The following is a 72089-nucleotide window of genomic DNA, read 5'->3' as shown; positions in this document are numbered from 1 at the left end:
TGTTTCCAGCAGTTTTTGGAGCATGCGACATCCCAGCTATATAAAGTGACGTTGTCACTTTATTTGTGTTTTTGTGCTATACATAGCTGGAATGTTGCATGCAACGTTGTGCAGACTTTTCTGTTACATCCTTGCATCCATGTCTTTGTCACCTAGGCTACTGAAGTACCATAACTAATATAACCTTTATAACAAAATGAGGATAAACTACAACATTGTGACATAACAGGGGAAAACTACAATAAATCATATTTCCATGATCTACTCTTCTCATTACGGTTACGGGTTTGGCAATAATAATAATTAGTATTATGAATACTAGTGTTAAAGTCATGTTTAACAATCTGAAATCTGAAACAAATAAAATTCAGTTATGAAGCAATATCACAGCCCTGTATGATATTGCTGTGATTAGCACCAGCCAGTCAGGTCTGAAGCATTCTACACACTGACTGGCCGGTGCTAATCACAGCAATATCATGCAGGGCTTCCTTAATACATGTGGAGTTGGTTCTGTCATTTGAAAGTTTTGGATCCTTCTTCTTTCAATAAACTAACTGGCTGCATGTCATTTTACAAGCTAAATAGTTTGTTAATCCAGTGTTTTGGCAAAGGACACTATTTAGGTCTATTTATTGTTTGCTGTTGTGGCTCAGCAACAGATTCAAGTTGAAGGAGTAGTTATACGCACATCACGTAGGTGCAAGGCTATCAGAAGAACTGTGTCAATTAATAAAAGGAGTAACGCCTGCACACTTGCTCCATGCCACAAAAGTTTACTGTTGACAACGTTTTGATCCTCCTTGGATCTTTGTCAGGTCAGAAAAGTAACAGCAACAGATTCAGACATGTTGATCAGTGAAGTACCGATGTGATCGACATGTCATTCACTTGTTGTAGCAAACCCTGACCACGCCTCTCTCTTCTACTTCACCCACAACATTTTAATCAATTAAAAAAAATTGAATTAATAAAAAAGAGATTTTAATGTATGTAAAAGATTTGAAAATGAATTTGAAAAAATGCGTTAGTTAAAGGAAAATAATTCATAAGTGATAAACTTTTTTTTTCACTTTTAAAACTTTTTTGCTTTCAAACTTCTTTTTCTTTTCCCCATTTTCAAAATAAGATACAAAACTGTAACTGTAATTGTAAGTCTATGCAGCAGCAATTGCAAGAAATAGTGTCTACAAATACCTTGACACAGTGGGTTTGGTGTCCACCCTTCCCTTGTGCATGTGGCCTGGTTCCTGCCATCTGTGCTTTTGTAGCCTGCTATACATCTATAACTTACAGTTTCATTCAACTTTTTCGTTTGCCAGTAGTTCTGAGCCCAATACACAAAGTTATCACGTGGATTGGAACATGTTACCTCTAAAATAAGAAAAAGAACTGTCAGTGAGATTCATCTGAAGTAAATCAAGATCACAGTAAAACATGACAACCTCAACAAAAGCTCAAGCAGTTCTGTACCTTGGCACACCGGTGACTCATCCCATGTTCCATTGTCTTTGCAGGTAACCTGTTTCACGGTGTCTGCTCTGGTAAAAATCCAGAAACTCTCAGCACATGTGACAGTTACTGTGTCACCAGGTGAAAACACACTTCTGGATTTGGGTTCATAACTAGTTCCCTCGACTGGTGGCAGTGTCAGACTACATGTTATTGCTGCATTGGTTGGGAAATTAAATATGTAATATGTTAGTTTGTTTTAATAAGAAGAACTACCATGACAACCATCAAGTATCACACTTTCAGTATTCAGCGAGATTCACCCTTACGTTGTCCCAATGTTTCCAGCAGTTTTTGGAGATATAAAGTGACAACGTCACTTAATATCTTGCATGCAACATCCCAGCTATATAAAGTAAAGTTGGGATGTCAAATGCAACGTTGTGTAGACTTTTCAGTTACATCCTTGCATCCATGTCTTTGTCACCTAGGCTACTGAAGTACTGTAAATAATATAACCTTTATAACAAAATGAGGATAAACTACAACATTGTGTCATAACAGGGGAAAACTACAATAAATCATATTTCCAGGTGCATTCATTTATGCAACAAATTCTTTGTCTTCTTCTGCCCTAAAAGTACCTGGATCTCAGAAACCGTTACAGCTACATATGTCACTTGTTTCAATTGACCTGATTACCGCCGTCGCGGCACTGAAGGGTGTGAAATTATTTATCCAGGAGGCCACCAGGTGGCACATGTGAGCAGTCCAGATGCAATCTTTCTGTCGCTCACATTTGTGTTATGATATTTAAACCAACCATCCGTCAGCACAGTTTAGACCTATCTATCAGACACAGTTTTAATAATAAATAATAATAAAGTTTAAGTGAACTATTATAAGAGTCTGGCCCCCAGAATGTTATGTTAAAAAGTGTGTTTATCTTGCGTCGCCCCCGTGACATTTTGTGCCTTGGTTGAGCTTGTTTCTTTGCCGGGTGCACGTACTGTACACTCTGTCCCGGCTGCTCCGCTGGCAGCTCCGCTTCCCTCTTGACTTCCCCTCTAAAGTATGAATGCCATAATTTGTGCAAAATGTGGATGCGTATGTAACGGTAGCCAGCGGGTACAGTGCTGTGCAGTGAGTAAACCTCACTCCCCGACACCACACGAGAGACGTGCTGGCGACATACCCTATCGCCCATGGGTTATAGCCTCATTTGCGAGGTTGTGAGTTTGAGTCCAGTGCGGGACTGTGCTTGTCTACACAGCGCAGGTTACACGTAAATTTGGGCACAGCCGTAATTTAGACTCTATTAAAATTTGTTTCAAATGTTGACTTTCAAATGTGAAAATGAAATATTTTTTTTCTATGCTGTCACATTTTCAAACATTGTCCCAGGCTGAAATAAATATATGTGGCTTTCGATCGCTAAAAGGCTTGGGTACGGGGATGATGGTTAGGCCGTGCGCCTTTACGCACAGGTGAGGCAGAGGCACACTCTGATCCACGTTCACTCACTGGACTAGGAAGGCTAATATAGATATATAGGCACAAATTAAATTATCGCCTGCCAAACTGAGAGTATGGTGGCCTTCACAGACAACATATGCAAACTATGGTCTATTTTCCCCACAGCTTTAGCCAGAACAGCAACTGGTTTCACCTCAAACACACTGCAAGTCATTGCTCAGGGTTGATTGGCACCGCGTCATGTAAAATCCACTGCATAGGCTTTTTAACCATTGTAATATCAGTATTTTGGTGTATTTTTTCTATTAACACGAAAGGACATGGGCTGGCATTGAGATTTAAAATTTCAATTTCGGAAACACTGGAAATACTATGGTCTCGCTTTAAAGGCCTTTTCAGAATTCTAAAAAACGAGTAGTGTACCTAAATACATTGTTTTCAATTTTCTCCCTGCAACATACCCGCAATTTACAGCAGTGTGACGGACTACAGGGCGCTGGTAGACAGATGTGAGGTCTCCTCTCCTTCTCCTCCTTTCTTCCACTGACCAACTGAGCACCATCAAAACTCCATGTAAAGTAATTTCACACATATGATTGCATACCTTTAGAACAACAGTGTGATGAGACAGAGCTCCTGGACATAAAACGTGAGATATTCTGTCTGTGGATAAACTGAAAGATTAATTGTGCAATATTGTGCTTCTGTATTTCCATGGGACATCCGTGTGTAAAGCATGTGCCCAAAAGATTTAATGGACAGAGCTCATTATATATCTACAAATATTTCACATTTAGCATGTTATCCATACTGGTTATTTCCTATGATTTAACAATATATAACACTGTAAGGTAGGCTGTTGGAAACGTGAGCTGGCGGCTACGTAATGGCACATTCCAAGGATTCCATGCAGTAAATTCACGATGATTGAAAGAGCCTGTCATGTTTTTTTTTTTTAAATACCTTATAGTTCGTTATTGTTTTATCATTTAATTGCTCAGTTCTTCGTGCCGTTTTGTTGCTCAAGCACGTTTGGAAATATGGCTGTAATATTGAAGTGGGAATCGCGAGAAAGTTTCCGACCACCCAATGTTACATGTATATAACTGTTGTAGCGGGTTTGACACTTTTAAATGAATAGGGGTGCCAGTCAGAGTCACGTCTGACAATTAATAATTATAAAATAGAAAGAAAATAGCTCAGTCAAACCATATAAAACAATAAAGCAAATAATAATAATCCTGCCATCTATTATAATGGACATTCTGTAAAAATAAAACAAAGTGATTCTGACTCTTTTTTTTAGGTAGAAAAATCAATGTTACCCTCTCTGGAATTGTCCACCATCAATATGCTAAGGAAATAAATGGAGGTCGTCCATGGCCTGATGGTGATGATAATGTTTCATGTAAATTAACCTCTCTTGGACGCTTGTATCACAATGCACCTGATGGCCGTTGTTGCATGTACATTGTGATACTCTTGAGTTGGGTCGCCCCAAATCCACAAACTGAATAAAGGACAGAATCTCAGACAGTGCTACCATACTCTGTTTGGCAGGTGATAATTTAATTTGTGCCTATATATTTATATTAGCCTTCCTAGTCCACTGTATGAGTAAACATGGATCAGAGTGTACCTCTGCCTCACCTGTGCGTAAAGGCGCACGGCCTAACCATCATCCCCGTACCCAAGCCTTTTAGCGATCGAAAGCCACAAATATTTATTTCAGCCTGGGACAACGTTCGAAAATGTGACATCATAGAAAGCAAAAGAATTCATTGGTCAAGTGTATATTTTCGCAGACGGAATGCTACAGAAGACAAAGTGGTTTCCGAATTTGTTTCTTGCCGCACTAAAGTTCCGCCCTGGTGTGCAAGCTTCCATTATAACCCACAAAATCATTTTTTGTAAATCTCTGTGCAAATAATCCGCACCGAAATTTGCACTCGGTGTGAAAGAGCTTTTACTCAACTTCAGTAAATAATAGTGTGTCATAAAATAATCTCAATGCATTAATCATCACCAGAAGTCAACAATGAAATATTCAAGGGATTTATTAAGTAATAAGTATAGTAATAACAGTCCTACAGCAAAATTTACAACAGCTTTTGGCCTGGCTAGGGCAGACAGCAGCAGCAACAGCAGCAGGAGGGCTATTAAAGCAATTACTGTACATTTTATCTTACATTTATTTACTGCCAGTAGGACCTCCATTTAACGCAATGACCTGCAGTATCACTTTGTCCAAGTGGTCGATGTAATTGTTGCAGGCCTCTCTGAAAGTGATTCTGCAACAGTCTACATTGTAAGATGTTTTGAATTGGGAATCGCGAGAAAGTTTACTCAAACTTTATTCAAACTCTAGAGGGGAAGTCAAGAGGGAAGCCTCGCGCTGGCCTGAGAGGAGCTGCCAGCGGAGCAGCCGGGACAGAGTGTACAGTACAGTACGTGCACCCGGCAGAGAAACAAGCTCAACCAGGGCACAAAATGCGCTGCAAGATAAACACTAAACAACATGTCATTGATGTCAAACAGTAACATAATGTTACATATCTTACTTTAGTTTAACTTAGTTCACGGAAGAGCTGTTTAAGGTCAATATCAGCCGAAATTAAAAGTCTTGCAAACATACATAGCCTCAGCCGGTTCTACAGCTCCACTTCCTGTGGAGTCAACCAGCGGAAATACGGACAGCGCCACTCTGCCATTGCTGACCACATTGTGGTCAAAGGGGGTATATAGTAAAATTCTGTCAACAGGATTCAAGCACTCTGCTGCCACCTAGGGTCTACAGTTGCAGCCCCCACCTTTACCGCCGCGTCAGCACTGTAGTAATGCGGTGGTAAAGCAGACAAACGAAACGAGTGACATCTGTACCAAACATGGCAGATAGGTTCAAAGTGTCACCCACTACTCAGGCAACAAAAACTTAATCAATCGGATCAATAGGATATAGTCATACTTCAAAAAACATGACATTAACCAACTTTCAGCATTAAGTTGACAGAGTTAGCAATGGTCCATCAGCACAAAACATTATGTATCTGTGCAACTAAAATTTGACAGGAATCGACCATCGGGGAGGTGCTATAGTTACACTTCAAATTTGGGAACATTCATCCTTTTACATAGTGGATGATTCCATAGGGTAACAAACTCAAACTTTATGTGTTGTATGCTGTATGTCCTTACCTCTACAGCTCTGACTCCCGGTCCAACCATTTGCCCCACAGATAAGAGTAAATCTTCCTTCATAATGATCCATGCAGACATACTGGACCTGTTCATTATTCTTGTATTTCCACTTTTTGGTGCTGACAATTACAGTATGTGGAATATCTTGTTTGTTGCATGTTATCTCTGAAATAAATTAAATTCAGTTATGAAGCATTCTACACACTGACTGACTGGCGATAATCACAGCAATATGATACAGGGCTTCCTTATTACATGTGGAGTTAGTTCTGTCATTTGAAAGTTTTGATCCTTCTTCTTTCAATTAACTAACTGAATGTCATTTTACAAGCTAAATAGTTTGTTAATCCAATGTTTTGGCAAAGGACACTATTTAGGTCTATTTATTGTTTGCTGTGGTGGCTCAGCAACAGATTCAGACATTTTGATCAGTGAAGTACCGATGTGGGTTAGATCGACAGAGGTGTTTTTAGGATCTTGAAACATTGGGGGCTTAGCCCAGCCCAGAAAACTGACAAAACTCACAAAAATTCTGTCAATTGTCTCATTTGCTCTATGTTTTATCTAGTTAACATATTTTTTCCTTTTATCTTTACATATTTTACTAATCACTCTCCTTTTACACTGTATTTTTGTTTTATTGTCCTATATTAGTCTACATTTATTTATTGATTGATTTCACACCTGTTATGCCATGTGTCTAATTTAATCATCACCTTGTCTTTTACGCCTTCCATTTCACTTTTTTTCCTCCTATATGAAGAGTTTTGAGCTACATTTTATTTATTAAATGTGATATGCTATACAATAAAGGTATTATTATATTATTATTAATTGCTTATTGTGCACACAGACACATACACACACACACAAACTAGTCTGTGTAGTGTCTTCAAATGGCCACTATGTCACGGGGAGGTGTGGTGAGGACCCAAATGCAGGACAGCGAGGCAGGTGGTGATCAAAACCCCAAGACTGGGTGTTTACTGAACAGGTGGCAAGTGACACAGGAAACCAAAAATAAGAGCTCATCACACAAAGTGACACAAGTAACAGAACAATGATCCGACGAAGACTGACTGGGGAACAAGACTAATATACACATGGGGGGTGATTACAAATGAGACACAGCTGGGGGATACATAAACCACAAAGAAATACAAAACCTAGACAATGAACACGGCAAAAAGTTACAACCATGACACACTAGATGTCATTAATACACAATGAACAAGGAACGTAACATGGTAGTTTCACCTCTAAATATCATCTTCACAATAGCATACTTTGAACACACATACACATCTTTGAATGGCACACTAATGTGTAGGGGGAAATTACACAAAACACACTGAAATAATGGGTCGATTTTTTCCTTCTGTAACCCATATGAAACATAGGGCTACTAAAACTATATGTAATTTAGAGGTGTAGTTGCATGTTGTTCCCTAAGGGGGGCGCAATACACTGTCTGTGCATCTAAAGTGGTAGAGAGCGCTACGTGCGGTCTTCACGTCATTTCTGCTGGAGATCTCTTCCTGAAAACGTCCTGAAAACGTGCTGCGAACCGACTAAACAACTCTTGAATCCCAACTGTGAACGTGAGGGAGACAGCTTCTGTCAAGTTGTTAGTGTTTGAAACTCCGGTTGTTTTGTTTTTTTAACTACCAGATAGAATCTGGAGGATACAGTGATGGCGAGCCCAGCCCAGTGAGACTGTGGACAGTCGTGGAAGCGGTGTGGCCTACCGTAGGCTCTGTCCACAGAAGACGTCTGACTAGCTCGATTCATTCAGACACCAGATAAGAACACGTACACACTATTAGCTCTACCCGGGTGATAGTAGTAGTATATTTAATACGCACACTCACAAGGACAAGGAACTGAATTCTTCGGATTTCAAACTCCTTAATGTAAAGGAGTATTTGAGTTGAAGGTTTCAACTTAAAAGGGACTTATACTTGGTTTCTTCTATTTTATTTATCATTTTAAAGAGCTCTATTTTTATTTCATTTCTTTATAGAAAAATGTCTGCACTGTATATGTTGTGTTATTGCTGTAAGGCAATAAAACTGTCAGCTGTTCAACTCAATACCAACTTCTCTCATGAGTTATTCAAGGCATACCACTCCTCGAACCTAGGTAGATGTTAGTGTCTCTATTATTATCATTGGTTAAGACTAGAGGCGCTACACTTCTAAATAATTAAAAGTGATACTGACTGAGTAGACACATTATTTTTCCCTGTAGGATGATGGAGTAATTGACTTTGTAAATAATATGAATATTATGATAATAACAATAGTAATAATAATAACCATAATAATAAGTGATTATAAGCAGCCTACCTTGCTGCTGGCAATCGAAGCATGTAATGACTCGTTGCTAGCTTGACATTTCTGCTTGCTATTGAAAGTGAACTATGGTAGCCTGGTAGCTACCTAGTTAGCTACCCCTCTGAGTGGAATAACATCAAGGTATCCAATTCCAGACAGCATATGACCAAAAAATCACAGTCAAATACCAATATATTTCATCCTGTACTGTTTTCGCTTAAAGTGTAACCGGTATTTTTCAACCTGGACCCTATTTTCCCTATTTTCTCTTCTACTTCACCCGCAAGATTTGAATGAATTAAAAAAAAACATTTGAATTAATAAAAAAGAGATTTTGAATGAAGATAAGACAGAAATACTTTTGGTTGGCCCCAAAGCCAAAAGAGAAGAACTCTCCACAAGACTTGGAAACCTGAATCCCTCAATCAAATTAGAAGTAACAAGCCTGGGTGTTATCTTAGATTCTGATCTAAGTTTTAATTCCCACATAAACAAGGTGACCAGAACAGCATTCTTTCATCTTAGAAGTATTGCCAATGTGTGGCCCTTCCTAACCCAGAAAGATGCTGAAAAGCTAACTCACGCGTTTGTTACAAGTAGACTAGACTATTGCAACGCCCTTTTTACCAGCCTCCCTAAAAAGTCTTTTGAAAAGAGGCTTTTGAAAGAGGCTTCAGCTTATCCAAAACTCTGCAGCTAGACTGTTAACAAAAACAAGGAAGTGAGAGCATATCACTCCGGTTTTAGCTACATTGCACTGGCTCCCAGTGTCCTTTAGAATTGATTTTAAAGTTCTTTTACTTGTATACAAAGCTCTTAATGGCTTAGGACCAGCCAACATTACAGAATCCCTGCTGTTCTAAATTCTATCAAGACCCTCTGGTCTTCTGCTGCTGGTTTGTTAGGGTGTTTTCATACTCGGTCCCTTTCAGCCCTTGGTCCCTTTCAGCCCTCCGAACTCAGAACGATTAGTCAGCATTTTTTACGCATATGTGACCACTCCAAAAGAACTCAGACCCTTCTGAAAGGAAACAAACTCAGACCTCCTCGGGAAGTGGTCTGAGTACGGTTTGCTTCAAGTCTTTGTTGCGGTTCGCTTACCCTGCGCATTGTGAACACAAAACGCTCCAGGTTCGCTTCGCCCTTTGCCTTTGTATTTTAGCCCTCTTGGCTTGCCGTAGACAGATCACTTGCTATTGCGCTGGGACAAAAAACAAATAGACGTAACCATGGCAACCATGGTAACGCTAGCAAGACTAGTGGACGAGGAGTAGTTTGGTCCGAGGATGGAACTACTGCACATCTCCAGATATGGAACGAAGAACACATCAAACGCAACTGTCTACAACACAGAAACGCTGAGGTTTTCCTCCAATTTTCAGTTCATATGAAAGCGAGGGGCTTCATTAGGACGCACTGCAGTGCCGCCTTAATAGTACACTTAATAGTATACTGGTTGACAGTGTCACCAATGTCAGAGTGACTACAAGAAGTAGCGCCGCTCGAGTCTTTGTTTCCTTTAGGGGGGGTCAAAATATCTTTCTATTTTACTTGATTTGATTATTTTAATGCAATGCATTTTGCTTGTTCTTTTATATGAATTTTATCTTTTCATCTCTTTTATCTGCCTTCTATTAATGTAAAGCAGTTTGAACTGCATGTTGTGTATGAAGGGTGCTATACAAATAAAGGTTATTATTACTATCATAATTATTATTATTTTAATGTATAAAAAATGATTTGAATTAACAAAAAAAAATGCATTAGTGAAAAAAGGACACTTTTCAAAAGTGAAAGGAAGATACAAAACTGTAACTGTAATTATAAGTATATGCAGCAGCAAATGCAAGAAATACAGTGTCTTCTTCAAAATACCTTGACACAGTGGTTTTGGTGTCCACCCTTCCCTTGTGCATGTGGCGTGGTTCCTGCCATCTGTGCTTTTGTAGCCTGCTCTACATGAATAACTTACAGTGTCATCCAACTTTTTCGTTTGCCAATAGTTCTGCCCCCAGTAATGCACAAGGTTATCACGTGGATTGGAACATGTTACCTCTAAAATAAGAAAAATTGTCAGTGAGATTCATCTGAAGTAAATCAAGAACAGAATAATAATCATCAGGAGTTGATGAACAATCACAGTAAAACATGACAACTTCAACAAAAGCTCAAGCAGTTCTGTACCTTGGCACACCAGTGAAGGAATGCTCCATGTTCCATCGTCTGTGCAGGTAACCTCTGCTGAGGTGTCTCTTTCGTTAGCAATCGAGAACGTCTCTGCACACGTGACTGTTACTGTGTCACCAGGTGAAAACACACTTCTGGATTTGGGTTCATAGCTGGTTCCCGGCATTGGTGGCAGTGGCAATTTACATGTTATTGCTGCATTGGTTGGGAAATTAAAGGTGTAGTTTGTTAGTTTGTTTTAATAATAAGAACTACCATGACAACCATCAAGTATCACACTTTCTGTATTCAGCAAGCTCTAAATAATAAACTGGATCTCTCTATATACGATACTTACGTTCACACAGAGGAGTAGGGCTCCACTCTGCTCTGAGGCCTACTTTTGTGCATGTTGGAGATCTATATTCAGTAGGTTTGTACTTGTCATTGCATTGAAAACGCAGGATTTCATTTTCTTGGTACTCATTGATATTGTCAAGCACTTGACCATTTTCAATCACTGGTGCTGTACATTTTACCTCTGTTGAATACACACACACACACACACACACACAAAATATGACTTTCGTTAACGAAGAGGCAGATGAATTGTAACCTTTAACTACTTTGAGAGCAAAAACTATGGGCATCTCACAATACGACTGTGAATTTCACGATGTTCACAAACAAGATGACACTACAACAGCCCTTGAATAACCCTAACCCTTTGCACATCTGCACAAATTAAACTATATCTATGAGTTATTGCACCACCAAGTTAAATTGAAATTGAAATTGAAATTAAAAATGAGGCTATCCAGTTTGACAGGCATCTGAGGAATCAATTCAATTAACTGGCAAATTAAAAAAAAATAATGTTGGGCCTATTTTACAACTGTCATAACTAGTAGTCAGGATATCTGCTTAGCAATATAGAGCGCTGTATGACTGAGCTTCCGGCCTTAGGCCATCATCAGAGCAACTTGTTTTGACTTTGCTCTCCTCTTACAAAAACTGCCAACAATTTGTGCTATCACAACCAATATCGGTGCTCAACTGGTCAATTGCCACTTGCAGCTATATTTAGGGGTTCACTATGTAGTAGTGAAACCCTATTGTAATTGCTTGGATTCCTAGTATTATTATGATTATTATTATTATTATTATTATTATTAGTAGTAGTAGTAGTAGTAGTAGTAGTAGTATTCTTTTTTCTTCCATATTAGAAAAATTAGCCCATAGAGGGTGCTAATGCCCGCCATCAATTTTTGGCTGCCGTTTTGGATTTTTTGAAAAACCTTTAAAAATCTTCTTCTCATGAACCACAGGTCAGACTGACACAATTTGGCAAGTACATTAACTGGGTAAGCCTTTACTTAGTTTGCGAAGTTATCAACCTATCCATTTTTTTTTTTACTTTACACTAAAAGTTCAACTGACTGTAGAATCATGACATAGTAATTAGTCCACTTGAAATTTTACAGTTTGGTCAGAAACATAATTTTAAATAGATCTACCAAGCTAAATGTTGGTATGTTGAGAACTGAACATAATTGAATTCAAAATACATTAATTTTGTTAACTTATGGTCTGTTAGACACAATCTAGGCTAGTCTAATTCTATGTTCTTTAAAGTTAATTCCAGGTTGGCAGGTTAGATTGAAACATACATACACATGTCGAGTGTTGTGTCTACAAATGTTATTGATCACATCGAGCTGTCATCAAAAACAGCTTATTACAATTGCTGAGAAGGTGGGGCAAAAGGGACAGAGCATTGGTTCGTTCATGTGCAATCGCTAATAAGCTGCAGGATGTCAATGTTTGCTTATCATTTCTCTTTTTCGGATTTCAACAAAACGTGAATGTGGAACAGCGAAGCCCAGTAGGAGTCGCTCATGGACGACGGAGCCTTTTGTAGCTGTATAAGTGTTTTGTTCTTCTGGAAGGAAGGACCGGCCATTCCCAGCCACTGAATCCTAACGTGGACAGTGGCAACATTCCTGTTGTTTACTCCAGTTGCAGCAAAGAAGCCAAGAAAGAACAGACATGGACAGAGAAACATGAGTACTAAAACATTCTGTTGTTGTGTTGTGAGAATAAAAATGAATCCAATATGAATAAGTCAGATCACTCCAGAATCAGCTACTAACATATTTCATTACTGTCTTCTAATTGTAGTGTACGTTCAGAAAAAAAATGCAGCTGTAATCTGAAGCATTCTTACCGTCCTGTGATACAGAAACATCCACGGTCATCCACAGGACAAGAAACCAAAGCAGTAGAGAGAATCTCATGGTGACGACCCAGGATGTGGACTCACTGTAGCCAGGAATTACTCCATAAACAAAATGAGTGTCTGTGGCTGAGTTACTGTTTATCCTCAAACAATTGTGGATATCAAAGTTCTGCACAGTGGGATGGCACAAATTTGTAGAGAAACTGGCGCAGTAGCATGGGCTCATCTCCCAAAATCCCCCCCCCCCCCCCCGCCACACACACACACACACACACACACATTCTCTCTGACATGCATTCACAAATGCACATAAATACACAAAAACACAATCTTTGCAAATAATCTCACCACATACTTTCATTTGATGTTAATTCATATGTTTTCTTAGTGTTCTGAGGAAGCCTTCAACCCAAACACAGCTAGTCATAGATTATAATCATATCAGTGGACTTTAGGACAGATGGACTGGCACAGATAGCCAAGTTTGAGGAGTAACAGGTTACATGTAATCCGATCACAGTAATCTGATTACAAAGAAATGCTAACTACAATCCTAGCAGCGATGTGCCAAATTCAAACTGTCAACCCAAACAAACCCATCATTTTTACAATATGACATTATGGCACGGTAAAAATTCATATTGAAACAGATTTGTAAACTGTTTTGAACTTAAAATATATTTAGGTCCTGATTTCACTAAACGATGCAGGCAGCAGCTGTGGACGACTTCAGACTGGTTTCAACTTTCATTTTGGTGCTATACTTACATGTGTTTTCAACGTTGGTGCAGATCAACATCAAGTGATCTTTTACACACAGTGAAAACACAGTAACTTTGAAAAAGAGATAGTAAAAAATGCATTTTGATTGTGAGATTATAGATGCAAAAAAATTACATATTGTATTTTATAATGTTGGCTGACTTAAGTCTGTAAATTGGAATCAATTGTTAATTTAACAGTATATTAAATTAAGTTTAAAGGAAAAGTAACCTAATAATTACAAAGTAGCCACATGTCATGACTAATTTCAAGTTGTGAGGTGTGGGGAGTTTATGTTAGTACAAGTCAGAAAGTGAGTCACTGAGTTACTGGTACTGATCAACAATATTATAGTCTTTCTGTGTTATGGGACAGTAAAAATACTTATTGCAGCTTTCAGCATTTACCTTAATAAACACAATTTCCTATTCATTTGCCACACATGTATAGCATGTGTTGGTAACCATGTGAAATTGTCAGATTATCATGCAAACCGATAATTACTATATATATATAATTACAATTTTGGAGACAGAAAACAGGCTGATTGAGTAGACGACCATGTATGTTTTATTAAAATTGAGACAGAGGATCAGTGCATAACAGCAACTCTTTACTCTGGTTATTCATTTACATGTTTGTTTGTCCAGCCAGCTCATGGCCATCACTTCCAGTCAACTAAAACTGCTACTGGCAAGAGGGCAGTGAAATCTCACCATCATTACACCTCTGACGCATTTCCAGCCTGCCGTCATGTCTTCCTCTGATGCATCTAAACGACATTTCATCATTGTGTTCTGAATACAGTTTAGTTTGATATGTATATCTGAATGCAATATTATTTTTCCTCATGTCAGCTTCCCTCACAGTGCAGGGTTCTGCAAGAGATAATGGAGAAAAAAGATTCTGTTAATGTCAGGAATGACTGTAAAGCAAACTGCACACACCCACTGATAGAGTTTAGGCATTACAGATTTTGAGGCTGCCATGTTACAGAAGCTCCACAATCTTCTATACCAGCTGACATTAAGAATATTTTCTTGGTGATGATTTGGAGGACATTGTTGCAAATTTGCAACCAAATATGGGTCTTAGGTTTAAAGAAAGTAACCTGGCCAAATTCTCTCTGCCAGTGGCTCTGCGCACACATATTACATAAATTGTGAAACATATTCACAGATACAGTTGAATCTCGAAGGGGGGTTGGCAGCTTTTGGGGGAACAAAAGCTACATATCTCATCGTCTATGGCAATTTTCATGACCGCAGGACCTACTGAAACCTCTCAAACAGCTCTGTGTGTTCAGTAGATGCTCCTTGTGTCCATTTCTACATCTGTCAGTGAAGAGTATCAGCTGCATTGACATAAATTAACAAAGTGCACATCTATTTTTTTTTACTTCAGTCAAGCAAAATGTTTGGACATATGGGTTTTGTTAGGCCATGTTATGCAAACTCTGTTCTTTCTTGTCAGATAAACGTCAGGATTATAAGGCCTAGTGTAAGTGTTCGCCACACTTACACTTTGTCTTTTCAATCAATATAGGAGGCTCAAATCAAATGACAAGGTGACAAATTGGCACTTGCAACCATTGGTAATTAAAATCAAGATGAACTGTGATTCTACAATATCATTGCTCAGACTGCAAAATAAATAAGAAATACTCAGGGAGAAATGTAACTTACTGAGGCATCTCATCTCTCCAGTCCATTCACCATTGCGGCAGGTTTTGTGAGACAGACCATCCAGAACGTAGTAACTCTGACAGGCGTATTCAACTCTTTCACCGTGGTCATACAGGTATTTCACAGAGTACTTGGTGTCTCCACCTTCAAGGAGTGGTGGCCGTCCACAACCCACAGGTGCTGAAAGAAGAAAGAGGAGGTAAATTTATAGACTTTACAGTGGAGGTTCTGAAATAGTCACCAACAGTAACAAATCTTTTGGCTTAGAGTTGGGAAAACGCTTGAGTGTGTCATCAGCAATTACACAATAAATCACATTGTATGGCCATTAATGAAGTTGGAATTAAAAAGGTGGATCAGCTGTCACCTCCAGTCAGTGATCATCAAAAAGCAGACAACCACCAATATGAACAAAAATCTGTAACATTTTTAAAAAAAAAGCATTAATTGATGTTTTCCTAAAAGCCCCATCTTCATATAATTTGCATGTTTGATAGTACTTACATACTATCAATTTATGCCAGAAGAATTTATGTTCACCCAACTTAGTGAGTAAACTGTCCAAATAGATAACTGTAAGACGACAAAAAGAGCAGCTGCAAAATGTATATGTCACAATTTCATTCAGGAGGGACATTAAATATGCAGATAGCATATCCCTAAATAAATGTAACCATTGATAAATTGATTGATTCCCAGAGTAAACGGGGCAAAAGCAGTTCTTTTGAGATCACAATGCATTGTGGGAAACATCAGACAGAAAGGTCAGAGTTAATCTTTTCCCACGAGTCCCCCAGATAAAGAGTGAGAAGACAAGAAAGGGATTTACCTCCACATGTTGGAATGTAATCACTCCACTGTCCGTTTGTTAAACATTCAACCTCTGCACTCCCTTGAAGAAACTGTCCACGGGGGCAAAAAAACCTTAACTTGCTGCCTTGTCTCATTGCTCGGCTTGTCACTCTGGTGGTTAATCTCACACTGGCAGGTATGCGTGGGACTTCACAATTTTCTGTTTTGGGGGGGAAAAATACATTAACGAATGTTTTTATTTTATTTAGTTTTCGAAAAACAGTGACATTATCGACTTTGACTCATATAGCATACATTTAACACACATCTATACAGTAAATACAGCAGTTCATGTTGTTGCAGTATCAATAATCTATTGAATTGAACTACAAAAAATATAGGAGGAACATGGTTTTCTCCTGGCACCATGAGTGGACACTACATACTCAATCAATTATGGGTATATACACAGTTTCTTGAAGGCTAATACTTAAAAATATATGCAAAAATAATAATTAGCCTTCTCATACTGCCAAGTGTTGAGCTCAGTGAATCAGTTTGAGAGTGAAAAATATATTTTTTTAAAAACTAAATTCAACTATTCTAGTGTACTTGTAGTTGACATAACAACAAAAACTGCAGTCTGCCATGTCTTACCAAGCCTTTTACTTTCCACTCAAATTTACATTGCCCTGACTTGATGCATTTTGAGTTGAAACCAGTGAAAAAAGTGACCTCCATTTGGTGACCATCAAAAGGTAAACAACCACCAATATAAACAATAATCATTTGTGCTTTCAAAACATCATATATTTCTTATTTTTAGCAGAGATATATGACACTATTTCTGCTATTAACACTCTGTCTTCATATGTATATTTTCCTTCAGTTTGATACTATTTATTAAGTTGTGTACTGTGAATGTACACCATAAAGATTCAAGTTGGCATTAAAATATGGGTAAACTCTGCAAATAAAAAAGGCTGGTAAACTGAGTTAAATTGGGATTATCCTTCTCTACCTCCCTTGGTGAAACACTGGCTGGGAAGATGACAAGCAAACAACAACATACCACTGCAATTTGGAAAGTGGGCATTCCACTGCCCAGTTTCCAAACATTCAACCTCTGTCACCCCTTGCAGTGAATATCCAAGACCACACTGAAACTTTAATTTATGTCCTTGCTTCATTGTTTCATTGGCTGCTGGCAGTCCAGTCACAGTCAGGCGAGGGTGCATCACCTCAGCTTGACAAGTGATATCTGAAAAGAAAAGAATAAAATGTGATCGATAACAAGTCTATAATAAGTCTACAATAAGTCTCTAGCCAGACTCTTAAGTCTCTAGCCAGACTCTTCTCTTCTGTGGTTCCCCGGTGGTGGAACGAGTTGCCAAACTCCATTCGATCCGCAGAATCCCTCTCTATCCTTAAGAAAAGGCTAAAGACCCAGCTCTTTAGCGAATACCTCCTTTCATAATAAAAAAAAAAAAAAAAAAAAAAAAAAAATTGATGCACTCTATGCATTACCTCATAGCACTACCTTGTAGCACTCCCTCGTAGCACCTATGTCCTGTTGGACCAGAACTTAGCTTGTTGCACTGTCTCGTAGCACCTTTGTCCTGTTGGACCAGAACTTAGCTCTATAGCACTTACTCTCGTTGTTCTCTCCTATCTAGAAACCTGCTTGTGTTGTATGCAAATCTCATGTGTAAGTCGCTTTGGATAAAAGCGTCTGCCAAATGTGAAATTGTAAAATTGTAAATTGTAAATTGTAACAAATACCGCTGCAGAGTAAGCTCTCTGTACACTAGAAAGTATCATGCTGGCTTCTTCTCAAACAAAAATACAATTTGCGGTGCTGTGAAGTTTAATGGATAGAAACTGGCTCTAACTATGCAGTCATCATATTATAAGGTGCTTTGAATAAAGGCGTGCCCTGTGTGGCTATTTTGTGTACTATTACTTTGATCTTAAGATGACTACCTTCACAAGAAGGAAATGAGCTGCTCCACTCTCCGTTTGTACCACATATCAGCTCTGAACTGCCATTTAGAAATTCCCCAGGGCCATCACAGCTGAATCTGAGGAAGCGGTCAGCGAGTATGGGCCCATCGTTGTCTGGAAGACCTCTTACTGTAATCCCTCCATCTGCAGGAGGCGGGGGGCAGCTCAAAGCTGCGTCAAAACAAACATGGAGGGGCAGTCAGACAACCACAGAAACAAGTAGAACAAGGGCATATGACTAGAAAATACAGATAAGTCACACAAATGATGGGGCGATGTCTTCCAGCAAGAACATCTGCACTCGGCCTTATCAGCCTAAATTATGAAGTGGGGCTGCAACAGAGAAAAGCGTCCCATCTCCACTATGTTGGATGCTGTAAATTCGCACATATATTTGCACATATTAAATCCTTGTGTCGGTATGGTTACCGGCGGGAAATCATCTCAGCCAACAACTTAATACAAAACTTTCTCCTAAACAGCAGTGCTCTGGACGGCTGAACCTCTTCTTCACCTCCAGCCCACTACACACCAAGAAGACATTTTGTTTACTGACGTCACCTTACTATGGAAGCCCATTTCTGCCAGTGTGATGAACAAAACATTCATTATAATGAGAAAAAAGTTAGTATCTCAAAATAATGAGAAACTTTCTCAAAATAATGAAATAGTATTTCAAAATAATGACTTAGTATCTCAGAATAACGAGAAACTTTCTCAAAAAAATGACTTAGTATCTCAAAATAATGAGAAACTTTCTCAAAATAATGAGTTAGTAGCCTATCTCAAAATAATGACTTAGTATCTCAAAATAATGAGAAACTTTCTCAAAATAATGAGTTAGTAGCCTATCTCAAAATAATGACTTAATATCTCCAAATAATGAGAAACTTTCTCAAAATAACGACTTAGTATCTCAAAATATTGACTTAGTATCTCAAAACAATGGGTTAGTATCTCAAAACAATGAGTTAGTATCTCAAAACAATGAGTTAGTATCTCAAAATAATGAGAAATGTTCTCAAAATAATGACGTAGTATCTCAAAATAATGAGAAACGTTCTCAAAATAATGACGTAGTATCTCAAAATAATGAGTTAGTATCTTTGAGATACTAACTCATTATTTTGAGAAAGTTTCTCATTATAATGACTTATATTATATATATTATATATTATTTTTTTTCATCACACTGGCAGAAATGGGCTTCCATACTTTACAAGATTTCTGGGTAACGAAGTCCTTCAAACTTTCAACAATTCAAACAGTTGTCTCTCACTGCCACTTGGGGCCACCAAAGTACAAAGTTTCCCAGTGGTGCTTCAAAGTTAAATTCAGTTGATGGAACTTTTGAACAAAAGTGCTCTGCCACTGATACCTACGTTCACATATGGGCAAGTGATTGCTCCATTTAGTCAGCAAACATGTCCTGGTGTCAGCTTTGCTCACCATGTGATACCTGCAATAAACAAACAAATCAATGTTACCCTTCTGTGCTTAAAAATCTGGTCTGGTCATCTGGTGGTAGTTCCACCGATCAGATGAATTACTCTAGGAAATATAACTCCTCTTTGTCTGTACCCACTCTTCCACCAAGCAAAACCACTCAGAGAATTCATACATGCTATTCCTATGGTGTAAAACCTCCCATTTCCATACTTCATCAAGTCCATCATGTCTTAGTTCTCTGGCTTCTGACTCTGGTGGAGAGCGGTGCAGTGTGGTTTCAGTGACAGGACAGACAGGCCATAGCATCTAAGTCTTTGATCTACATACCCTTCATTACATATGTATTTGATAATCGTTCCAAAAACAAAGTCGTCACCATGGATAATTTGGTACTGGCCATTAGGAGTATCATCAGGAAGTTCACATGGCTTTACTGGAATTTCAAGAAAAAAATATATTAGTGTATATAAAACAGCTGTATATAATTCAAACAGGTGTATATAATTATAAATATGGTGGATTATGTTTTCAGATTTTGAACATTAGGCTTATTATTTTTGGTAACACTTTACAATAAGGGTACACTAAGTTAAGGGTTAGTTAATGCTTAATAAGCATGAACTAACCCTTAATTAAGAGTTAAATAATGTGTAATTTACTAATGGTGTTCATGTTAACTAAGGTATTAATTTATACATTATTTAGTAGTTTATAAAGATGACTATTAAATAATGTATAAATTAATACCTTAGTTAACATGAACACCATTAGTAAATGATTACCAGACACAATAGTTAACTGTTAATTAAGTATTAGTTCATGCTTATTAAGCATTAACTAACCCTTAATTAATGTACCCTTATTGTAAAGTGTTACCTTTTTTTATAATTGAAAGAATTGACTGAAAATTGATTGGCAAGAAATTAGATGTAATTTGACTTTGTTCCAACTTTTTCTTTTTGAATAAAAACTGTGTTACAGCAGCAATGGGGTTGGTGGGTTGCTTTGAAAATGAAATATTTGATAGATTACTGATTTGTTGCTGAAAAAATGTAATCAGTAGCATAATCCAATGGCAAATGTTTTTTTTAATTCAGGAATTTGCAAATCATATTATGCACACTGTATTCATAATCACAGTCAAACTCCTTTTGGGAATTTGAGTAAAAAAATTAATTCCACAATCATTCTCCCCCCTAAAACTGTCTAATACCGCAATTGTTATATTTAAAATGTATAATGGATCGCACTGTTTTTGTAACCTGATTACTGCAATCCTGCTACATGTAATCTGTTACTCCACAACCCTGAGTAACAACAATGAAAGCAATCAAGCAGTCAGTGGTAAAGAGTACTAGAAAAAAAGTTGTTTTGACTTGCCAACTCACAAGAGCATTTCCCATCGCGGACTGCCGTCCACCCTTCGGTTGTACATATATATTTGATGGCTGGACCTGACACATAGCCAGTTTCACAAGTGAAATATACTACATCTCCTTGTTGGTACTCGCTTTGTTTTGAATCTTCAGAAACAGAGGCATGGGGAACATCTGGGAGCATCGAGCACACTAACAAAGCAACATGGGGAAAAAAAGTGGAAAGTGGAAACATCAGAACCATCAGTTGTGTGGCACATATAACAGAGGCCTTCAAAGTTTTGAGAGCCAAATAGAAACGTAAAGAGAAAGAGCTTTAGCCATTCGAGAGGGTGATAATATGATTGCGTGTGAGAAGATAAACCAACCAACCAACCGACAAAAAAACAAAAAAAAAACAAACCAATCCTTCTAACCATTCTGTGCACTACCATGAATCTCAACATCAAATTTACTTGGGAACATTCAGCCAGGTAATCACCCTTTTCATTGCAGCCACTCTTCCTCTGAACTAAGCACTGTATGTACCGACACAAAGCCAAATCATCGACACTTCAGTGATTAAAAGAATTCCTCTTACCATTTTCTGATAAAGAAACATCCACAATCCCCCACAGCTGGAGAAACAGAAGGATTAGAGACAGTCCCATGGTGGTGAACAGCTGTATGGTGACAAGAGTCTAACTGAGGCTCACTCCTCTGACGAGCGCTGTTTAGCTAGCAGACTTAAATGTGTGTTTGTCCCCCACTCTAGTCAGGGAGCACTGAAGGTCAAAACATGGAGTATCCAATGAGATTGCGCAAAACTGTATGAACAGAAATGAGGCATAGCAACATACCAGCACCCAATTTTCAGATAGGCAATACTAGGTTTTCAAACATTGTTCACATACAGTATCTTTGGTACATTCACATTAATTCCATAGACCATTTGCTTGGTATCCTATCAGAGTTATTCACAAAAGAGAATAAGAGAGCAAAATGATTTTCAGTCAAATGTTTTTGTATTTGTATAGCTTACTATTGTGAGCCTATTAGTTTTCTTAAAGTCTAATGTTGACTTGCATGTCACTCTGGTGACTTGGCATGACTTGACTTGGGATAGAAGGAGCAAAACATGACAATGACAATGCTACTTCTCCTACTGAAGAGTGTGATATATGGTTGGATTGACAAATGTTGACAAAATGTACTTCTTGTAAGTCACTTTGGATAAAACTGTTGTGAAAGCATGTAATAATGTAGTAATAATAAAAAAAATTGGCACAACTGATGTGTTTCTAAATCAAAGAAGGCAGGGGCGTCCTGGTGGCTTAGTGGTCTAGGGCACGTATCATGTAAGTGCAACATCCGGGGTTTGAATCCAGCCTGTGACCTTTGTCCCTTTGTAAGCCTAACCTTCTAACCTTAACCTTAGTAAGAACATGCCTAAACCCAACCACCTCCTCTGCTTTGGAACATCCCGACCATCATTTTACCCTTACCCCAACCATAGGGGCTCCTTGCCTGAACCAAACCTTCAACTTGGTTTAGGACAGCCTAGACCGTAATCTTACTCTAACCTTAACCTCAGTAACCACATGCCTAAACCCAACCACCTGCTCTGCTTCGGAACATCTCAGCCATCATCTTACCCTTACCCCAACCATACTTTTAGTCACAGTTCATGACATAATGCTGATTCTGAACTCAATGGAGAGAGACTACTGACACAATCTGAAAGATCTGAAAAGATTAAACTTATTTTGGAAGGCCAAAGCTAGCTTTGAAAGGTTGTTTTGACAAGTTGAAACTTAGTTTGAAAGTGCTGCTGCTGCTGCTGCTGTCATTTAATGTTATTTGAAAATAAATAGAACACTTTGTATTCTATATTTGTTGTGTTGATTTACAGTAAATAGCTCTTCTTTGACCTGCAAATACAAAGACATGTTCCATGCCGCTGTGCTGACTTTCCCCAAGGAGGCCCCCTGACACATTTCCATTTCCGCTTGGGGCCCCCAAAAGGCTAGATCTGGCAGTGGGTTTTATGGTTGTAAGAAACTTTTGTACACTTGAAAAAAAAAAAAAATCTGTCCGTAATTCCAGTTTAAATACATTTCTGAATGCTTGTAACAATGTATTAGTCTGATTAATGGTTAGAAGTAATGAAACCACAAAACCTTTACATGTGAAGCTACGGCACTCTCTTCACAAACTTTCATCAGTTCATTTTTAGAGCTACGAATCCTGGGATTTCTGTCAGCGTTCAGTTTGTAACTTCAGGGTTTGTCAGCTTGTACATGGTGTCCTGTACAGGGCCTGGAGGGCGGGGCTATTTGCTCTTGGCCAGTCATCTTCCCTCTGTCGAAATCCAAGCCAATTACCACCTTTCACGCTGAAACTGTTGTCATTGGCTGGACTTCCTATCAATTAGTCAAAGTTGCTTTGTATTGATTTTTCTTGTCAAATAAAGTTTATATGTGAAATGCTATGTCAGAATTTGTTAAGAGTCATTTACTATGTTGTAAACCAATACTAGTGGAAAAGCAGTGGGCTAATGTCAGCTGTGTGCCTTCACTCACTCCATTCATACATGGTGTCTCGTCCAAGCCTACATACTTATCTCTCATTAATTTAATTGCTGGCATTTTAGCTTTCAGATGGATCTGGTTAAAGAGGATTTGACCACTGGGATGTGTAGGTTGCCTGATCAGTCTCTGGGTCGCCTGTAACTAGTTTCAACCTTTCAAACCTTAAAAGCTTTCAACTTGTGGCAGTGATCTCGCTCCATAGCACTCAAATATTGGAGATGTACAAACATTTACACTCCATTTGCTTCTACTACTCATTTGACCCCTATTAGCTGTTGATTTTTATTCTATATGTCCATCTTCATGACAAGGCAGAACTTCATAATATGAGATTATGAAGTTGAGATAACATTACACAAATGACAGCTAGCTTCAAAAATTAACTGTTACTCTAGGAATCTACTGTATATCAAGATGCTACATAGGCTACTGTATGTATGCATGGCTCACATGAGACAAATTCAGTTTTCTCTCTGGGTGATGACTAAATGACCAATGGAAAAAGACCACAAAAACGTTCGATTTTTTTTCATGCATTTTTATTGAGACTTCTTAAAGACTTGAACAACATCAGCATTACGGCCCCGAGTGAGAGCTGTAGGAGAAAATTCCATTGATCAGAATTACATCTCAATGTACAGTGGGTCTAAATGCTGCATCCAGTTCTAAGTAGCCTGTATAGTTTTCGCAATAAAACTTCAGTTGGGTTATACTGAACTGACAAATATGAAGCACTGTGACTTGCTCTATCATTGTGTTGAGGAAAATAGTAACCAGACACACAGACATATTTTATTGTTCATGTTACATTACTCATGGTATAGTATAGTGTAAGGTGAGGCACCACATGTGAATAGGAAAAAATATATATTTTCATCCTATCTCAATGAAAGGGGCACAAACACTGTTTTTATTATGACTTTTTATGATTATTAATTTTATTATTAAGATATTCAAATGAGTTAAGATATCAAATGATAATATTTCATTAAAAAATTCTCAGAGGATTAAGTTTTCAGATTGTTTTCCTCTTTCATTCTGATGAATAACTACATACAGTATTTTGTGATTTACAGAGGGATTTGCAAAAATATTTATTGAGATGAATTATTTATAAAATACTATGTATATGGCAAAAGTCTGCGATTTTCATGTTTTTCATGTAAAACACAAAATAGAAATGAAAAAAAAACAAAAAACAAAAAAGCCTCTGTAAACTACTAGCTATATTTATAAAGCAGCACCATGTCAAATTTCATATAGATTGAAAAAGTATTTTGCATACAGGGAATGTTATTTTGAGAAAATGGCCAACTTTTTTTATTTTGTTTTAGCTCATTTTCTGCCTGGTGTACTTGACGTAAATAGTATGAAAATGTATAAATTAACTATATAGGCCTACAGATATTTTTGACAATTGTTTTGTACATTTTATGTAACCATGGTAGTTCTAGAAGTAAAATATTGGTAAAAATCACCATTTTCATCTATGGTGCCTCATCTTAATTGAAAAACCTTTCCAACTGCAATCTCTTGTGATCTTGCAATCATAATGTGTTGTTTCTGATATGATTTAATTTTACAGGTCATAGTGAGAAGAGAGCTATAATCCCTATAAACTTACCTGTATACATAATTTTTCAGTTAACCTCCTCTTGACCTGAAAAAATTAAGAAAAACATACTAAGTTGCTGGTAACACACTGTGTTACACTTAAACATTATTAAATTATTATTAAACATTATTCAATAAAATGCATAGACCACAATATAGTCATCTTCTCTTCTATGAACATGCTATATATATTATTGCGTATTGAATTCATTGTGCATGTGATATCCAAATCTCTATCCATCAGCCCTTGCCAATGAAACACTTTTGACTGAGTCATCTGTATTTGCACACATTTTGGCTTTTACTACTGAATTTCAAGTAAAAGAATGATGTTATTTACATATTCACTTTCAGAACCAGGGGAAAAGTCACATGTCAAAACCCACGTGAATTCAAAGCTATGTGCTACTTGGACACATGTTGGTTTTCATATGTGAACAATTTTTTTCACATTGTATTCTGACGTGGCAGTTTTTAATTTTACTCGGAGGTGTGACCAAGTCAACTTTGCTCGAGTCCCAAGTCAGTCTCAAGCCTTGAGGCACAAGTCTCAAGTCAAGTCCCAAGTCTAAATCTAGATGAACAAGTCAAGTCTCAAGTCAAAATGTAGAACACCAAGTCAAGAGTCCAGTATCAGTTTAATATCTGAAAGTCGTCTGGTGGAACAACTCTCATCACTTTCAATCCAAGTCATTTACACAAACACAAGATTTTCTTCAAGTCATCAAAGTACAAGTCAAAGTCAAGTCCCAAGTCACCAGAACCCAACTCAAGTCAAGTCTCAAGTCCTCTCTTTATGCATCAAATCAAGCCTCAAGCAATTATAATTGTTACTCGAGTCATGTCCAAGTCATGTGACTCGAGTCCCCAGCTTTTACTTCAGATGTGAAAATTTCAATTCATGGGTGAAAAGTGTTTTTCTACATGTGAACAATTTTTGTTTTCACCTGCGATGACATGACAATATTTGTTTCACATGTGAAAACTTATTTTCATTCCCGTTCCCATATTTTCATTCCCATGTCATTTGCATCAAAATTTCACATGTTCACATAAGAAAGCCAACATGTGTCCAAAAAGCACATGTTTCATATTCACGTCGAGTTTTCGCATGTGACTTTTTAGTAAGTGATGTTTGTGGATATGCAAAGGAGTTATTTGATCAATTCAGAATTGATAAAATGGTTATTACTTTGTGTGCCCAGTATTTCAACTGCATGCAAATGCTGTAGCACAATGTGTATATTTAGTTGTCGGTATAAGCAGGCAAGCTTTTTTTCCGGTCTATGTTACATCAGTGTACTTTCTATGATGTGTACTATGAATTTATATCATAAAAATGTATGTCAAGTTAAAGATGTCGGTAAACACTATTCCAGCAAAAAAGAAGGTGGGTAAACTTACACTTACGTTCACTAATCCTTACCGTTACATTCTATTGCTTCACTCCAAGCACCGTTGACACATGTCGCATTGCCTCCAGATTTTACCGTTGGGTCGTTGCACTCATATTTTATGACGTCCCCGTTCATATATCTCAATTTCTCCCCTGTCACGGTCATTGTCTGCTCCTCATATTTAGGTTTTTCGCAGTCCTCTGAAAATATAGCATGAAACATAGTGTGTCTGAGAAATCCACTCATAGACATGTAGACGTCTTCTCTTAGTCTTAGACATGCGAGAGTTAAAAAAGTATTTTGCAGAATTAAGCTTTCAGTAGTGCTGTTACACTTAGGCTAATGTGGTCCTTATCAAAAATCCTTTACATTAGCTTTTCTTAAATTATCAGTGTAGGACCTAAGGTCTGTTAATCGTGGGTCCCACACACAAGTAGTAGCATGTTTTCATTCATGGCCCATAAAACCACCAGGGGTCCTTGGGGGGGTTCCAGGGGGTCCCCAGCAAATTGATAAATTGTTAAACTTCAGCATTATTTAATTTACAAGAAGTTAATATAATTAGAGAATGTAGAAGAATGACTGTTTTGATCATACTTATCTCTCTACCTACAATAGATAGTCATGGGATTCTGGACAAAATCATAGCTAACAATAAAAATATTCTCAGATTTGGGTCCAAGAGACAAAATCTCATCAAATGGGGGTCTGTGGCTCTAATGTGGACTAAATTAGGGTTCTTGATATGAAAAAGGTTGAGAATCACTGTCCAGGGCCTTACACCTTGCTTTTATTAGTGAGCTTCAATCTAATGTCATTTAGCCAGAAAAACTGTGGCTCCTTGGCTCCACCCATTGAGGTTTAACTCAGTCAGTGAGATTATTTCTGCCTCAGAGAAAAGTATACATAGCCTAATTACAACACTCCAAATCTTCTGAAAAATCCCTGCTTTAGGTATTTTGTTTCACGATGCTGGTGTGAAATTATTCTGGATATTGTCAATACTTACGTATACACGTGAGTTTCCTTTGTTCCCATTCACCATCTTTGCATCTGATCGTGTCCCCTCCCTCCATTGCATACTTATCACGGCACTGATAAGTTACTTCAGTTTCAGACAAGTATTTCTTCTGAAATGCACCTATAACAATGGCATTCTCAACTCTAGGTGGGGGGTTGCAGGACTTGGCAAGAGCTGCAAGAAATGAAAATAGATATGTTTACATCTTGAAATATATTTTCAAATGTCAATGAGTAAAATCAGATGGATAACTCACGTCTACAGATCATTGTAAGTGATGTCCCGTTCAGGTCCCATTTTCCATTCAGACAAGTCATTTGGCTAATGTTAGAGAAGTATCCTGCCTCACAATCAATTTGGATATGTTCTCCATCTTCATATTCATCAGCTGAACGTTTCGTGATTACTGCATGAGGAATCTTAGGAATTTCTCCACATTTCCTCTTATCTAGGGAGCATATGATTATAAGTAATTAGTTGTTCTATCACAGAAACAAGGTTAGCAATAACATCAGTTGTAAATCATTGTAAATGAATGTAAGATATTGTCAGTTACTTCACCCCTCATCTACTTGTTTCTTGTAACTATTATATGCTTTTTGTAATGATAAATGTCTGTAAGATCCAAAGTCTGTAACAATGATTTTCTGCATCGTTCCTGACAAATAAATCCTTATAAGTCCTAAATACATTCATAAATAAAATACAAATCTTAAATCTGCACAGCAAAAACAAAAAGCAGACAACTACAGTCAGACCAAGAAAACAGAATTCAAATGGAAATAAGATTAGACAAGAGATCAGTTTAAAGAATCAAGATGAGCATATATATAAATCCATATCAAATTCCATTATAAATATATATGTGTGAGTATAGAAAATATATAAACGCTGGCTATGGCTGATATAAGCCAGTTGATTCTACTAGCCACTGTGCCACATAGCCCAACCAGTGTGTTAAATCTGACTTTTTTTTCATTGCAAAAACTGTTTTGGCTGCTAAATATCACATACATAGGTATCACAATTAATTTAACAATGATACATAGATGTTTAAAATGCAACACGCAGCACCTTGAAGCTGCATCAAGTCATTCTGAATCCACAAGTCACTGTGGCCAGTTTACAGCAGACATTAAAGATCCATTACCAATGCATCGAAGAGGTCCAGGCCACACTCCATCGTTACACTTGGCTTCACTCCACCAGCCTTTGGTTAAAAGCTTGTAATTATCATCGCAGGAGTAGAAGAACGTCCCATGGTACGGTCCAACTCCAAATCCATTTGCAACTTGAGGTTTTGGACAGGTGTCTACAGTATGAAAACAAAAGAAATATGGAATATCTTATAAATATGGAGGATAATAGATCAAAATATCACCATTCCAAGGAAAACAACACAGTTCTACAACAATAACGACACAAAACACAGTTGCGTATTTTTTATAATCAGTAGTACTCGAATCTGGCCACATTGTGCGCCTTGTTCATGGACATTATTTTGTGTTTCTCTTGGTTTGTCAATATGACACAAGATTGAAGATTGAACTCCAACAAGACTAAGAGTCTAACGGCCCACAACAGAGTTTGCCATGTTTAGACCACTGTGTTATGTGTATAGCATATTAAATGCATATTGAATTTTGTAGAAGCATCCCTGATGGGAATCGAACACAGGTCTGCAATCTAAGTCCCTGTGGCACACTTTGACCCATGTGACCAAAAGTGGTGAACAGAGCGTCGGACGGACAGCCAAACAGTTAGACTCTTTGACAGATATATTTGCAGTTGTTTAGAAATGTGGTGCAGTAAAATTAGTTCCCAAAAAGCCAGGTACTTTGAGCAAATCTATACTTGAGTAGAGTCTTTTAGTAAAATCGCTTGATTATTTCCCAGCTCTTGAATACAGTACCTTCACACAGGGGGTTTGGTGTCCAGCCATTATCTGTGCATGTTGCATAATCCTTGCCATCCTTATTTTTGTATCCTCTTTTGCAGCTATATGTCTGTGTTGTGCCCACAGTCCTTGTCCAGTCACTTTCTCTGGGATTGTCAAGCAGGTTGTAGTCATGTGGTCGGCTGCATGTTATTTCTAAGGCTGTAGACAAAGGTGTATTTGTTGTGTGAAACATTTGAAGCGAATGGGCAGGACACAGAGAGAACTGTAGGGACACAAGACAATAGAGAACAGGGGCCAGGTTCACAAAACCCTCTTAAGAAAAAAAATCTTCTCAAGTGCCATTTTGTTCTTAACCTTAGTCTTAAGAGAGAAAAAAAAAAAGGAAAAAAATGCTATTCTCAAAAAAGTTCTTATATATTTTCTTAACTTTCTTCTTGTTTCTTCCTAAGAAAAAACTTATAAATAAATGGTATTCTTGAAAGTTCTCAAATTTGTTCTTGATTTTTTTCTTAACTTTAAGACAGCCCTTCACCTGTCATAAAATTCCTACAGTGAAAGGGTAAGCCTCTAATATCATATATGTAAACACATTTTAGACAAGTAGGTTATAGTTCAAAGTCTTCATAGGTTCCCCTACACCTAACATTAAGATGAACATTGTAAAGCTTTATTTGGTGTAGGCCAGGTAGGCCTCTGTCTCATGTCTGTTGGAAATAACAACAGCAACCAATGTTTAAATCTTTGCTCTAGTTGTCCTAAATAGGTTTTTCCCCAATTGTTTTGTAGATGGAAGCACTTAGGGTTTCCTCCTAGCCTTGCCTCCTAGCCTTGTCTCCTAGCCTTGTCTCCTAGCCTCCTAGCCTTGTCTCCTAGCCTCAATGGCAGTAAGCCTAAAGTTTATTAACCAGACTTAATTCAGGCCCTATTTTGAGAAGTTCTTAAGTAGGAAAATTAAATAAATTCGTAAGAAATTAGACTGTTACTACAAAAATATTGAGGAATTGCACTTAAGAGCCTTCTTAAGAACTTCCTAAAATTTCCTCTTATGTCATTTCTTAAGAACTATCTTAAGAACACATTGGTGAATCCGGCCCCAGATCTGCAGCTACTTCACTCTCCAACCAAGGTGCTAAACAAAAGCATGAACCAGAAGAAAAGAAAATATCCAGCAACACACCACAAGTGAATGGACAGGACACACACTACATAGAGAACTGTAGGGACAGCAAACAAAGTGGAAACTATTCAACAATCCTCTACACTGTTGACCAAAATATACAAATTGCTACCTTCCACATCGTGCTGCATCTGAGCAATTAATATGGAAGAAATGCATTATTTTACCTTAGCACACGTACTATACTTGGGGATATTGTTCATTTTACATGGTGAATGATTGCATAGGGTAACCAAGCTTAAACTGTATTTGTTGAATGCTGTATGTCCTTATCTCTACAGCTCTGAATCCTGGTCCAAACATTTGCCCCCCTACAGGTAACAGTAAAGCTTCCATTACATACATTGTAATTCAGCTATGCTTTTTCTTGTGTATTTTTTTATATTGGTGCTGCTTTATGGTCTAACATGACATAACATTCTAAACCAACTACATGTTCTGTGTGCCACATCTTTTTCTTCAAATAGTGATGAACTGCAGTTGACGGATATATCTACAGTTGTTTAGAAATGCAGTGCAGCAAAATTAGTGACCAAAATGCATAAAGTATTTTAGTAAAATCACTTGATTATTTCCCAGCTCTTGAATACAGTACCTTTTTCACACAGGGGGTTTGGTGTCCATCCATTATCTGTGCATGTTGCATAATCCTCATCGTCCTTATTTTTATATCCTGTTTTACAGCTATATGTCTGTGTTGTGCCCACAGTCCTTGTCCAGTCACTTTCTCTGGGATTGTCAAGCAGGTTGTAGTCATGTGGTCGGCTGCAAGTTATTTCTAAGGCTGTAGACAAAGGTGTATTTGTTGTGTGAAACATTTCAAGTGAATGGACAGGACACAGAGAGAACTGTAGGGACACAAGACAATAGAGAACAGGGGCCAGGTTCACAAAACCCTCTTAAGAAAAAAAATCTTCTCAAGTGCCATTTTGTTCTTAACCTTAGTCTTAAGAGAAAAAAAAAAAGGAAAAAAATGCTATTCTCAAAAAAGTTCTTATATATTTTCTTAACTTTCTTCTTATGTTTCTTCCTAAGAAAAAACATAAATAAATGGTATTCTTGAAAGTTCTCAAATTTGTTCTTGATTTTTTTCTTAACTTTAAGACAGCCCTTCACCTGTCTTAAAATTCCTACAGTGAAAATGTAAGCCTCTAATATCATATATTTAAACACATTTTAGACAAGTAGGTTATAGTTCAAAGTCTTCATAGGTTCCCCTACACCTAACATTAAGATGAACATTTATTGTAAAGCTTTATTTGGTGTAGGGCCAGGTAGGCCTCTGTCTCATGTCTGTTGAAAATAACAACCAGTACCAATAGCAACCAATGTTTAAATCTTTGCTCTAGTTGCCCTAAATAGGTTTTTCCCCAATTGTTTTGTAGATGGAAGCACTTTGGGTTTCCTCCTAGCCTTGCCTCCTAGCCTTGTCTCCTAGCCTCCTAGCCTTGTCTCCTAGCCTCAATGGCAGTAAGCCTAAAGTTTATTAACCAGACTTAATTCAGGCCCTATTTTGAGAAGTTCTTAAGTAGGAAAATTAAATAAATTCGTAAGAAATTAGACTGTTACTACAAAAATATTGAGGAATTGCACTTAAGAGCCTTCTTAAGAACTTCCTAAAATTTCCTCTTATGTCATTTCTTAAGAACTATCTTAAGAACACATTGGTGAATCCGGCCCCAGATCTGCAGCTACTTCACTCTCCAACCAAGGTGCTAAACAAAAGCATGAACCAGAAGAAAAGAAAATATCCAGCAACACACCACAAGTGAATGGACAGGACACACACTACATAGAGAACTGTAGGGACAGCAAACAAAGTGGAAACTATTCAACAATCCTCTACACTGTTGACCAAAATATACAAATTGCTACCTTCCACATCGTGCTGCATCTGAGCAATTAATATGGAAGAAATGCATTATTTTACCTTAGCACACGTACTATACTTGGGGATATTGTTCATTTTACATGGTGAATGATTGCATAGGGTAATCAAGCTTAAACTGTATTTGTTGAATGCTGTATGTCCTTATCTCTACAGCTCTGAATCCCGGTCCAAACATTTGCCCCCCTACAGGTAACAGTAAAGCTTCTATTACATACATTGTAATTCAGCTATGCTTTTTCTTGTGTATTTTTTATATTGGTGCTGCTTTATGGTCTAACATGACATAACTTTCTAAACCAACTACATGTTCTGTGTGCCACATCTTTTTCTTCAAATAGTGATGAACTGCAGTTGACGGATATATCTACAGTTGTTTAGAAATGCAGTGAAGCAAAATTAGTGACCAAAATGCATAAAGTATTTTAGTAAAATCACTTGATTATTTCCCAGCTCTTGAATACAGTACCTTTTTCACACAGGGGGTTTGGTGTCCATCCATTATCTGTGCATGTTGCATAATCCTCATCGTCCTTATTTTTATATCCTGTTTTACAGCTATATGTCTGTGTTGTGCCCACAGTCCTTGTCCAGTCACTTTCTCTGGGATTGTCAAGCAGGTTGTAGTCATGTGGTCGGCTGCATGTTATTTCTAAGGCTGTAGACAAAGGTGTATTTGTTGTGTGAAACATTTGAAGCGAATGGGCAGGACACAGAGAGAACTGTAGGGACACAAGACAATAGAGAACAGGGGCCAGGTTCACAAAACCCTCTTAAGAAAAAAAATCTTCTCAAGTGCCATTTTGTTCTTAACCTTAGTCTTAAGAGAAAAAAAAAAAAGGAAAAAAATGCTATTCTCAAAAAAGTTCTTATATATTTTCTTAACTTTCTTCTTGTTTCTTCCTAAGAAAAAACTTATAAATAAATGGTATTCTTGAAAGTTCTCAAATTTGTTCTTGATTTTTTTCTTAACTTTAAGACAGCCCTTCACCTGTCTTAAAATTCCTACAGTGAAAAGGTAAGCCTCTAATATCATATATGTAAACACATTTTAGACAATAGGTTATAGTTCAAAGTCTTCATAGGTTCCCCTACACCTAACATTAAGATGAACATTTATTGTAAAGCTTTATTTGGTGTAGGGCCAGGTAGGCCTCTGTCTCATGTCTGTTGGAAATAACAACAGCAACCAATGTTTAAATCTTTGCTCTAGTTGCCCTAAATAGGTTTTTCCTGAATTGTTTTGTAGATGGAAGCACTTTGGGTTTCCTCCTAGCCTTGCCTCCTAGCCTTGTCTCCTAGCCTCCTAGCCTTGTCTCCTAGCCTCAATGGCAGTAAGCCTAAAGTTTATTAACCAGACTTAATTCAGGCCCTATTTTGAGAAGTTCTTAAGTAGGAAAATTAAATAAATTCGTAAGAAATTAGACTGTTACTACAAAAATATTGAGGAATTGCACTTAAGAGCCTTCTTAAGAACTTCCTAAAATTTCCTCTTATGTCATTTCTTAAGAACTATCTTAAGAACACATTGGTGAATCCGGCCCCAGATCTGCAGCTACTTCACTCTCCAACCAAGGTGCTAAACAAAAGCATGAACCAGAAGAAAAGAAAATATCCAGCAACACACCACAAGTGAATGGACAGGACACACACTACATAGAGAACTGTAGGGACAGCAGACAAAGTGGAAACTATTCAACAATCCTCTACACTGTTGACCAAAATATACAAATTGCTACCTTCCACATCGTGCTGCATCTGAGCAATTAATATGGAAGAAATGCATTATTTTACCTTAGCACACGTACTATACTTGGGGATATTGTTCATTTTACATGGTGAATGATTGCATAGGGTAATCAAGCTTAAACTGTATTTGTTGAATGCTGTATGTCCTTATCTCTACAGCTCTCAATCCCGGTCCAAACATTTGCCCCCCTACAGGTAACAGTAAAGCTTCTATTACATACATTGTAATTCAGCTATGCTTTTTCTTGTGTATTTTTTATATTGGTGCTGCTTTATGGTCTAACATGACATAACTTTCTAAACCAACTACATGTTCTGTGTGCCACATCTTTTTCTTCAAATAGTGATGAACTGCAGTTGACGGATATATCTACAGTTGTTTAGAAATGCAGTGAAGCAAAATTAGTGACCAAAATGCATAAAGTATTTTAGTAAAATCACTTGATTATTTCCCAGCTCTTGAATACAGTACCTTTTTCACACAGGGGGTTTGGCCTCCATCCATCAGTTGTGCATGTTGCATAATCCTCGTCATCCTTATTTTTATATCCTGTTTTACAGCTATATCTATGTGTTGTGCCCACCCTCCTTGTCCAGTCACTTTCTCTGGGATTGTTAAGCAGGTCGTAGTCTTTTGGTCGGCTGCAAGTTTTTTCTAAGGTTATAGAGAAAGATGTGTTGGTTGTGTGAAACATTTGAAGTGAATGGACAGGACACACACTACATAGAACAGGAAACAGAGAACAGATCTGCAGCTACTTCACTCTCCAACCAAGGTGCTAAACAAAAGCATGAACCAGAAGAAAAGAAAATGTCCAGCAACACTTGGAATGTATTGGTTTAAATAAAGGACTCCATATTCTACCAGACAATCAAAGTGGAAACTATTCAACAATCATTTACACTGTTGACCAAAAATACAAATTACTACCTTCCACATCCTGCTGCATCTGAACAGTTAATATGGATGCAATGCATTATTTCATCTTAGCACACACACTGTACTTGGGAACATTCATCCTTTTCCATAGTGAATGATTGCATAGGGGAACCAAACTTAAACTGTATGTGTTGTATGCTTCCTTACCTCTACAGCTCTCAATCCCGATCCAAACATTTGCCCCCCTACAGGTAATAGTAAAGCTTCCTTCATAATCATCCATGCAGACATACTCGACCTTTTCATTGTTATTGTATTTCCACTTTTCACTGCTGACAATTACAGCATTTGGGATATCTAGTTTGTTGCATGTAATCTCTGAAATAAATTAAATTCAATTATGAAGCATTCTACACACTGACTGGCTGGTGATAATCACAACAACATGATACAGAGCTTCCTTATTATATGTGGAGGTATGGTTATATCTTTATTTTTAAAGTGAAAAAGAATTGATAATTGTTGTCAGTTTTGGATTCTTCTTTCAAATATAAGCTCTACAAAATTTAAAGAATTAGTAATTTAAGTTGGCTAACTAGGTCATCTTCATTGCTTTGAGAAAATTGAACCAGACAGAACACCAACAATACAAAATTGATATTTTGTTAGGATATACTGATATTGCTGTTTTGATGGATGCCTACAACATGTCCCACATCTTAAAAACAACTTCCAGGAGTTGTCCTGTTTCAGCGTTGCCTTGTCATGAGTATCTATAATGTCATATCTCCATGCTAGACAGCATTACATACATTGTAATTCAGCTATGCTTTTTCTTGTGTATTTTTATATTGGTGCTGCTTTATGGTCTAACATGACATAACTTTCTAAACCAACTACATGGTCTGTGTGCCACATCTTTTTCTTCAAAGAGTGATGAACTGCAGTTGACTGACATGTCTGCAGTTAGAAATGCAGTGCAGTAAAATTAGCGCCCAAAATGTGTAATGTATTGTGAAATTGCTTAATTCCCAGCCCGTGAATACAGTACCTTCACACAGGGGGTTTGGTGTCCATCCACCAGTTGTGCATGTTGCATAATCCTCGTCATCCTTATTTTTGTATCCTGTTATACAGCTATATCTCTGTCTTTGGCCCAGCCTCCTTCTCCAGTCACTTTCTCTGAGATTGTTAAGCAGGTTGTAGTCATGTGGTAGGTTGCAAGTTTTTTCTAAGGTTACAGAGAAAGGTATATTGGTTGTGTGAAACATTTGAAGTGAATGGACAGGACACACACTACATAGGGAACTGTAGGGACAGGAGACAGCAGCTATTTCACAGTCTAACCAAGGTGCTACCAAAAGCATGAAGCAGAAGAAAAGAAAATGTCCAGCAACACTTGGAACACGTTAGTTTAAATAAAGGACTCCATATTCTACCAGACAATCAAAGTGGAAACTATTCAACAATAATTTGCACTGTTGACCAAAAATAGAAATTACTACCTTCCACATCCTGCTGCATCTGAACAATTCATATGAATGAAATGCATTATTTTATCTTAGCATACATACTGTGCTTGGAAATAGTCATCCTTTTACATAGTGAATGATTCCATAGGGTAACAAACTCAAACTGTATGTGTTGTATGCTGTATGTCCTTACCTCTACAGTTCGGAGTCCCAGTCCAACCATTTGCCTCACAGGTAAGAATAAATCTTCCTGTATAATCACCCACGCAGTCATACTGGACCCGTTCATTGTTCTTGTATATCCACTTTTCATTGCTGACAATTACAGCATTTGGGATATCTTCTTTCTTGTCGCATGTTATCTCTGAAATAAATTAAATTAAGTTAGTTCTTTCATTTGAAAGTTTTGGGTCCTTCTTTTTAAAATTAACTAACTGGCTACGTGTCATTTTACAAGATAAATAGTTTGTTAATCCAATGTTTTGGCAAAGGACACAGTCTATTTATTGTTTGCTGTCGTTGCTCAGCAACAGATTCAGACATGTTGATCAGTGAAGTACCGATGTGATCGACCTGTCATTCACCTGTTGTAGCAAACCCTGACCACGCCCCTCTCTTCTATTTCACCCACAAGATTTGAATTCATAAAAATAGATTTTAATGTATGAAAAAAATAATGCATAAGTGAACAAAAGGACATTGTAAGTGAAAGCAGAAGAAATCAAAACTTTTTCAGTTTCAAAACTTTTTTTCCTATTTACAAAATAAGATACAAATGTAACTATATGGCAGCAAATGCAAGAAATACAGTGTCTTCTTCAAAATACCTTGACACAGTGGGTTTGGTGTCCACCCATCCCTTGTGCATGTGGCGTGGTTCCTGCCATGTGTTCTTTTGTAGCCTGCTCTACATGAATAACTTACAGTGTCATCCAACTTTTTCGTTTGCCAGTAGCTCTGCCCCCAGTAATACACACGGTAATCACGTGGATCGGCACATGTTACCTCTAAAATAAGAAAAAGAATTGCGTCAGTGAGATTGATCTGAAGTAAATCAAGACCAGAATAGTAATCATCAGGACTTGATGAGCAATCACAGTAAAACATGACAACCTCAACAAAAGCTCAAGCAGTTCTGTACCTTGGCACACCAGTGAAGGAATGCTCCATGTTCCATCGGCTTTGCAGGTAACCTCTGCTGAGGTGTCTCTTTTGTTAACAATCCAGAACTTCTTTGCACATGTGACTGTTACTGTGTCACCAGGTGAAAACACACTTCTGAATTTGGGTTCATAGCTGGTTCCCGTGATTGGTGTCAGTGACAGACTACATTTTATTGCTGCATTGGTTGGGAAATTAAAGGTGTAGTTTGTTAGTTTGTTTTAATAAGAAGAACTACCATGACAACCATCAAGTATCACACTTTCAGTATTCAGCAAGCTCTAAATAATAAACTGGATCTCTCTATATACAATACTTACGTTCACACAGAGGAGTAGGGCTCCACTCTGCTCTGAGGCCTACTTTTGTGCAAGTTGGAGATCTATTTTCAGTAGGTTTGTACTTGTCATTGCATTGAAAACGCAGGATTTCATTTTCTTTGTACTCATTGATATTGCCAAGCACTTGACCATTTTCAATCACTGGTGCTGTACATTTTACCTCTGTTGAAGAATACACACACACACACACGAATATAAATTACATTTGTTTATGAAGAGGCACATGAATAGTAACATTTTAACCTTTAATTAGCTCAAAAACTTTTTTTCAACTCAAGAACATTTTTGAAAATATTCTAAAGTATTATGTCATAAAGATCTGGATCCAGATGTGAAGGGTCTCCAGATATTTTATTTCATATTTACTACAAATTTTCCATTCCCCACATTTCACAATGTTCACAAACAATACAAAGCAGAAGCAAAAATTCATAGCTAAAAAATGTATTGAAAAAATTCTGTTAAACTGTCACATGTTGTCATTGTATTTATCAATCAATTGTAAAATGAAAAGGGAGTTGACCTTCAAACTTAAACTGTAGAAGTTACAGTAGAAGACTGTGGTTACACTGGGCAGCTCCCAGTGCTCTACAGTATCCAGTGCTATCCCAAACAGCATAATTGGCATAAAAAGATCTTAAAAAAGAATTACCAAATTGAACGATATTCCCCTGAACAATCCCATCACCATTTAATTGATGTTTTGAACTAATGGTTTTGAACTAGTAGAACTAGGTACATGAGTGTGCTTGCTGAAAAAGCAATGATCTGCTTGACTAGGTGGTCCCTAGGTCAGTGATTCTCAACCTTTTTCATATCAAGGATCCCTAATTTAGTCCACATTAGGGCCACGGACCCCCATTTGATTTGATTTTGTCTCTTGGACACAAATCTGAGTATACTTTTCTTGTCAGATATGATTTTGTCCCGAATTCCATGACTATCTGTATTGTAGGTAGAGAGATACGTGAAATTATGATCAAAACAGTCATTCTTCTACATTCTCTAATTGTGTTCACTTCTTGTAAATGAAGTAATAGTGAAGTTTAACAATTCATAAATTTGCATGGGGACCCCCTGGAACCCCCTCAAGGACCCCTGGTGGTCTCCGGACCCCACGTTGAGAACCACTGCCCTAGGTGATTACTAGTGGTTGTTAGGTGATTACTAGTGGTCACTAAGCTGTTACTAAGTGGTTGCTAAGGTGATTACCTCTGATTGTTACAGTGATTACTGCTGGTTGCTAGGGTGTTATATGTATGTGTGTGTGTCCCTGTCCCTCTCCTTCAACTCCCTCTTTAAAACTCTCCTTTCTCCCCTTTACCGCACCCTACAGTACCTATGCATGTTGGAGCTTCGCCACTCCACTCTCCAGTTTCTTCACAGTGGATCTCTGGCAACCCCGACAGGATTAAAGAGCTCGACCTGCAGCTGAATCGGACTACGTTGCCATAGGTCGCCTCCTCTGCGTCCCCAATCACCTGGACATTATCTTTCACATGTATCACCGGGCATTGTTGGGCTGGGATGAGAAAATAGATCCAAAATATCAGCTTGCATGAACAATGAAACCTCAAGGGGATTAAAATATAAGCATTGCACAAGAGCGGGATTCAATGTCATGGATTCATGTTTACACGAGGAGTGATATCTCCACCTATGTGGGAGGAGATGCGTGAATAAAGATCCTTTACTTTCAGCTCTTACCCTCACAGACAGGGACAACACCATCCCAGCCCTCTGCCATGCAACGTCGGTAGTTTGTCCTACTGACCATTTGGTAGCTGAAAAGAACATGACATAGAAACGGAAAATGGAAACGTCCCATTCAAATAAGCCAAGTTAAAGTTGCTTTGCTCGTTATGCAGAGAGAAATAGAGACGCATAATAAAAAAAACAAGGCAAATCGGTTAAAAATAAACTCTTTTCATACCCTTGCTGGCAGGTGTATACAACTTCTGACCCAAAGACAAAGTCGTCTCCCTTCTCCAGGTGAAATTCGGCAAACTGGGCATCGCCAGGGTGACCACATGATCTTGCTGAAAACAATGATTATGAGAGTGAGCGTGGGTGAATATGGCAGCTCTAAATTGAACCTTGCACACAGAAAAACAAAATAATTTTCTTTTACCATCCTAACCCTATATGCAATATATGATCAACACTGACATATGATGGCATTTTTAATACCAAAAAGGCAACCGTGTATCAAAGTACATTTCTGGTTTGCATTATAACACATGGAAAGATCCATGAAAAGTTGTTTTTTGTATTATTATTATGATTAGCACATATATTGGCCAACTTCCAATAATGGAGGCAGGCATTTCAGGTTAACGTTACAATGAAAATAAAGTTTTCTTTATGTGCTTATGTAATGTGCACGCATTCAACGCACATGGCACCATCTCCATTTACCACTCCCATTATAATAAAAGATATTGATATTAATTTCCAAGCAGTATAAGATGGTAACTTACGTTGACAATTAGCCCCACGAGACTGCCATTTCCCCTCTACACACAGCAATTTGAAAAATCCAGCGAAGCCGACATTGCAGCCCACTCTGACTTGTGTCCCACCAGCGTAGGTGGCTGCCAGGCCAGTGATGTCGAAATTTGAATCGTACAGGCGACTGCTTAAAAAATCTTGAAGTGTACAATCTGAGGAAAAACAACAATAATAATAATAATAACCTTTATTTGTGTAGCACCTTTCATACACAACATGCAGCTCAAAGTGCTTTACATCAATAGAAGGCAGATAAAAGACAGATAAAGATAAAATTCATATGAAAGAACGAGCAAAATGCATTGCATTCAAAGAAACAAATCAAGTAAAATAGAAAGGTAAAAGCACACAACAAATACTCCCACTTTTAGATGCACATTGTGAGTGAATCCATATGTTTTTCTTTAATTTTCTTTTCCCCTCTCCTTCCTGATTCTACTCTTGATCCGATAAACACAATCCGATGAACACAAATACATTTTAATCACATTGTATGTTCATTTAGCAGATCAACATTCAATGACAACTTCATGTTTCAGCTCATATAAAACAAAATGTGATGGCAGTAACAACAAAAAACATCAGAAAAAAGATCCAAAATGTAAAAAAAAAAAAAAAAAAAACTCAATAAAATGATTACTTAAATGGACTTATGAATGTAACCATTTGTTTAAGAGTATGGTCTTACCTTTACTTTTCACTAAGGTCAGTGTATGCAGCCACAAAATTAGGATACAGCTTCGAGTTATTCCATGCATTTTGTCTTCATTACCCTAAACAGCGCGATAGAACGTGAATCTTGGGACTGAAACACTTTTACACTCAGCGGATTTTGCAGGGGAAAGCGATTGCTCAACGATTTGCACAAGTCTGTTCCAGTCCCCCAACACACTCTCAGGCTATTAGGAAAGAGATCAAATGAGGAAGTGACCGCACAATGCCTTATATGACACACTGGATCCACAGCAGAAGCTTGATGGACAAAGAGGCAGTTTGGAGTGGCATGTCTGTTTTTTTTTTTTCTTGAAAGGGTAAATGTTTTTTCCACTTGTGTATAACTGCAATGCAATTAGTGTTCCAAGGGTTTCATGGCCATGTAGTCAGGCTTTGACATTTTTTTTTTTTTTATCATTCAGTGACTAAGCAGAGTATTCCTGTAAAGGTTTATTTGTTTTTTCCCCCATCCTGGTAATCATTTGCAGCAATCAATTGAGCAAACAAAATAGGATGCAGGGGCCAGATTCACAAAACCCTCTTAAGAAAAGAAATCTTCTCAAGTGCCATTTTTTTCTTAACTTTAGTCTTAAGAAAAAACAAATAGGAAAAAATGCTATTCTCAAAAACAGTTCTTATATATTTTCTTGACTTTCTTCTCATGTTTCTTCCTAAGAAAAAACTTAGGAATAAATGGTATTCTTGGAGGGAAAGTTCTCAAATTTGTTCTTGATTTTTTTCTTAACTTTAAGACGGCCCTTCACCTGTCTTAAAACTCCTACAGTGAAAAGGTAAGCCTCTAATATCATATATTCAAACACATTTTAGACAAGTAGGTTATACACTGCGTGCACAATTATTAGGCAAGTGAGTATCTTGACCTTATCGTCATTTTCATGCGTCATTTTCCAACTCCAAGCTATATAAACTTGAATGCTAATTGGATTTAAGCATTATCAGGTGATGTGTATTTGTGTAATGAGGGAGGGTGTGGCCTAAAGTGATCAACACCCTATATCAAGGTGTGCATAATTATTAGGCAGCTTCTTTACCTCAGACAAAATGGTCCAAAAAAGAGATTTAACAGACTCTGAAAAGTCAAAAATTGTAAAATGCCTTTCAGAGGGATGCAGCACTCTTGAAGTAGTTAAGCTATTGAGGCGTGATCACCGAACAATCAAACGTTTTGTTGCAAGTAGTCAACAGGGTCGCAAGAAACGTGTGGAGAAAAAAAGACCCAAATTAACTGCTAAAGACTTGAGAAGAATTAAACGTGAAGCTACCAGGAACCCATTAACCTCCAGTGCTGCCATATTCCAGAAATGCAACCTACCTGGAGTGTCCAGAAGTACAAGGTGTTCGGTGCTCAGAGACATGGCCCAGGTAAGGAAGGCTGAAACACGACCACCGCTGAACAAGACTCATAAGTTGAAACGTCAAGACTGGGCCAAGAGATATCTGAGGACAGATTTTTCAAAGGTTTTATGGACGGATGAAATGAGAGTGACTCTTGACGGACCAGATGGATGGGCCCGTGGCTGGATCACTAATGGGCACAGAGCTCCACTTCGAGTCAGACGCCAGCAAGGTGGAGGTGGGGTACTGGTATGGGCTGCTATTATTAAGGATGAGCTAGTTGGACCTTTTCGGGTTGAAGATGGACTTCAAATCAACTCCCAAACCTCCCAAACCTACTGCCAGTTTTTAGAAGATACTTTCTTCAAGCAGTGGTACAGGAAAAAGTCTACATCATTCAAGAAGGCCATGATTTTTATGCAGGACAATGCTCCATCACATGCATCCAAGTACTCCACTGCGTGGCTAGCCAGCAAAGGCCTTAAAGATGACAGAATAATGACATGGCCCCCTTCCTCACCTGACCTAAACCCTATTGAGAACTTGTGGGCCCTTCTTAAACGTGAGATTTACAGTGAGGGAAGACAATACACCTCTTTGAACAGCATTTGGGAGGCTGAGGTTGCTGCTGCACCAAAAGTTGATCGTCAACAGATCAAGAAACTAACAGACTCCATGGATGGAAGGCTCATGACAGTTATTGAAAAGAAGGGTGGCTATATTGGTCACTGAATATTTGTTGAAATGTCAGAAGTGTTTATTTGTAAATTTTGAGTTGTTTATTTGTTCTTACTCTAATAAATGAAAATAAACAAGTGAGATGGGAAATGTTTAGTTTTTCATTTAGTTGCATAATAATTGTGCACACTAATAGTTGCCTAATAATTGTGCACACATAGATATTCTCCTGAGGTTCCCCTACACCTAACATTAAGATGAACATTTATTGTATTTGGTGTAGGGCCAGGTAGGCCTCTTTCTCATGTTTATTGAAAATAAGATAGCAAATTTTACAGTTACCAACAGCAACCAATGTTTAAATCTTTGCCCTAGTTGCCCTAAATAGGTTTTTCCCCAATTGTTTTGTAGATGGAAGCACTTTGGATTACCTCCTAGCCTCAATGGCAGTAAGCCTAAAGTTTATTAACCAGAATTAATTCAGGCCCTATTCTGAGAAGTTCTTAAGTAGGAAAATTAAAGAAATTCATAAGAAATGAGACTGTTACTAAGAAAATATTGAGGAATTGCACTTAAGAGCCTTCTTAAGAACCGCCTTTAAATGTCCTCTTATGTCATTTCTTGCAGCTCTCGACATGTCCTAAGAAGGGAAAAGGAAGCAAAGCTCTTTGTCAAACCAAAATGACATTAAACGTATCTGATTGTTATTTTACTGTAAGATGAGAAACAACTGCCAATTACATTTGGCCTGCAGAAATATCACTGAGAAAGCCATGCAGTCTGCCTGTGCGCAGTTATCACTGACAACCTTGTAAGGGTTAGGCCAGCTGCCGCTAAAAACGAATAAAACAACATAGCTGTTGAGCAATGTGGGCTCTGCCTTTATTTCTCAATATGGCTTCATATCAGTTGGATTACATTGAGTACTGTTCACAGAAGTTAATGTGTCTGTGTCTGTGAAAAAAACCCAGTATGCTCAAACTCATTCCTCAAAACATTTGTTGCGTGATAAGAAACTAGTCTGAGACTGAAATGTGTTCACAGCTGATATTTTGCTTTCTGCGTTCCACATTTTCCAACTGGTAATAAAGTATATATTATCTCTCTGCCTTACGGGGAAATTATACAATGCCTTGCCTTGCCTTTTGATTAAAAAGAAACAAAACAGAGTTACTGTCTGTCAAAGCATTTGGCATTGAGAGATAAAGTTAATTTGATTACATCAGAGTGCTGCATTGTTAAATTATTACTGTTGACTGTTTTGAGGACTGTGTGTGATTTGGAAACTTCTAGGCTCCTGCTGACAGAGCAGAAAGACTGAGTTTACTGATATGGGTTTTTAAAGGCTGATATTGATACTTGGACAGAAGTCACTGATGGCAGATATTTTGTTTGCTTGTATTCAATATCTTTAAAGTTGCACATTTAATGACCAAAAATTCCAAGTATTCAGTGTTTCCCCCCAGAATTGTATTCTTGTCAAGGGAAAAAAACGCCTCTGAAACTGCTTTTAGACCATCATGATACACTAAAACTCTCAATTGAAACACATACTAATCAAATGATTACACACACACATACACACACACACCTAATCAATGATAGGAGAAACTCTGGGATACATTAAGCCTTTAAATTAGGAATGAATTTCCCCAAAAAACAACTAAATGAACAAATTAAATGTGTAATAAAATTTCATTGCAAGTTTTTCCAGATTGTTTTTATGTAGCTGTGGTCAGGGAAGAACCTCTCTCTCTCTCTCTCACACACACACACACACACACACACACACACACACACACACACACACACACACACACACACACACACACACACACACACACACGCACACACGCATATATACTGTACCAACAGTCAAAAAAAGAGCTATCCAGGCACAAAGCTGTTCCATGAACAGCTCATCAGTGACCTCTTGAGGAACCGGATAGGTGTTACCCCACAGAGTCAGAGGACACCAATGAGAGAGAGAAGTCATTGTAAACCTGAGGGCCAACACTGGCTGCAGACACAAGGAGAGCTTTCATTAATGTGATGAAGCCTTTTCATACAAAGTCAGCCACTCCTTAATAGCAGCTTGCTATTGCTCCCTCTTTTCCTCCTAAAACACAAAGAGGAAGCTATCTATTTATTATTATTTTTATTTGTTACTGGTTGTATGTGATTACAGTTTTCTCGATCGCTTACACACTATAACTGGGCCTATTAACTAAACATCCCAAACCATGACGCCACCTACCAAAAGACCATTTCCCAAAACTATAATCACTATTCCCCTGTTTCCACACATGATTCAGATTTGTTGAACTTTTTGTGAAAAACTCTACACACAAATCCCTTCATATATCACTGGCTGCACCATGTGCTCATTTAGAAAGCACTGGCATTCAATATCATTAACTCAAGTCATCACAGCTCAAACCCAATTAACACACAATTCCCCAGGTGCAAACCCTAAGAGTCAAAATTGTTCACACACCAATCAGAAGCTCAGGATAGATAGATAGATAGATAGATAGATAGATAGATAAAAGGGCCATGGGTCAGTTCACTTGTTTTGTATTGTGATGTGATGTTGATGAATCTCTGGCCTGACCCAGACCAGAGACGGGATGCTGAGGCAGAATAAATGTGATTTCTTTCTTTATGTACAAAGTTGTTTTTTTTTTCATTGGTATATATTGGTAAATACATGAAAATTATTTTATTGTATTCTACTTTCTTTATCAGTTGCATATTTTTACAGTACATTTACTTTTTCACTCAATTTCAGTTTATTTTACTACAGTACATTGAGGAATTAAAAATTTTGAAAATGTTTACATGTGTTGTGTCTTTATATTGTGTTCATCATGTAAAGAGTTTGTTCTGGGGGAAAACCATAAGCGCCATTATTCATTGCAGTAACAGGTTTTTACGGTAGTGTTTTGAACTGATCTCACCAGTTTGTAATGGCTATTTTGTAGTGTGTGTGTATTTGATGGCTTTTGTGTGATGTCTGAAAGCAAAGTTTGGTTTAGATGTAAGATTATATGGTTTTGAGTGGAGAGTTTGGTTTTGACATGGAAGTTTGAAGTTTGTGAAGATGAGTGTGCAGTTATGCATTTGTGTTTAGAGTAATGGGAAATGGAGCATAATTTCAAGAAATGTGTCTTGGCAATCAAAAAAAAACTGTAAATATCGGCATGATCCGTCCTAACACTGTACATGCATGCTTCTTGTTTGCATTAAACAGCAATAGTTGCAGTAGAATCTGGTTTTACAAAATCAATCAATGAGACAGAGAGAGAGGCAGGCAGACGTACACGGAGCAGAGGTTAAAACAGATGGCTCTGCATATTCAGATTCTGTGCAATTACAGACAAGCGGGGTGCGACAAACATAAAGCAACATGTGTTTAGGCCTTCCACACGAAATGTCCCATCTGCTAGTTGTTGTTCTGATGGCAACAATAGAAATAACCTGGTAAACTCATGCAGCTCCAGGATAAAAGAAAGAAAGAAAGGAAGACAATCACCAGGTGCACAGTATTGTTGAGATTCCTATCCCGTCTTTGTTATCTGTTGTTAAAGTAACACACATTTTCATCTAAATAAATGTCTGTTTTGCTACTCTCATCACTGATTGCTATTACTATTATTACTATTGCTACTAACACAATAGTGAGTCAACCTATACTCAGTTCATGAAAGCTTTTATATTTACTGTTCTAAACACCCGGTGTCTGGTAGCTCTTTCCTGGCAAAAATCCTCTGGTGCACAGGAAGTGATGCGCTTTACATTTACGGTTTGTTTGGAATAAACAGAAGAAGAACTGGGTAGTTAGCATGAGCAGCGATAGCCACCATGACTGAACAGACAAAGAAGAGAGAAACTCAAACTGCATCAACAGAAAATCCAAGGAGAAAGACAAAGTCACAGTACTGGACACACTGTTTGATTGACACTAACACCGCAGCAATGAGCGCTTAGAAGCAAAATTGAAGACATCATGAAAACAAGACCAGGTTGACCTAGTGCAAGCCGGGCCCTTGATGTCTCGCCTCCTCTTGGCTTTCCCACCCTAGTATAATATGTGTTCTGTACTGCCCTCTGCACTGTAGTGATACACTATATAAGTGGCACTTTGTACAATTTTAAAGGCCCATTTAGAACGATAACTATAAAGATAACTATAGCAAGATTGAAATCGTTCTAAGTAAACAGAATGTCTGTAATGTCTATAAAGAATGAATGTCTATAACTGTATTGTTGGTTCCATCTCAGAGCGATTTGTTTGGATGTAGAGACAACGATAAAACATTTTCAACCAATCAAATTAAAGTTCTACAAAGGACGGGGTGGGAGAATTCGGTAGTTCTCTGCAGTGATGGAGCTGCTGCTGAGGAACTGAGGAACCAGAGGAACCCGACGCTATTTGACAAAGACCATCGGCTCTAAAAATGTTGAAAAGAAACGTGACATACCGGTCGGGATCGAAAGAGCTCTTGGGATTAGTGGTAAGGCGTGTTTACTAACTTGGATATACTTGCTAACTAGAGTATTTGCTAGTTATCTTGCTAACTAACAAAATAGCATCATGCCATAGCACCGGCCAACCTGATCTGCTAAGGGCAAATGCGTTATTATCCTATCTTTTCAATGGCTTTAACCGGGAGGTAACGGTAAAGGTAGCCTATTGAAAACCCATTTAGCCATGGTGAAGGTAGAGGTGTTTCTCTCAACATGGAGACTAGCCTCTTTGATCCACAGTAGATGTGGTGTTCAGAGTCACTTACCTGGTAAAGAAATGAACAGCGTCACTTGGTAACTACCACTAGCGCTCATATAAACAAAGCACAATAATGTCATGAAAGCGCCGTAAAAGGGCATTATTGATTCTGCCAGCTCCTCTCGCTTTTGCTGCAATCCATGAACCCAAATCCTTCGGCTGTGTCATTATTTACTTTTGAGAGCGAGTAAAATAAAAGCACGCCGGTAAAGTCGTCATCCATTTTTTCTCGGAATATTCGGCGCCGACGATATCGTTGTAGTGCTTGAGCGACAGTGTAGTTTGTAGTTATTATTACCTCTGCCAAGGAGGTTATGTTTTCGGCACCGTTTGTCTGTTTGTTTGTCTGTTAGCAGGATTACGGAAAAACTACTGGCTCGATTTTCATGAAACTTCGTGGAAGGGTGTAGCACGGGCCAAAGAAGAACCCATTAAATTTTGGAGCGGATCCGGATCCGACTCATGAACAAGCAATAATAGCACGAACCTTGGCAGAGGTCTGCGCTCTCCGAGTGACCTTCTAGTATTTATAGTTGTTGCTCTAGGTGTGAATGGGACTTAACACTGCAAACAACGTGATATCACGTATACCACCATAACTGTGTGGGTCTTGGCGCCACTTCTTGCATGACTTTCAACAATGAATAGTCAGTCAGTCAGTCAGTTAACTACTTTCACTCTTCTAGGCTTCTGTCCTTATTTATTGCCAGACGATTACCACTTGAAGTAAATTAGCAAAACAAGCTTACAGCATACAAGTACAGCATGCTCAAGTACTGTACTGAAGAAGATGCTTAAGCACTTTTCTTGTGTATTTCCATTTTAGAAGTATTTTTTACTATGTGTCAAAGTAAATCTTTTACTCTACTGAATTTTGTTGACATCTGCAGTTAGGCTACTGGTCACTTGGGAGAAACAGGTGTCTAACTCTGAGAGGATTCAAGAAGCAATGAGAGGAAAATACTATATTAAAATATTGGATATCCTAGACGTTATTGCATGTCATCCACCATGACTTATATGCTTTATTCTGATATGTATGCAAACATTTTTATTTCTTTTCTATTGTCCCATAAGTGTCTATTTTAATTGCACTCAAGGACATGGGTAGAAATGCGTTCTTTCATAACAGCCATCAAGTTATTTTTCAACGTTTACTCACTACCCCATATGCAGTAAAAAATTACTGTCAAAATGCCAAGGAGTCAAAGTCAAACCACAATTATTGTGCAAACCATGCTGTTGTATTATGTGCTTATGACCATTATTTTAATTGGTAACAAAAACAAAAGAATGACTCCACTTCTGTCTTGCATGCCAATGGATGAGAATACAATAGTGAGGAAGGATTGCGGTACAAGTGAATTTGCATAATTCAGTTTTTCAGTTGTGTTGAACTGTTTTACTGTTTTTGTGATTCAGTTGGTAGAGCGCAGCAATAAAGCTGCCAGGGTTGGGGATTCAAATCCCACCGGGGCACCCACACTTACTGTAATTCAGCTCCCACTGCAGGGCCACTCATCCTAGAGATGTATGTACTCATGGTGATGTTAATTGGATAAAAACACCCACCCATGTATGGATTACCAAAAGGTCATACGGGGCACACGTCCCAGGACCGCCGACCACCACGGGCCAAAAAGGTTGCTGATAATACATTTGCATATACATCGTTTTACACTTCATTTCAAAATGCCGGGAATGTAAATGTAACAACATGCTTGGCAATTGGAGGATTGGCCTTAGAGGAAGATTTATTGACCTTTTTTTTTTTGATTAACCACACAGGCCATCCCAGCCATGGCATTATTTTCACATACAGTATTTGACATGCAGTATGCTTTTAGAGAAGGTCTCTGGGTGTGTTTGCAGCCTCTTCATTTTTCTCCACTAGAGGACAGAAGAGATCCATAAGGATGGCACAGCAGCAAACTAAGGGGAAATGTTTAAAAAAAAAAAACACAAGAAACAATAGAAACACTTTAGATTACAGATTTCCCATTAGTGATTTCCCATAGTTGGACGGGAACAAAAATTGACACCGGCTGGTTTTGTTCCTTCCAGTAGCCCTATTACTGACCTGACCTTAAGTGAATATTTTCTGCTCAAATTGTTGGATTTGGTTGCACCTTGAGAAAATTAAAGAATTGGAAATGAAGAAAGAGCAATGCCCGTTTTTTAACCTTTATACTGTATCTATTTATTGGAACACAATTACTTTCCTCTGTTTCAGCAATTTTGTACTTCATACTCACATACAGTAGTTGCACACATTCACATTGAGGGGATGGGATAGGATTGGGGGGTGGGGATTGTTACTGGAAGACCTGACTATTTTCCTGTTGCATTTTCCTGTTGGATTCACCCTTCCAAATATAAGAAACACTATACTAGTTAAGCCTTTAAATTATAGCTTCCTTATTTCTGTAATTTGGGTGTAATTTGACTTCAACAAAATATAATACATGATATATAATCAAAAGGGAGAAAAGGTACTGTTTTTATAACTATTAGCAATGGTTTATTTTTCTCACGGTAAAGACACATCCGACAATCTCAATTGCAAACAAAGAAGTGATCTGATGTCCATTTTGGGGGGGAAAAATGTACTTTAAGTTCATTATTCAGTATTTGTAAAATATAGATGATCTAGAAGCTAAAATTGGCAAGGACCTAAATTATTCATCCAAAAGTGCCACAATTTGCTTCAAAATGTGTGTTATCGATCATTTTGTTACAGTCGGGGTTATTTTTTCACATGAAGGATATTTCAGTTTAGAATGAAACTCAAATATTCAGTCCAGGTCAGATGAAAGATAGACCTTTCTGTATCTGCAATCTAGAGCAAATATTGTAATGCTGTTGATGAGGATCCTGGATCTGTTTGAGGTAGTTACTGAAGCAGTTAGCATGTTGTCTTTGGCTGCTATGACAATCCTGGCCTGTTTATTCAGCAGGATGAGCATGAATGTTTAAGCCCACAGCAAACAAACAGCCAGCCCTCCCTGAGGATTTCAGCTTAATGCTAATGATATACAGTAAGCAGACACATTTATTCACAGGTTAATGAACTGGGTGTGTTTCAGCCGACCAAGAGATTCCCTGTTAAACACCGCAAAGGCTGACGTGTGAAGATGACAGACTGTCACGATAAGCTTAGTCTTGGCTGTCGTCGGGTTTTTTCTGCCGAGTCGATATTCATTTACGTCGCCGTGCTTCGCTGACTTTGATCCTTATGTTTCCTACAGTGGACTGTCAAGAAACGAGGCCCCCGCTAAAACACACGGCTGACCGACTCAAAGCCGATCCATCTCGCCGCCGCTGCTCAGCCTCCTGCAGCTCCTCGCTCACAAAGGAATAATGAATGATTCAGAGTGATGAAACGGGAGGTCGCTGCAGAGTTCAGCCCCTTGTTTCGAAAAGCCCAAATGCGGCCCCATCAAGGCACAGGGAGCATTACTTATTCAAAAGCTGTAGACAGACGGAGCAGCACCTTCACCATCACGGCGAGTGGTCAGAAATAACTTGAGGACGGGCGATGAGACAGATGTCAATAGAGGGAGAAGATAGGTAGGATTGCTCTGAATACTGTCAAACAGCCTCTACAAATACATTTGATATCGACCCTTTTTTAAAATATTGTTTATTTGCCAGTCAACGTGATCCACCTCAGATATGATGGACTCGAAATTTGATTGCCTTTGGAATTTTTAATTACTCCTGTAATTGTTCAGTTCTGTTTTTTTTGGAAATTAATTCTTCATTTAAAGGCCAAATCTATCACAGAGTTTCCCCTGCTGTTGAATAAGTGTGTTGGGTCAACCTGCCTTAAGGAGCTGCTAAAACATTTTCATTAGTTTGGGTTTCATTGCAGAGCTTTAGTGTCCCATGGTGGTCTGTATGCTGTTTCAGACAGTTTTCCAATTTTTAGCATGAAAATATTCCAATTTAAATACATATGATATTGAATATTGGCAAAAAATTTTGGCTATCAGCGACCTCTAAAAATATCAGACATGTCGGGCGAACCCAAGTCTATGGCTCTGTCTCATTCGGTAGCTTCCTACTCTAAATCCGAACAGTCAGTATGATTAAACTGCTTTTTCAAAACAACAAAATGATTAAACAAAATGATAAAAAAAAAAAATATGCTGGCTAGCTTTGTGTACCTATTGGCTATGATAAATAAGCTATGTCGTTTTTATAGATACAGTAGATACTGCGAATTCAGTTAATTTACTGACCATAAAACTAAGCCTTAAACCTGCACTAAGCGATTTCAGACCCTATAACCAATCCTGAAACTACCATGTGCTATGTGGAGATTTCCATGAGACGTAATGATATAAACATATTTCACCTCTTTTCTAAAGCTTGTTGTCAAAGTCGGACCGAGCAGTAGCTTTTCCTTCTTTTAAAACTAGCTTGTCTCCTCCCTCGCTGTTTCGGCGCTCTCCCCATCCCATCCCTGAAAAAAAAAAAAATCTCGTAATGGCGGAATCGATAAAGCGAGCGAGTAAAGTTGTTAAACTAGTAAACTTGCTACCTACCTACCTGTCATTGTGGGACATATGGTGGGAGAAAAATATGTCGAAGCGAGACTGGTAACCGGCGACACTTCTCAGCAGGTACGTTTAGCTTAGCTGTTAGCCTTAATGCACAGTTTGTCCTTGGGGGCATCCGTAGTCCACCAGCTGTGTTGTGGTTTATTGACAAATGTGTTGCAGTTTCTGTCACCCTATAGCAGTGTAGGGGAAAGTTACTTTTGAAACTAACTAGTTACTTTACTTCATCACTTGCCATAAATAGTAACTAGTTACGTTACTTAGTCTTTATTAAAAGTAACACGTTAGAGTACTTTCACATTACCCACTTAAAATCATACGTCTTCTGCTGATGTCATCACTCTTACTGTACAGAAATAAGTCGTGAGAGCACCGCTACTAGGCAACGCTGCTGTCGGCGTGTAGAAGCCACCGAGGCTAACAATTTAGCTAGCTAGCTAGCGAGCGGGTAACGTAATACAGTAAATGCAAAGGCAAATGACAGAAAAAAAAGATGAGGCCGTTGGGAATATCAACATTTTCCTCAGACATATTATAAAATTACTAAGAAAAACTCTATACGACAAAAATTACAATATATTAACTTACCATCCACCGAAAAATGAACTTCCATGGCCTATGCCATTTCTGAAAACGTCAACAAACACGTCACAACTCGTGAACTCGGAGCTTTCAGAAAATTTCCACTTCCTTTGGACCGACTGGATGCCTTTCTGCTATCACTGCATCACAACCGCAGCTGATTTTGACTTTATCAACACTGTGAAACATTGGCTCCGTGTTCCTCTCTATAAAAAAAGCCCAATTTGAGAAACGGCAATAAACGGCAGACTGCGCTCACAAGCACTTGCAATTCAAATCTTAGGTATGACAGTGAAAGCTAAACTTACTGTACAGTTAACAATAAGGTTCTTATCCTTCTCTTCTGTAATGCGTTACTTTGTAACATGTACCCCCAACACTGCCCTATAGTGGTCGGGAAATCGCTTAGTACAAGTTGAAATGGGTTGCTGCAGTAACAACAGTATTGCTAGCTAGCTTAGCTATGCCAGGACACTCCGTCCGAGTCCGGTAAAAGTAATTTCAGCTGCATTCCAACTGACTGTACTAGATGAAGTCATATGATTCCCTATTGACAAAAAATATTGAAAATATTAGTTGTGTGATATTTTTTATGGTCATAAATTTATTTTATTCTCAAAGCGGGGATTTCTGCCCGACTTTAGCAGTTAGGGGACTGTATACTTCCTTCGAAATAAGGCCAAAACAAGGAACCTTAAAAGAATGCTTCATGTGTCCTTCCTGAATGACACACTCCTATAACTTGAAAATTTCAACTTATAGAAACGCTACCTAAACAGGCAGCTTCCTTGGGTTTGACACAGAGCCGATATCTTTGTCTTTCTGCTCTGTCAGCAGTGGAGGAGTCGAGAAGTTTGCACACGTAGCTCTCACAAGCTTCAAAACAGTCAGCAGTAATAATTCACCAACAATACAGCACGCCAAGCTGATGTAATCAAATTAACTTCATTTCTCAATGCCAAATGCTTTGACAAAGGGTAACTGTGTGTCACTTTCCCAGCCTGCCAAAAAATAAATTGTGGGAGAACACTGAATGCTTGTAATTTTTTGGCATGAAAATGGTCAAATTTAAAGGTATTATCTGCACAAATATTGGCCATCAGCAACTTCAGTCTAAAAATATCAGTATTGGTCATCCCTCAAAAGCCTACTCGAATTTGTACTTCATAAAAGTCCAATTTTAGAAATCTTTTGGCAGATATAATCAGAATTGTATCTCTATTGGGGACTGGAGTAACAGGGGTGATTGTCGCTTCATGGTCAGAGAAGCAGACCGGTAAGTTTGATCCTCACTAATGTCAGAGGGCTGACAGAACAAGCAAAATGGAAAACATCTCGGATGTCCATGAGCTGGACCACCACCTGAGTCCAGCCTGTCGACCTATCACCTATGAAGATGCTACATTTCAGCTATGCACCCTTGAGCAAGTCACCCAGGCCTCAGGATTTGCTGCATGATCAAATGCATTCACGATTTGCTGTGCGACTGGATTGGCTGCACGTCTTGAAAACCATGCAATACCACACACCTGTGGGCTCATACTGGGCAATAAAGAATACCAGAAAATATTCTGGTTGAGGACCGCACTGGATTAATAGCGTTCATACAGAAAGAACACTTTGGTAAAGCTGCATCTTTTGAAGTCATCCAGTTTCAGTGATAATTGTGAAAAATGCACATAATGTTCTGCTCTCTTTCAGTGGACTGTAACTATGTTTTAAATTCAGCAGTCTTTTATCAGTGGCAAAGCAGTTGGCAGCATGACACTGGGGAATAAAATACCAAGCTGGAATGAGTTATTGATTATTACAGTCTGAGTGTAACTGTAGAATTATTGTCCTTAGGGAAAAGTCAGGAATGAGAAAGTGAGAGTTTTTTGGGGAGGGCTTAATTTAAGATAAATGACATGAAAGAAAAAAAAAACAACATACTGGGAGCTGTTAAAAGTGACACAACTGTAGAGGACGGTGATGTTATGTCGCTCGAAAGTAATACTTCAATTTGAGGATGTGGGATGACTTTGCAACTCAAACAGCAGACTGATTCGGTACTAAAGCGTGGCCTACACCTAATCCCCGGTACAGTCAATTAACTTTAATTCCTCAGCGAGAGAGACAGCGACGGGGTTTTCCTGTGGTCGAGTAACCCCAGTAATAACTCTTCATTAGTTCCGAGAGGGCTGAAAGAGAATGGAAGGATTGCTGTGTCTGACTCTCCCCCTGCGCTTAATAACGTTGTTCCTGATTCACGTGATGAATGCCTCATATAGTGTCTGTAAGAAATACTTGTCACTTACCTTAGGATCGAAGCTCTGTCACCGAGTTGAGGGACCGCACTCAGGGATTTAATGTGCACAGTATATTGTGTTAAATGACTGTAGAATAACATGTGGATTAGAGTTCCATTTTTTTCCCCCATAATTGCTTTCTAGCCAGTGACAAAATGTAGCAAAATTTGACGCAGCCGTTGTGACCAATATGACAATCATTCACCAGGCCTTGATGAAGTATTTGCTGGTCACATTGCTGAGCAGATTGGAGTTTTAGTTATATGGTAACACTGTACAATAATGGTCACTAAGTTAAGGGTTAGTTAATGCTTATTAAGCATTAACTAACCCTTAATTAACAGTTACCTAATGTGTAATTTACTAATGGTGTTCATGTTAACTAAGGTATTAATGTATACATGATTTAATAGTTTATGATGACTATTAAATAATGTATAAATTAATACCTTAGTTAACATGAACATCATTAGTAAATGATTACCAGACACATTAGTTAACTGTTAAGCATTAACTAACCCTTAACTTAGTGACCCTTATTGTAAAGTGTTACCAGTTATACAAATATTTCTTGGAGGCAGAGATGCTCTCCCATTGGTTTAGCTAAACCTCAATGGGCGGAGCCAAAGAACCACCATTTTTTGGTGTTACTAACTAACTGGCAAACTTGCAACGCCAAAATATCAATGATTAAAAAAAAACAAAAAAACAATTAAATACAATAAAAATCTGTTTACTTAAGAGCGAGACTTGCGCCTTTTAAGTATTTTCCAGTTTTTTATATTTCTGGCTGCACACGTTCAGCCGGTTGAAGCGCTGCCCTTTCCTCTCTCCAAATCAAAATAAACAGTATAACTCATGAAAGTAAGTTGGTTAACCTTTGCTTAATACAAGCAAAACGTCTTATTGCCAGACACTGGAAACTTACTTACTTAATCAAACAAAAAAGTCATATTTTTCATAAAATATGGGATTCATTTCTTACATTTTTGGAATCAAGACCTGATATAACTTTTACCAAGTGAGACTGTACACCCTTTTTTTATTATTATTTATTTATCTATTTAATTTTTATATGTGTATATGTAAATAAGTAATTTATGTTCATTATTATTATTATCATTTTGTAAACTATGATTATTGTTTTTATCTATACCAATGGCTTAGAGTTCATGGGGGGGCGGGTGGGAGGAAGGGAAGTTGTTTCGAGGGAGACTTGAATGATGCAACCAACCCATTTTGGAAAAGTGATGTATCATGTTCAAAATCAATAAAGATATGTGATACAAAAATAAATGGCAGTGACTTATTTTTTTCGTTCATTCATGACCATGTATTCATGATGTTGGAAGGTAAGCAGGCCCGCTAATAGCTTACCTAGATAGCTATAGGCTAGTGTGGCTAGTTTGAACTTGGATGGTCAGCTAGGCTAACTAGCTAGCCTAAATCACTTTTTTACGGCAAGATTGCGTTTTTTCAGTTAGTAGCAATGCGCTAGGCTTCATAATATTAGCTTCCTCCTCTCTTACCTCTTGCCTTTTTCACTGGGCTTCAGGCTACGTTGCTTAGCCAGAAAAACTGTGGTTCATTGGCTCTGCCCATTAAACAAACCCAGTCAAGCATCAATTTTCTATATCCTGTACCTGCATAGAACAACCTATCCATAGTTTAAATCCTAAGTCTCCAAATGCGATTTTCTGACAGAAGACAAGTGAGTACGTTATTTGGCAACAATAGCAGCAATTCTACAATGTTACCCGGTGCTGGTGAGAGTGTAGCAAACATCATAGGTTGAAATATCTCCCTAGGATTCCCCTTTGGCTGTTTCATGTGAGTCAAGAGGTTGAATCTGATCTGATTCAATAGTACTCAATGTTGCAATCCCTAGACCGGCTGGGGTAATCTTACGTGTGTGTGTGTTTTTGTTTGTGTGTGTGAATGAATGAGTACCTTCCCTCAGCAACAACTCGCTTAACACCCTTAAGCAAGGCACTTAACCCTCAACTGTTCCAGTTGAACCGCCAACAGCAGAAGAATGTGTTTGAAACGCATCGCGAATGTGCGTACAGTAGCTGCCAAAAACTGTGTGTGTGTGTGTGTTTGATTATGTGAGTGTGTGTGTATGCATTCATCTCTTCCCTGGGTAAATACGAGCTCAGGCAGGCTTCCAAGTTCGGGGCAGGTCAAAGAGGGTGAAGCTGCAGTTGTACTATCTGTTGTCCGAGACATTGCAAACCCGATTATCCCCTTCAGCCAGAGCAGAGAGAGGTAAATTATTGGCTGCACATGTAGGGGACTCCAAAGCCGATATTAGATAAGCTCACTTTTAATGCCGCAAATAAGACTGTGCCCCACGAGAGGAATTGGAAACCTAGCTTCACACCGCAAAATTTTGGCAACGGCACGTAGACTCTCCCCGATGTCAGTTTTCAGCGGTTTCCCCCTGGAGAATCCCTATCTAAAATCAGTCTTATGGGGTCAGAACAAAATGGAGCCATCCCGCTACTGCACTATTATTTATAGATGACCCTGTGAGCGCGCTCAGCTGCGGCAACGGCAGCATCGCACGAAACCGGGTCACCGCATGTATACGTTCATATTTCCTTCCTGGCGTTGTTGTTAATGAGCTCAGGCAGGGAGCCGTGCGCCCGAGTCACCGTACTGTTTGACTCTCCGTGCACAGGGATGCTGAAAAGACAAGTACGGATTTTGTACAGTCCCACGGTGCATTGGTGGCGATGACAGATAGACCTGATTAGTTATCAGTTTATTTGAATGTGATCTCAGCTCTCTGGCTCCCTGGATGATTGTCTGCCTCAAACATAGCTTATGACATATTACATACATAATTAAAAGGCACTGCTGATACAACCATGTGATGTAGGCTGCCAAGGAGGTTATGTTTTCACCCCTGTTAGTTAGTTTGTCTGTCTGCCAGCAGGAAATCTCAAAACTTATGAATAGATTTTCATAAAATTTGGTGGACAGATAGGCCTTAGGCTAAGGAACAATTGATTAGATTCTGGTGGTGATCCGGATGTGGGATTCCTGCCATTAGATGATTATCGTATTTTAGCTATAACGATGAAACTAAAGGAGATAGAGACTTGATTCCAAATCCTAAGGGTATGTTTACAGGGTCAAGAGATCAATTTAACTAAAAATTCCAGTTATCGGACTGATGTCTTTGCATGTAACAGCAAACAATTGTTCAGCGTTGGTGGAGATTAGCACTTCTAGTTATAAAATGTGTTGCCTTAGGATCATCACAAGATTTTATTATATGTCTCCACACATCACTGTATGGCAGCAGTTTATGTAAACTAATAGAAGAAGAACCCAGGAACTCTCTGGTTCCCATCTGAAACAAAACATAAAGCAAACATAATTTATAGCATAAATATTTTGTGCTATATACGTATATAGCCATATACATGCTGTCTTAGAGTCATCAAAATATTTTTCTACATACCTCCATACATCACTATATTGCTGATAGAACTGCAGCAGTAAACTAATAGATGAAGGATACAGATGCAATTGTGTGAAGTCCTCCGAACTCATTTGCATATGAGGATTATGGGAGATTGAAAGTGCAGCTAAAATGTGAGGATTTACAGATAAAATTACATTTTCACAATATTACAACTTTTACTTTGTTTGATTAATTCGGTACGTCTCAAAAAAAAAAAAAATAACAGAGCTGATTTGTACAAAATGGCTTTTATACCAGACCATAATGAAGTTTGATAAGCGTCCAGGTATAGAGGAGTGAAGCGTCTCACTCCTGGCGTCTGGCTGAATTCGGCTCGTGAGGAGAATGGAAGATCACTGTATTGGCCATTTTAAACAAGGTAATTGGAATTTGTCTTTTTTATATATTGTACTCCCCTCTATACAGCCCACCTGTGGTGCAGTTATAGTAAAGCAAAAATGAGAAAGCTTCAGGTGGCATTTAATGATGCATTCAGAATCTTGCTTAAGCTCCCAAGATGGACAAGTGCAAGTCATATGTTTGTGACTAGCAATGCTCCCACCTTTCATGCTGTGTTGAGGCTAATTGATTCAAAAAATGTAATCATAATGGCTTTAACTGAGCCTACACAAAATGGCACAAGGTATTCCTCTTGTTTGTGGAAACATTGGAACAGATGTCTGTATGTGTTTTAATCACTTGTAGACTTGTGAACTGCCATGATCTCGTACATATTTCTGTGCTGTTTTGTCCTCGTATTGTACTTTTTATATTTCTCATTCTTTGCTGATATGGACCGATATGTCGACCGATATGAAATAAAGTTAAATTGAAATGTTATTGTTTCCTGCATTTCTTCACAGAGGTCAGAGTGTGCGTTTGGCCACAAGGGAATGGCAGGTAAGTATTCAGGGCCTTGCTCAATGGCACATCAGCAGTTATGATGAGCGCAGCAATAATGCCCCGTTCTTACTCGCTCTACAGCTAGAATATATTACCCCATCGACGTGGAGAATCAAACCAGGAAATTGGTCTATGCGGTGGAGTGTGTTTTGAGAGGGGATCTCTACCTTAGAAAGGCAGAGATGGAAAGATTTATGAAACATTTTACTCGGGCAGAAGTACTGTTAACTCAGCTGAATTTTACTCAAGCCGGAGTAAGAGCGCTCATCTAGAAAAGTGCTTGTCTACTTTACCGAGGTAAAGTAATTGTAGACTTTAAAAAATACTCCCAAGTACTGAGGACTGCATTATTTCCGTTAAGAGTTGAGGAGCTTTTGTGTTATGAGGAGCTAAAGTTAAAAAGAGGGAGTCATTCCTATGTTCCCAGGGTCCTATGTTCCCCAGATTTATATGGCACATAATGGGAACATGACAAAGGGTCCTATGTTCCCAGGGTCCTATGTTCCCCAGTCCTAGGGTTAGGGTTAGAGACCTTCAAAATCAAATAAAATGATAACCATTGGTTTTGTTGTGTTTTATATAGCTGTTTTGACGTCTTGTTCCAATAAAAAAAAAAAACTGGATAATATTTATGAAATATTTTAACTTGAAACGTGTCAAATTTGACCCGAACACAATAGGAGGGTTAATGTGTGTTAACAGAATATTGAACTGGGGAACATAGGACTCTGGGAACATAGGACCTTGGGAACATAGGACCCTGGGAACATAGGACCTTGGGAACTTAGGACCCTGGGAACATAGGACCTTGGGAACTTAGGACCCTGGGAACATAGGACCTTGGGAACTTAGGACCCTGGGAACATAGATACGCTCCCAAAAAGAGCTGCAAATGAAACTAAATATGTCGTACTCTGTCCTCGATTATTGTTTACAAGGTAGTTATTGCCAAGGTATTCGCAGTTATTGGTATGTTGTTTAGTTGTTTATAAAGATTATGTATTCTAGGTTTGTATCTACTCGTATTGTACAGTATATTTTGTCTGATTCCACATTGTGAGTCCAAACTTTGCCCACATTCCTTGAAACTGTGGCTAATATGTCAGTCTAAATATGTGTTTTTTCGTCTATGAATAATTGATCTGATGCTTATTTAGAGCCACTATCGGTTACGTTTGCATTTGGTGCCCGAGTTCGGCAAAGCCCCCCGCGGCCAACACTGGCATTTTATATCCTGACCTTTGTGTGTGTGTGTGTGTGGTTTTTTTTTTCTCTCTCTCTCTTGAAACTTTAAAGGAAAACAGCCCCAAGTCTTTGTTACTGTCACCTAAATCCAACCCATGTTATCTTGGAGACGTGACCGGGTTGTCACTCCTTATCTGCTTCTCGCTGCTGGTGATCAACAGAGTTGGGCCGAGCGAGTCTCTGCCAGACCGTCTCTCCTGAATGCCACGGCCGCATTGTCCGCAAAGGCACGAAAGACCTTGTCATGAGAGCGTGCGTCAACAGCTGCCGCACCACGTGACTCCATGGCACCGGAGATCTGCTTTCAATTCAGAGTCGAGTGCAAAAGTTTTCCAGAAGCTATCAAGTTGCTGCTGTTGCACTGAACCACTACAGAGATTCAATCTTTTTTTTTTTTTTTTTTTGAAAAGATGAAAAACCACAACAATATGCTACCTGCTGCAGAAGGTCTGGAATCCAAAATGGCTATCGGGACGCAATGAAAAGGCTGTCCGAGGGAGGCCGAGCTGCGGAAATGAAATTCAGCTGAGTGCGTACGAACAGAAAGGACATGTTCGCGAAATTTAGGAAATAAAAGCGCCACATTGGCTTCGTCCTACACAGTGTGCTCAGGCTCGTGGCTGAAGTTCTGGCTGAACTAGTAGAATTCTTCTAACGGGTCAAAGAACTCCTCGGTGCCTTGTTCTATTTCCCAGCTTAACCGGCTCATGAGGCGATAACATGTTGCTCTTTTGCATTTTTGCACTGGACTGTTTTATGAACGATAAATGGTCTTATTTTAGGGATTCTGATGCTTACATGTGTTTTACGTGTTATTTTAGGGATTCTGTTGCTGTTTTTTATGTGTTTGGTTTTTATCTACAGTGTTTGTCCCACATCATTTTTTACCCCTTGTGTTTACCTGACTGCATAACCAATTTCCCTTTGGGACAAGAAAGATATTTAACTCAAACTTGAACTTCTTCCAACACCAGCCCCCAGTGGAGTCATTCCTATGTTCCCAAGGTCCTATGTTCCCAGGGTCCTATGTTCCTCAGATTTATATGGCACATAATGGGAACATGACAAAGGGTCCTATGTTCCCAGGGTCCTATGTTCCCCAGTTCTACATATGTGCTCTACCAGGGTCTTATGTTCCCAGGGTCCTATGTTTAACCCTAACCATATTAAGCGAATACAGAGCTGGGGAACATCTTTTTCATGTTCCCATCATGTGCTATATAGAACTGGGGAACATAGGACCTTGGTAACATAGGACCCTTTGTCGTGTTCCCATTATGTGCCATATAAACCTGGGGAACATAGGACCCTGGGAACATAGATACGCCTCCCCCCCCCCAGTGCAGGGTCATCCGCAATTGGTCTAATTGGTCTCGCAATCACGTAATTGGTTGTGTTGCCTTGTGGGGAAAGCGTCTCTATTTCCCTTTCTGGGTGATTGCCTCTCTTTACACCCCCCTGCTAACCTCTCATGGTCAGCACACCGTGTTGACATGGAGTGTCAGTAAATGAACAATACGAAGCCGCAGAGAGTACACACACATTTTTACGGGGAGCATATCTATGTTCCCAGGGTCCTAAGTTCCCAGGGTCCTAAGTTCCCAAGGTCCTATGTTCCCAGGGTCCTATGTTCCCAGGGTCCTAAGTTCCCAAGGTCCTATGTTCCCAGGGTCCTATGTTCCCAGGGTCCTATGTTCCCAGGGTCCTAAGTTCCCAAGGTCCTATGTTCCCAAGGTCCTATGTTCTCAGGGTCCTAAGTTCCCAAGGTCCTATGTTCCCAGGGTCCTATGTTCCCAGGGTCCTAAGTTCCCAGGGTCCTAAGTTCCCAAAGTCCTATGTTCCCAGGGTCCTAAGTTCCCAAGGTCCTATGTTCCCAAGGTCCTATGTTCCCAGGGTCCTAAGTTCCCCAGTTCAATATTCTGTTAACACACATTAACCCTCCTATTGTGTTCGGGTCAAATTTGACCCGTTTCAAGTTAAAATATTTCATAATTTATTATCCAGTTTTTCTTATTGGAACAAGGCTTCAAAACAGCTATATAAACCCAACAAAACCAATGGTTATCATTTAATTTGATTTTGAAGGTCTCTAACCCTAACCCTAAGCATAACCCTATCCCTAGAACTGGGGAACATAGGACCCTGGGAATGACTCCTTTTCGACGTGGTAGCGTGTTCAGCTGTGGATCGTGTTCGGGGAAGTTTGCCTCCGTTGCAAGTATACCGCTGCCTTTGCGCTAACAATCACCCAACGGAGGGGAAAAAGAAAAAAAGTTAAAAAAAAAAAAAAAAAAAAACCTTACATGAAAAGCCGGTGAGCCTCATCTCTCCTCTCCAGTCTGAACACGGACAGAGCTCGCTATTCCCTGAGCTCGACGCCTCCCTTTTTGATCCTGTCAGCTCTGCGCGGCTCTCTCGGACGGGTCACCAGATGAGAGCTTTTTGGGTCTGGCTCCTCCGCGGGGAAGGAACCCGCACCTCAAAGGGAGGTCAGAACGAGAAACTCAAACCCCGGGTCCTCGGGGGAGAGGAGACAGACTGCCTATCAGGGGCTTATCAAGCCGCAGAGGGTTATATGCACAGTCAGGCCTCTGAGAATAGGTATTAAAACTGAAGAGGTGAGCGGGAGAGTGAAAAGGGAAGGGGAGGGTGAGGGATGGGAGGGATGGGAGGAATGGGGAGCGGTGGCTCTGAGGGAGAGAGAGGGAAAGAGGCAGGAAAAGGGATTAGTTTTAGATTAGATGAGCTTCGTTGCCATCATGTCAGAAATTTCTTTGTTTTGACAGAGGGTGAGAGAGAGAGAATGATTGAAAGAGGCAGAGAGAGACAGGGAGAGAGAGAAAACTGTTAGTATAAGTTCTAATTCTACTCCAGGACCGGAAACACTTATTTATACGGGTCATTTTATTTGAATTAGATTGATGATTATTAACAAATAATCATCGGCCAAGAAGGACCAGGGTTCAATTACCCGGCCCTTTCCGTGTGGATTTAGCGTGTTCTTCCCGTGTTTAGCTGGCTTTCAGGTGGACTGGAGACTCTAATTTGCCCATAAGTGTGAATGCGATTGTCTGTCTTATCTGTTTTAGCCCTGTGATGGACTGACAACATGTCCAAGGATGTTTACCTGGCCTTCATCCAATTGATGCTGGGATTGGCTCCAGCCTGCCGTGACTCTGAAAACGATTGAAGTGAATAGAGAGAATGAATGAATATGTTCATATGCAATTTACAGGGATTGAAGGTTGAGGGTCTCATATCCTAAATGAGAGGGCCAGTGTCCAAATTTGCTGGTAAAAATTTGTCTTTCTTTGATAAATCAATAAACTTTTTGAGACGATAACATTTGAATTCCTTGGTTATATTCAGTCTAGATGCTAGATGCCTAGATGCTTAACTAGCCTAACGTTAATTGTGGCTTAATATAAAAATGTGACAGTGATTGAGCAAGCTTTTAATTAGCACACATTACCTGATCCCATACAAAAAAATAGCATTGAAAACTGGTAGGGTGATGAAAGGGTCTATGAAAAATGCATATTCATTATTTCGGCCAGTATAATTATTCTTAGCAGGTATTTTCTTTCTTTTTAGTTTACCAGCCCTTAGGTGAGCCACAAAGTTAATTTCAGACACAGGATGTGGTAACATCCCCTCTGTGGCACTGGGCATGAAATGACTGAAAATAACTGTAGACAAGCTTGTAATGAGACACACACACACACATACACACACACACAAAGCCACGGTAGAGAGACCTCTTTATGTTCTATTGAAGTCTGATTGCGCATAAGAAAAAGATGCAACCATAACTAAAACTTGGACCAATTATATCCACTTTCCAGCTGGGAAACTGAAGTATATACTGTGCTTGAAGGAACCAGCCACAGAAAAAAAAAAACTGCCTTACAGATACACAGATGTGAACATCAAATTGCATCAATATCAAGGCTGGAATAGTGGAAGCCTCTGAGGCCTGCGGGGATTCAAAGAGACTGTTTTAGTAGCAAAGGGGAAAACAAACATTCTCCTGGCGAGCGAAGCGTTGCACCAAGAACTCAAAATAGAGACATCATTTCCGTATCCCCCGCCCCCACAAAAAAAAAAAAAAAAAAAAAGAAGAAATGACGCAGTTTGGTCTCTCTGCAAACTGATTCAAGTTGAACGTGTTTTGATGAAGTAGGAATCCAAAGTTGACCAAAGAGTGTGAAAGCTGTCTCCTGCAGTCACAGCGGCAGTCTGTTCCTCTGCTGGCTGCAGGGTATGTGATCTTAACGGAGCTTAATCCAACATGCTAACTGAGACAGTCGCAGCAGAAAATCCTGTAACAAGACAACGCCTACACTGCAATATTCAGGTCAAACCCTTTCCGCTTCCATTAGACAACTGTACTTGTGATTTGTGTACGTCTACTGTATGCTTTATGAAATATTTCTCGTTTGTTTTTGGTGTATGGTTATATAAGGTGTTGGGGTCGTTACTCAAAAAAAGTAATGTATTACACATTACTCGTTACTTTAAAAAAAAAAAGTAATGCATTACTTTACTTATTTACTCCCTGTAGAAAGTAATTTGTTACACTTCTCGTCACATAACTTTTGTGTTACTCCGCAACATCGCCTGAGATGCATTGTCACATGATTGCCAGTTAACAATATAACGTTAAACCTTACATATTCCCACACATCAGCACAAATCCCTGTCCTAATAAGGAGGACATACACAAGATCTTTCTTTCATGCTCTTTAATACCACAAAGCCGACAGCAAAGTTGGTGAAAACCAGCCCAAAGAGCACTTCACAGAGAAATGGCGTGGCGAGAACAAGGCTCAATTGCATGCCTAGCAGAATCAAGGCGGCACTGGCAGTAGGCTATAACTGCCTCAAAATAAAACTATATCAATATATGGATAGTTGTTTCTGGTAAAGTGCACAGTTTGCACTTTACCGTCACATTCTTGTCCTTTTGCGCAACAAATTTGAAGTAATGTGCATATCTCCACCCCTAAAAAAAGCTGTAGACCGCTTGATGATTTTTTTCTATCCGCCGAGATAATCCTGCAGATTCCAGATCCCAGATCCTGCAGATATTTGAAGAACTTATGTAACGCAAGTAATGACATAATTGTTTGATTAGTAACTGTAATGTGATTACTGAATTTAGGACCCGTAACGCGTTACATTACTGTGTTACAGACAAATATAATGTGATTACAGTAACGCATTACCCCCAACACTGGTTATATATAGTTTGTCAATGACACATATAAGTCTTAGTGGTTTGATTCTGGTTGGAGCTACCTGTACTGAAAGTGTATGGATCCACTGAAAGGCGCTTTTGTTACTTTTTCCCAGCAAGCGGCATATGCTTAAATGAATGAAACATACACAGTATTTGAAGGAGCTTAAGCAAATCATCCGAATGAGTAATTACAATGCGCCGTTTGTCAAAACAGCGGCGCGCGCCTGAACTTAATTTCATAACAACCGCGTCACATTTGTCCTTCATCAGGCCTAATTGATACCTGCTGCAAATGTAATCAACAGCGGAGCAGAATGGAGCGCTAATTGTCAGATGTCAGATACCTTGAAGAGCAGTAATGAAAGAACAGAGAGAGAGAGAGAGAGAGAGAGAAAGAGAGAGAGAGGGTGCAGATCAGAGTTAAAACCTTACTAGGTAACACTTTAGATTAGGGAACACATATTAACTATTAACTATGGGTTTTCCCCTCAATAGTTTAATAATTTCTCTGAATAATATGTGATACTAGCACCTTATAAGCCCCATACTGAGCAAAGCATACTAAAAGCCCAATTCATATGCAAAAACTTCTTTACTGACTGCTGTAAGCACTAATTAGGATACTTGAGGGAAAAGCTATAGTTAATAGGCTATACTTGTAGAATACAATTCTGCAAACGATGCAGAATGAGGTGCTAATAAGAGGTTTGTAATGACTGATAATGAACCAAAACACTACTAATATGCATGTTAATAAGCAACTTATTAATAGTTAATATGTGTTCTCTAATCAGTATCTCATGGTAGGAATTGGACCTACAACCTTGACAATATCTCACATTACCACATCCATATCCCAAGCTATTTTACTTCACAATCTTCAAAGTTAACTGAAATTTTTTTGCCATGCACCTGGCCTCTCCTTTGAACATATAGCGTCTGCAGATACCCATAGACATTTTAGAGGTTACATCTTTCTGACAGACAGCAAAGCGATGCGATAAACTCCCAATATAGCGCAGATAAGAATGCAATAAGTTAACATTTGCTTCTATCTGCTAATAGTGCACTTAAAAAGCCCCGCAGCGCCAAACCTCCGCACGCGAACGAGGAACCGGGGGGGGCGATACGACCGGAATAAAGATGTAAATTATTTACGACCGAGCGAGAAAACATCAAAACACTCCGCTGATGAGAGAGCCGACAGGAGTAGAAGGGCGGTAAAGGTCATTTTTCCCCGACGTGATTACGTTTTAACATTAATGTTCCCTTCATCAAAAAAAAAAAAAAACCCTCGGCAGTCCCTCAATCAGCTTTCCATCTGGCGCCGGCGCGGCAAATCAACCAATCACAATTAATACACGAGTCGTTAGCCGGTGAAAGTGTGCGTTTCATCTTGTTCCTCTGCCACTACTAATAAGAAACCTCCTGTTGTAACTTTTTTTTGCCGAAGGTGCGACTGAGCGGGATGTTAATAAGCAGAAGGGTGGTGGTGTAAAAAAAAAAAAAAGCACCGGGCGCTGCACTCCGTCTCCGTCTTCCAACACCTCGGCTCTTCTTCTGTTTGAGAGATGGCAGATCTAATGGGAGCCAATATGGGCCAATGGTTAATGCATGAGAGACTGTACTTAAGACTAATGGCTGCCGCAGAGTGCAAAAGCGGGCCAGAGATGAGGAGAAAGAGCAGTAAGAGGCAAAAAAAAAAAGTGAGGGGAAAAAGAAAAGAGTGACGGCGAGGGTGATTGAAAAAGAGCGAGACGAGGGAGGGGGGGGGAAAGTGTGGAGCTTGCTGGAGAGATGGCGTGTGTGTGAGGGAAGAGGGAAGAGGGAAGAAGGAAGAGAGAGAGAGACATTAACGGTGATGTGATGTCAGTCCGCGCCAGTCTTTCGCCCAGGTCGGCCAGGTATTCAAAGCTTCCGGTGGCGCCCGAGGGTGAGAGCGGGTGCTGGCACCCCGCGATGCCCCCTCACATCTACAGAGGTAGCGGATAATCAGGAGTGGGTGTCTGACAGATGACCTGCGTTAGAAACAGCGTTTTGCAGCCGAGAGAGAGAGAGAGAGAGAGAGAGAGAAAGAGAGAGAGATGGCCGGGTTGGGGTTTGCGGGGGTGTAGGAAATATTCATGAGTCACCAGCTAAATGACTTTAACGAAGCCTTTTTTTACACAGCAGCATTCATCAAGTGTTAATGAACAGCTGAAAGGGTACGAATGCAAATGCGGGGGGGGGGGGGGGGGGGGCTGGGAAACGGGGAAAGGAGAGAGAGACAGACGGGGAGAGAAAAGAGAGAGAGAGAGAGAGAAAACTATCATGGAAGTGATGAACGAGGGCGGTGGCAGAGGCCCTCGGGCGATCACTCAGTCACCGGGACAGGCTTCTGCGGCCCTTAACTTCATTATCATGACACAGTCACATCAACACACTCCTCTCTCTCTCTCTCTCTCTCTCTCTCTCTCTCTCTCTCTCTCTCTCTCAGATCAGCGCGCGGCAGAACTCGAGCTCTGGGAGGGATGGGTTAGGCTGGCTGGGGTTCAGTGGGTTGTCGCAGAGAGACGCAGATAGACTGGGTCAGTTAGCTTAGGGTTGGACGGATATATCGGCAAATCGGCCGATACTGGGCTTTTAAAAATATTGGATATGAGTCATGTTGTCCACCTCTGTTCCTCCCTGACCACAGCTGCATAACAGTCTAGAACCGTGATTCTCAACCTTTTTCATATCAAGGACCCCTAATTTAAGTCCACATTAGGGCCACGGACCCCCATTTGATGAGATTTTGTCTCTCTGACCCAAATCTGAGAATGTTTTTATTGTTAGATATGATTTTGTCCAGAATTCCATGACTATCTGTGTTGTAGGTAGAGAGATAACAGTGAACCTATGATCAAAACAGTCATTCTTCTACATTCTCTAACTGTGTTAACTTAAAAATATAGAAATAATGGTGAATTTAACAATTTATCAATTTGCTGGGGACCCCCTGGAACCCCCTCAAGGACCCCTGGTGGTCCCCACGTTGAGAACCTGCGGTCTAGAAAACCTGCAATTAAATGTTATTTATATGCACATTCCATTTTTTTCATTTACTTGTTCAGTCATCTTTTTAGTGAATGAAATGAATTCTTCATTTAAAGGCAGTAATGTTTCCCAGAGTTTCCCTACCATTTAATAGGTGCGGTGGGTCTCCGTGCCTTTAAGAGCTACTTACCCCTTAAAGAATCTCATTAGTCTGGGTTTCAAGGGAGAGTTTTAATGTCCCATGATGGTCTAAATGCAGTTTCGGAGGCTTTTCCACTCTGACAAGAATAAAATTCTGGGCGAAACACTGAATAAATAATGCAAAGCATAAAAATGGGCAGATTTAATGATATACCAGCACAAAATGTTGGGCTTTGGCAGATCCAGTGCAAAACTATTGGCCTATTGGCTATTGGCCTTCAAAATCCCACATGGGTCAAACCCTACTTCATATGGCTGTTATAGTGTCATCCATCCATCTGGATCTTGCAAGATCCTCTGTGATACAAAGCTGGGATCCAGTTTACAAGGTTTACTGCTTTTCTTGTTGGTCATAAGATCACTCCATATTCCATATTTGTCCATGCAGAACAGTTAAACTCGGCGTCATTCCGATGAATTCATTGCCAACGAACAAGCCTTTGTGCCTTGAGCCATGGCATTTATCATAATTGGAATTCATATCCAATACTATAGCGGTAGTTTCATCTTTGTCAATTTTGTCCCGGGGTTAATTTTGCTTTACATTGATTTCCATCCTCCTGGGCGATTTGCGGCAATCTGTGTCTGATTACTTTTGCCTTGATTGATGAGACGCTGCGGCCTCCCCACGCCTTTGGTCCTCTTGCAGTACCATCTACACCGCTTAGATGTGGCGGCACTTCAAGACCTACATTACATTAAAGCTGCGTCCACTTGTCTCGGCATCAGCAAAAGCCTGTGAAGTCTGCTTAACTTTGTCAAGTGTGCATCGCCGACCGGGCCGACTCCAAGAGGCTTTCAAAGGTTAATCAATGGGAAACGCAATCATGCTAATGCTTTGTGTTGCCTATGTTTTATTGTGCCATAACAAACATAAAAGTAATGGAGGGAAGTTTTTCCTGTGGTGGCTCGCGGAGCTGTAAATTGTGAGCCCAAAGACACATATTCCAGTTAATTGAAATGTGGGAGGTGGGAATATAAAAGGTCCGTATCAAATATTTATGCCGCAAATTAGCCTCTTTTCAAATGTGAATGAGAACATTGCATAAAAAATACATGAGTGGATAGGTCATTAGGAAAGGACTTACACCATTTGGAGCATAATGCAAAGATACTGTGGGAGAGAGAACTGCATGGCAAAAAGATATTAGAGGGAATAAACATCAGTCTTGAAGATTAATGGAGATACATTCAGATTCAAATTTGACATTGAATGCATATCTTCATAGATACGATACATAGGACCAACCTGAGTTTTTCCTACATAGGGCAGCCATTCGTTTCCATTCATTTCAGTAAGGTACGAAAATCAACTTGCAGAGACTTGGAACTTGCTTGGGATAGGTAATCCATCACATTGGGAGTGTCACTGTCAAAGTTATTTACTTTACTTTGGTCATTTAGTTGAATGCCGCACTGATTTGAAAAGTCTTCCGGTGTGTTCGCATGCTGGCGAGAAGCGTCCGACGTCTGGGACTTCAAAGTCGGCTGCAAAACGGCGTTGCATTCACGCACTATTTGGTCGGAAAATCACACCCAGAAGACAAAGCAATATTGGAATCGTGAAAAGGATGACATGGATTTGGCTTCATATTCCTTCAAAAAGTTATGATAGTCTGGTGGAGATTCATTTCTCCGATTTATCGATAGCATGTGAATGCACCATTCCTCTCTGTCGCACTCGAACCGCGAACCGACACAACAGAACGTACATCTCCGCCAGAAAATAGTCCCTGAAGAAAAGATTATTTTACTAATTCAAACGTCCATGATGTCTAAAGTTAGGTTTGTCACCTGAACATTTGAATTAAAAAACAAAAACAAAAAGGAAATCAAGTAAATATCCAAACATCTAAAAAGGTATGCTATGAAAAAGTGTAGTAAATGGGCTAAAACATGCAAAAACACCATTACAGCCCTTTAACATATAATGCATAATATATGCTGTCATCTACTGTAACCTTCAACCAGAGATGAACATTAACGATAATGAGAGGCGACTTCCATTACACTCACCGATCACTGATTCCTGATGATGCCGGATACCAAAGGGCCCTGACTAATACCAGAAATGAGCGGTTATGACAAAACTGCCCCCCCCTCCCCGCAAATTACTGACATCTGGGGAAAGCAAGAAAAGGTTATCTCAGAAAATGTAATAATCATAAAGCCAATGAGCCATGCGGGGTACACAGCTCACTGGGCGGGGGGGGGGGAGCCAGGTGGATATGTATTGCCCGGCATTTAGAGCAGGTGTTGTTTGCAAACACTTAGAAGATTGCGGCTGCGATGGCTACTGCGAGGGGGGGGGGGGGGAGGTCTGCGATTTTTTTTTTTGGGGCCCCGATGCTGAGTGTCTTTTTTAGATTTGCCCCTTGAAACGAATGAAAGAAAGGATGAAACGAGGGTGAATCATG

The 72089-nt window shown here is 39.0% G+C and overlaps 1 protein-coding gene across 1 annotated transcript; it reads right to left on the bottom strand.

The window, feature by feature from the left end:
* Positions 1-14316: 14316 nt before the first annotated feature.
* LOC139654783 (complement factor H-like) lies at positions 14317-41467 on the bottom strand. Its single transcript, XM_071531957.1, has 28 exons — positions 41305-41467; positions 40586-40768; positions 40039-40144; positions 39813-39889; positions 39445-39627; positions 38085-38267; positions 37745-37942; positions 37431-37610; positions 36797-36967; positions 36183-36362; positions 35339-35509; positions 34724-34906; positions 31210-31398; positions 29450-29635; positions 28688-28849; positions 27794-27985; positions 27526-27711; positions 26546-26716; positions 21871-21878; positions 21516-21597; positions 20948-21127; positions 19887-19992; positions 19493-19569; positions 18090-18281; positions 17179-17367; positions 16144-16326; positions 15315-15494; positions 14317-14507 (listed from the first exon to the last, which is right to left on the bottom strand). The coding sequence occupies exons 1-28, from the start codon at positions 41372-41374 to the stop codon at positions 14317-14319; spliced, it is 4359 nt and encodes a 1452-aa protein (XP_071388058.1). The 5' UTR covers positions 41375-41467.
* Between the last annotated feature and the right edge of the window lie 30622 nt (positions 41468-72089).

The sequence above is a fragment of the Centroberyx affinis genome, unplaced genomic scaffold (genome assembly GCF_046629955.1).
Source record: "Centroberyx affinis isolate AG114_WGS23_722 - 3 ecotype Tasmania unplaced genomic scaffold, CSIRO-AGI_Caff_v1 ptg002150l_1, whole genome shotgun sequence".
NCBI classification, from domain to species: Eukaryota; Metazoa; Chordata; class Actinopteri; order Beryciformes; family Berycidae; genus Centroberyx; species Centroberyx affinis.
Note: the sequence above shows the minus strand (reverse complement) of the source record. Positions and strands in the feature narration are given on the sequence as shown.

Excerpts from the sequence above, each read along its gene's own strand:
- LOC139654783 (XM_071531957.1), bottom strand. The coding sequence starts at position 41,374 with ATGCATGGAATAACTCGAAGCTGTATCCTAATTTTGTGGCTGCATACA. Across the intron at positions 28,850-29,449 it reads ACCAAACCCCCTGTGTGAAG|ACACCTGTCCAAAACCTCAA; the intron begins GTACTGTATTCA and ends TTCATACTGTAG. Across the intron at positions 16,327-17,178 it reads CCACTTTCCAAATTGCAGTG|AAAATTGTGAAGTCCCACGC; the intron begins GTATGTTGTTGT and ends CCCCCAAAACAG.